The 60948-nt window shown below is 39.7% G+C and overlaps 4 protein-coding genes across 7 annotated transcripts in view; 1 reads left to right on the plus strand and 3 right to left on the minus strand.

Moving 5' to 3' along the window:
- Positions 1 to 4059, minus strand: part of scn4bb (sodium channel, voltage-gated, type IV, beta b) — an 11598-nt gene extending 7539 nt beyond the window's left edge. Inside the window, exons 1-2 of one of the 2 annotated variants that reach the window (XM_040149757.1) lie at positions 3785 to 4059; positions 3199 to 3504 (exon numbers count right to left, since the gene is read on the minus strand). In XM_040149757.1, coding sequence (XP_040005691.1) covers positions 3199 to 3283 — 85 coding nt within the window. In that variant the 5' untranslated portion in view covers positions 3284 to 3504; positions 3785 to 4059. Of the gene's footprint in view, positions 1 to 3198; positions 3517 to 3784 lie in introns of both variants that reach the window. The other variant, XM_040149758.1, reaches the window with a different exon arrangement.
- A 6660-nt stretch (positions 4060 to 10719) lies between these two features.
- On the minus strand, positions 10720 to 19697 carry mpzl2b (myelin protein zero-like 2b). 2 transcript variants are annotated; one of them, XM_040151557.1, is made up of 4 exons: positions 19529 to 19697; positions 15074 to 15243; positions 14127 to 14337; positions 10720 to 13779 (listed from the first exon to the last, which is right to left on the minus strand). In XM_040151557.1, exons 2-4 carry the CDS (start codon positions 15239 to 15241, stop codon positions 13607 to 13609), a joined length of 552 nt encoding a protein of 183 aa, XP_040007491.1. In that variant the 5' UTR covers positions 15242 to 15243; positions 19529 to 19697; the 3' UTR covers positions 10720 to 13606. The 2 variants fall into 2 exon arrangements, with proteins under 2 accessions (XP_040007491.1, XP_040007490.1); XM_040151556.1 differs by lacking the exon at positions 19529 to 19697 and adding an exon at positions 19261 to 19503 and having other exon boundaries at positions 10721 to 13779.
- Positions 19698 to 30607: 10910 nt separating this feature from the next.
- On the plus strand, positions 30608 to 38151 carry pafah1b2 (platelet-activating factor acetylhydrolase 1b, catalytic subunit 2). 2 transcript variants are annotated; one of them, XM_040151189.1, is made up of 7 exons: positions 30608 to 31430; positions 31876 to 31957; positions 33057 to 33146; positions 33458 to 33574; positions 34179 to 34301; positions 35258 to 35368; positions 35448 to 38151. In XM_040151189.1, the coding sequence occupies exons 2-7, from the start codon at positions 31877 to 31879 to the stop codon at positions 35547 to 35549; spliced, it is 624 nt and encodes a 207-aa protein (XP_040007123.1). In that variant the 5' UTR covers positions 30608 to 31430; position 31876; the 3' UTR covers positions 35550 to 38151. The 2 variants fall into 2 exon arrangements, with proteins under 2 accessions (XP_040007123.1, XP_040007121.1); XM_040151187.1 differs by having other exon boundaries at positions 30611 to 31047; positions 31301 to 31430; positions 35258 to 38151.
- Positions 38152 to 44060: 5909 nt separating this feature from the next.
- On the minus strand, positions 44061 to 51466 carry LOC120802607 (transgelin-like). The gene is made up of 5 exons (XM_040150596.1): positions 51241 to 51466; positions 46828 to 47014; positions 46558 to 46729; positions 46290 to 46392; positions 44061 to 46135 (listed from the first exon to the last, which is right to left on the minus strand). Exons 2-5 carry the CDS (start codon positions 47005 to 47007, stop codon positions 45994 to 45996), a joined length of 597 nt encoding a protein of 198 aa, XP_040006530.1. The 5' UTR covers positions 47008 to 47014; positions 51241 to 51466; the 3' UTR covers positions 44061 to 45993.
- Between the last annotated feature and the right edge of the window lie 9482 nt (positions 51467 to 60948).

Raw genomic sequence — 60948 nt, forward strand, 5'->3', positions numbered from 1 at the left:
ACACAAGAAGTTAAAACTGTGCAGGGGAAGAATCATCTTACAGTTATCCAGCAGCTGGTGAAAGCTGCTGGTTAGCATGTTCCATAAATGTCGAACTGTTCCTTAAATTCAGTGTCCTGAGTCATAGATGACAAAACGATATTGTTCATCTCACTGACATTTAATGTATTACTTCTGTTCATGCTATCAACAAAAAGATAAATAAAACAGTCTCATGGAAGAATAAATCCTGTAACCTCAACCTTTAATTTTTTAATATGACGATATAAAAAAAGGTTGAGAACTGATTGGTGTTCTTTCCTCTGCAAAATATTCCTCTTAAGATATTCAAAAAGCTTTACACAATATCTGTGCTTGAAAAAGTCCAAATTAAAAGCTTCAGACTGTTGCATAAACTGGTTACCACGCAGTCAGGCAGGTCTGCCAACAAGAATTTCTCTGCAATGTGGCACACAAAGCACATGCTGTTTGGTTCTGTCTTTTCACTAATCTACAGTTAAAAGTTATGCATTATTAATTGAATTAAATTACCTGATTATTCAAACATCTTAGACAATTTTGATATTCCTTTTAAGTAAATACACAAGCAAACTCACACACTCACTAATATCGTATGTAATAGGAAAATTTGATGGGGATCGATCACGGAGTGGTAATATATTGACCATTTAAGTTTCATTTTCATGATATCAATAACACATTATAACATATGTCTGTTATTGGCATTTGGCGAGTCAAACCCTGAGTAACGCGACACCACAAAGTCCTTGCTGTGACATTACTGTAAATCAGAGGGGATGAAATCTGCTGCTCCTTGTGAAACCTGTAACTGTACACCAGGGACCACAGTTAAACAGCATCAGGAAGCCACAGTGATTAAATCTCACTTCCACCCATCAAGATGGGTCAGGAAAGTTATCATGTTTTTTAAATTGTTTTTTATTTTCCTTTTTTGCTCATCATTTCTAGATTTAGCAGGTATTCCACCTTCCCATTTTGCTGCTCAGTTTTGTGATCAGGCATGGTCTTAGGTACCAAATATCTACAGTATATAATATCAGCAGGTCAAGGACAGACTGTACTAGAGCACTTTTTACTCTCTAAAAGAACCTTGTGCTTAATGCTTCCATCTAGTGTGTGAGGTGTAAACTACATGCTCACGAGGTGCTGTGCAGAACTACAGTAGTAGCATGCAGACGTCATACCCAGAAAACGTAACACTTTAAACATACACCTGGATATGATTAATGGTTGCAGGAGCAACTGTAACATTTACTGCACTATGTCTAAGTCTATGTCTAAATTCCGCCCTCTGTTTCATGCACACTGTGTTACGCCTTGCTCATAACATGCTCAAGGTCAGCATCTGACAAGCACCATTGCAGCAGATAAGAATAGCGTTGCTCAGAATTACAGACACGGCTAAACACAGCGAAGAGGGGCACACTGTATGTGGGAATGTTACTGATTCATTCTCATCTCACTCTTGCTATCCCACAAACTCACTCTCTCCAATGTTTTCCTCAGCTGGTCCAATGCAGTACAGTGAGCTTGCAAAAACAGTAATAGAGACCGTGACGAGAAAGCAACAGCATCCCCCCTCTCCCCCCTTTGTTTTCCGTCAGAGTACCCTGTTACTATCACTGTCATTTCTGAGGCTGCTGACAAGAGTCGAAGAACAAAACAATCATACATACAATAATATCATATCTATTCTTCTTTCAGGAATGTCTTCATTGTGTTTTGTCTCCAACAAACTTTATTCTGCCTTAAGTCAGTAACCCGCTGTATATTGTGTCTTTGTTTAATTTCTTATCTAGGTTTGCAATAAAAGTTGGTCTTGCAAGTTTGGTGCTTCAGATAAAAGTAGAACAGTGGTGCTCCAGTTTCTAGCCCACATATGTCAACTTTAGAACAACATTTTTATGAATACATAAATATATGCACATAACATCATTTTAAAAAATATGTCAAAGTTACCAAAAAAATTCCAGCTAATATGAAATACAAAGTTCCTACACCTGATGTTACAGTTCATAGTCGTATGGAGGTTTAACTTTTTAATCCGTGTTTGCTGAACTATTACTGCACCGATGCCCATAAGTAGGTTTAGAAAATTCCAGTAAGTATTGAAGTGATGAATATGGGAACAGTGTGGGAAAAAAGGTGACAGATGTATTTTACTCAATAGCTACGGGTATGACTGAAACTGGATTCCAATGGGATGCTTTTCCTGTGCATTTCTTTATAAAGGTTAAGGAAACACTCTATTTAAGGCTAATGTATTCTGTATTCACACCTTGTACTGTATAACCAGCACAACATTACCCACATGGTAAGAGGATATCTTCATGTGAATTTACCTGCAACAATATAACATGCGGATTCCCAGTCTGCCTCCTGTTACTGTACAGTCACTGCCAAAGTACTCTTGAGTCTCTCTCACGCTGTACATTAAGTTTATGACTCAAATAAAAGCAAACAAATGTAGTTTACTGGACACTGCTCTGAATGACTCTGCTGCTCTATTACTGCAGATACGCTCATGGTCCAGCACATTATGCTTCGAATGGCAGGGCCTGGAGTGCCTGACACAGCTTTTCCATCACAGGGTCCCTTTATTCTGCTGACATTTCCTTTTGTGGGTTTACAATCCCAATCCAAACAAATATGGATCACCGATAACACCAGATAACAACAGCATTCTTAACTCTAGTGGCCTCAGACTTTATTAGAAACTGTCAATTTTTTTATGAAACCTCCATGGTCTTTCCTTTCCAAGCAGAACCACCAGCACATTTTGCTCTTGAGATGAAAGACAACATCCTGGAAAAAAATGCATATAACAATATTCTCTCCCAGCCAACCACTCCTGTCACCAAAGCAAAAATATCTACGCAAAACCTAGTGTAAAGACACACATAATGAGTGCACATGCAACTAAAACCTACTGTACGTAGGTCAGGAGCAGATGAAGGTCAATGTCAGAAAAGCTACAGCATCCATGCTTTGCAGAACAAAAACAAATACATGCCGATATTGGGCACAAGCTTTCGGTTTTTCAAAAAGGAGCAGGAAAAACAACAAATATTAAGTTTTCAAAAAAGAGACATGAAGAGGCACTGTTGTGTGAGCTGTGGCATAATGACCGCAGAGCAAACTAAGGGAAGTGACGTACAGTATAGAAATAGAAATTACCAAGCAGCACAGAGAAGATCAGGCCGACGGCTGTGTGTAGAAGGCCCAGCCTCAGGGGTTCACCCCCAACAAACAGGACCTCCATGGCAGCCAGATCTGCTCCAGAACAAATAGTGTTGCAGGATCCAGCCCAGGCTCAGAATATCTAGTAGAATACCCCTTAGCACAACGTGGCCTCTCTGGTACACTGGATTAAGTCTGGAAGCTGCTGCCTGGGTGTCTGGACCCCAAACGCGGCACGTCCCAGTGTTGCACCTACAGTGGTCCTGGGTGTAGTGAGCCTAGTTGCCAGCCCCAGCAGCACTCCTGTGGAAGAGACTGTAGGTTAGACAGAGGGCAAAGGAGGAGGGGGAGACAGAGAAACAGAGAGAAGGGAAGAAGGAAAAAGTTAATCAGCTGAAATCTTAAAACAGTAAATTGAGTCAGTATAAGAACACAAACAGTACAGTAAAAAGTTACCTTTGTGTACAGATGAAGTCTGCGTGTGCATGTTTCCTGCATGCACATGTAACTGCCTAAATGTAAACAGGATAAAGCTGACAGAAGAAACATAATTTGATGGTATGTACAGTTTTGTCATATCTACCTGCTTCTGCAGCCGGTGCTCACTCAGAGGCTGGCAAACAGGACAACGGCAGAGCGTCAAACGCTCACTGCGCACAGTCAGGGTTCACTCAAGGAGAATCTGCCAGCCAGCACTTTCACTGCAGAGACAGCCACATTGCAGCGCCAGCCAGGAAGAGAGACAATTAGAGACGAGAGGAAGGGAGACAAACAGAGCGACAGATAGCTACGCAGGGAGACAGGCGGACAGGAGGAAAAGCCGCTGCTCTCCTTCCTCCCCAGCTGAGCCCCAATGTAGCTGACTCTTCTCCCTGCCCGTCCCTCTGGCTATTTCACAACTTTTTCCTGTCCTCTCCGTTGGCTGCATGCCACCTCTCTCTCCTTCTCTCCCACATGCCTCTGTCTCCCCTCCCTCACCTGCTTCCAAATTCCTCTTATTCTCTTTCTCTCCTCCATCACCCCTATTCACTCCTCCTCTCTCTGCTACTCCCACCTCTCCTCTCCCTCACCCTCCTCCCCATCTCCTGACTCGGGGCGTGTATGCAGACTCAGGCACTTTTGTCAGAGTGTTTGTGAAGATCAGAGAAAAGTTCTGCAGTGCAGGTTGAGGAGGAGGTTGTGTAATGCAGCCCCGGGGCCGGGCCAGACACCCAGTCCCATATCAAAATGCTCCATTCATAAATACTGTAGACAGGTTCTTTCACTGATAACGTCACCTTTAAGATATCAAAACTCAGCATCACAGAATTACAGTGGGATGGGTAAACAGTACAGTGTTTACTCTCCTTTCTACTGACATAATTTAAAATGTCAGGTTTTTCAACTGCAATATGACTTTGAAAGCTTTTCCCTTCTTTTATTTTATTTCTGCACTTATCCTTGGAATCCTTGTATTGACAGAGTTAAGTTTTTCTATGACTCACCTCTCCTCTTCTCTCCTCATGCCGGGACTCATATTCCTCTGACTCAGGATAATCACCATCCACAGCCACCAGTGATGTTTGCATGTGTGTGTGTATGTGTGTGTGTGTGTGTGTGTGTGTGTGTGTGTGTGTCATGTGTCCCATTCAATGCCCAGGAGGTCAAACTATCTTGCATATCATGAAGCATTTGTTATTCTCTTGTGATCAGGGTGATGCAGCTGCGAGTGCATTTAGATGTGCAATGATGTGTGCAGTCATTTTTCACCACAGGACAAGCTCCTTTCTCATAAATGTACAAACACATCAGTCAACAACAGCTTACCAGTGCCTTGTGTCTGCACTATTCACTGCAGGCCATGATGGAGGAAGTGCTTAGCTCAGTGTTTTCAGATTTGATTAGTCAGTTTTAGACCTGACTAATGTTGCATTCATACACTTAAGACCATATGCCTGTCGAACTCCATCCATTACTGTAACTTGAAAGTGACTATACGGTAATAATGGCTTTTTGATATGAGTTTATTAGAAAAAACTGGCTGATAAAAGGTTTAATAGAATTTCATACTGGGGCAAAGCAGAATTGTGAGTGCTAACAAGGATGCAACTGAGACCGTGTGACAGAGTGTGCCATCTGAGCTGTGGAACAGTTACACAGGCAGAGGACACAGGGACAACTGCACATCCATTTTGGTCCTCCTGACTGTTTTTCAACACTTAAAGAACTGGTATTTCTCTAAAAGGAAAAGAAGAGAAGTTTGGCTGTAAGTGAAGTTTACATTGGTAGATTAAATTTGTATGTATTTTACTTAACTTTATTTCGCAAGTACTATACTTATCACAGTTATCTATTATTCATCGAGCATGTTATTATGTACATATAGAGATTCTATGGGTTTAAATGTTTTTTCTTTACAAGTTCATTTATAATTTACAATGCTTACTGTGTCTGGTATTAATTACGTGAAATTTGTGTCATTTGGGGGTCAGCTGTGGAACTCTTGAATTAAATTTTGTTTTGTTTCTTTTTTTGTTATATAGTATATGTTAGATTCAGTAGAGTCGGTATTGTTGTGACACAACTGACTAAGCAAAACTAAGGAAACACAGCACCAATATCTAGAGATAAGTAAGTATTTGGACAGTTACACGATTTTCATAATTTTGCCTCTGTACACCACCACAATGGATTTGAAACAAATTCATCAAGATGTGATTGAAGTGTGAACTTTCAGCTTTAATTCAAGAGATTTAACAAAATATCACATTAACCATTTAGAAATTACAGCCATTTTTATACATAGTGCCTCATTTTCAGAGGCTAAAAAGTAATAGGACAAACCAACATAAATATAAATATAAGGATTATTTTTTAAATTGGATGAAAATCCTTTATAGTCAATGACTGCCGTAAGTCTGGAACCCATGGACATCACCAAATGCTGAGTTTCCTCCCTTGAGATGCTTTGCCAGGACTTTACTGCAGTCGCCTTCAGTCCGCCTGTCTTTTTGCCCTCATTTTTGTCTTCAGGAAGTGAAAAGCATGCTCAGTTGGGTTGAGGTCAGGTGACCGACTTGGCCATTAAAGAATATTCTAGTTCTTTGCCTTGATATGCTCTTGGGTTGCTTTCGCAGTATGTTTTGGGTCATTATCCATCTGTACCGTGAAGCACCGTCCTATCAGTTTTGCAGCATTTGGCTGAATCTGAGAAGACAGTATAGCCTTATACACTTCAGCATTCATCCTGCTACTTCTATCAGCAGTCACATCATCAATAAATACCACTGACCCAGTTCCACTGGCAGCCATACATGCCCATCCCATAACACTGCCTCCACCATGTTTGACAGATGTGGTATGCTTTGGATCACAAGCCGTTCCTTTCATTCTCCATACTCTTCTTTTCCCATCATTCTGGTACAACTTAATCTTAGTTTCATACGTCCAAAGAATCTTGTTCCAGAGCTGGGCAATCTTTTTTAGATGTTTTCTGGCAAAGTCTAAGTGTTACCAGTGGTTTCGCACCTTGTGGTAAACCCTCTGTATTTATATTCATGAAGGCATCTCTTGATTGTACACTTTGACAATGATACATCTACTTCCTCAAGAGCGTTGTTGACCTGACTAGATGTTATGAAGGGTTTTTCTCCACCAAGGAAAGAATTCTATGATCTATGATGATGGTCTTCCAGGTCTTTTGGTGTCGCTGAGCTCGCCAGTGCATTCCTTCTTTTTAAGAATGAACTAAATTGTTGATTTGGCCACTCCTAATGTTGCTGCCATCTGTCTGATAGGTTCGTTTTGTTTTTTCCGGCTAATGATGGCCTCCATCATTTGTATCGACACCCCTTTGGCCTGCATATAGAGAGTTCCCATGAACAGCTACCAAATGCAAATTCAAGACTTGGAATTAACTCCAGACCATTTATCTGTTTAACTTGTCATGAAATAACGAGGGAACAGGCCACACCTGGGCATGAAACTGACTTTCACTCAATTGTCTAATTACTTTTGAGCCTCTGAAAATTAAGCACTATGTATAGGCAAAATTATGAAAATTGTGGCACTGTCCAAATACTTATGTACCTAACTGTAAATTAAAATCACAGGTAGTTATGTCAACAGTTATCCCCATTGATTAAATGATATTATGAGACTGATTTCAGTTATCACATGTAGGGTTTGATTCAAAGTAACCAGAGGATTACAAACATACACCAACAATAACTACTGAAATTGACCAACAAATCTGGTTCAGTGCTCCATGATGAGCATATACAGGGAGGTGAAGTGTGGCTTGAGTTGGCAGTGGGTAGACTGGAGGGTTGTTTCATGGGTGTGGGGCTCTGAGTGAGAGATAATGTGGCTGGGCTGCAGGCTCACTACTCTCCTCTCCAGACCCCTCCACTGGAGTATCAATGCAGCAGCAGTGGGAACTCTTCCAGAACTGCAATAAGGGAAAAAAAAAAAAAAAAAGCAGCATTTTGCTGCAGACAGACGGGGTGCTGCTGCAGACCTGTGCAGGGTGACTGTAACTACACAGACAACATGTCCATGGACAATCATACTGACACAAACATAATCACAAAACACATGTACTCTACAGATATTCATTAGTATTTGTCCTATAGTAGTGTTCATTGTTGCCATGTAGGTGTACCCTTAACTTTTCAAAGCACATAGGTGTCATCTACTCTCGTTGCAGCAAAATGTCTGCTGCTCCAGAGAGACAAGGACGCACGTCTCAGCCCTTACTGTAAATTAATGAGTCAGAGCAATAGGAGTGTGTTCATACACAATAAAAACAGATATTCAGTGCTGGAAGAAGTATTCAGATCTTTGACGTAGGTGAAAGTACCAGTCCAGACCTGTAAAAATTCTCCATTACAAGAAAAGGTCCTGCGTTCAGAACCTCACACAGGAGGAAGTACAGACGTATTATCAGCATAATGTACTTGAAGTATAAAAAGTGAAAGTACTCTTTCCACAGAAAAATGTTCTCTGTGACATAGATTTACTGGATATACTGATATATCAATGCACAAGTAGCATTTTACAGGAACTAATGTACTTTATATAAACTTAGGAAGTTTAGTCTTTTAGTTCAGTGGTTTCCAACCTAGGAGTCTGGCCCCCTGCAAAGGGTCAAAGGATAAATCTTGAGGTTGATGAGAGAATTAATGGGGCAGGAAAGAAGAAAAAACAAAGGTCCGTATTTGTATTCATTTTTAGACTTCTCCTCAACCTTTGTTGTTTTTTGTGAAATAATAGATAACTTTACCTTTTTGAGCCTAAAACAAGTTTTAAATCGGTTTTGATTAATATTTTTATAATAACAATATATCAAATGACAATGTGAAAACCATGTGACCTTTGAAAAGGGGTCACTCACATTTATGAACCTATTGAAAATGATCATCTGAATCTGCAGAACACCTCAGCTTTGTGGAGCTTTATAGAGATTCTTTTGATTTTCCACCTGCAACTGTTTTGGTTTACTCTCAACTCTCTCACTGCTGAGTTTTCCACTACAGCAGGCAGTTTTCAGTGAAAAAGCTCTAAAAACCCACTGTACACTACCTGCTCAGCACCAAATGGCAGATAAACACCGTTAGAGACCAGCTGTTGAACTTAGTGGAGCATTTAGCAGCTAAAGAGCCAGATGTTTTCCTCGTGAGGTTGTAGAGACCAAAAACAGAGCTGAAAGAGAGTGAATATTGACTTTACATTTATTAGGTGGCTCAAAACATGACTCCAAAAGAATGATAATGCTGCTTCGTAACTCTTGTTTCTTCTGCCCCAAGTGGCCAAAATACACAAATAAATCCGTACACTGATATAAAATAAAATAAAAAATCAGTTCATGCAGGTTTACAGAAAATCTTCTGAGAAGATTAGCGGGAAAATATCTCTTTGGTGGACCTGTTAACAACTCATAGACATCTGAAACATGTCAAGTGGCAGAAAAGTAAATGGCAATTACTTTTCAGCAGCAGTAAAAAAAAAAAATAGCATAAAATGGAAATGCTCAAGTAAATTCAAAGTACCTCAAAATTGAGTACACAGTTACCTTCCACAACTGTAAAAATAAGAATGATAGATTTATAATGGATTTCCTTTCACTGTGTGAACATATATAGCTATACCCAAGCCCATTTTTGTGATTCAGTAGTTGTTACATACAGTATGCTAATGAAATAAGTGGGGACCATCTCAGAATAAGTTTTTTAATTGACTGTGATCCAAAAAGTCCTTTCTCTTGCTGGCCCTTTATTTACTTACCAAGTTAATTGGCTCTAAGAGGCCTTAAAATTATCTCATGTCATGTTCCTTGAAAATGTATCCGTTAACAGCACTTAACTCATTCATACAAAAAAAGACCCAGTTCAACAGGGCATGCTTTCATTCAAAAAGAAGTAAAATGTACAACATACGCTGAGCAAAATAGTCAGTGTGGAGAAGTATGTGGTTTATGACAAGCTTGTGTAATCCTAGACAGGTTCCCACATGTCACACGTTAGAGGCTGTTGTGGGATTTGTGATCATACACACCACCATATCGACTCGGTGCCTTAGACAAAAAGCCCAAAAACACAGTACAACAATCGTGATTATAGCGGTAGCCACATCCACCACTGAAAGTTACACAGCACTCTGTCCCCCTCACAAGATTTACCTTCACCAATTAATTGGTAAAATAGTTGTGTCTTTGTTTGTTTCTTTATCAGTGTCTTCTTCCCTGGAGGAATTCTGCCTCTGCATCCTATCTGCTGAGAACTGGGAGTTGAAAGCCGAATCGCACAGCCTCGCTTCTGATTTATTTCTACGGAGGCAAAGTCGCTACCCTCTGACGCAGAACCTCAGCCTAAAGGCTTAAGCTCGCTTAGTTAAAGGTTCAGTTTTAATACGATTAAATTTTATTTATATGGCAGCTAAATCATAACAGACGTTATCTCAGAGTGGGGGGCGGAGGCAGGAGGGAGGAAAGAGAAGATAGTACAATATAGGTTCCACATAAAGATGTATAATAAAACTACTACTAAAAATAATAGCAATAATAATAATAGCAATAATAATAATAATAATAATAATAATAATAATAATAATCAGACCAAACATAATAAGACTACAGAAGAGAGAAAAAAACATGTTAGTAACAAGCATTAAAAGGGAGAGGAGGAGCGAGGAGCTTGGTGCATCATGGGAACTCCCCTGGCAGTCTAGGCCTATAGCAGCATAACTAGGGGATGGTTCAAGGCAAGGCTGGGCTAGCCCTAACTGTAAGCTTTATCAAAAAACATTACATGGTAAGCTTCAGAATGATCAGACATGATGGAGACGGAATGTGATTACACACGCTGGAATTGTATCCAATCCTGTGCGATAAAGCTATTCAAACTTAATCATATGAGTATGAGTAATCTCCTCCATGTTTCTTTCCTAGTTTTTATTGACTTATGCGCCACTCACAGGGTGTTAACCAACCCTTAAACATTTTCAAACAAGTCAAAAAAATGGGATTATTTCAACATGTTTCCAATACAAATCAACTCATTTCAAAATACAGGCAACTCCATGAGAAAAAGTCTTGAAACACGTTGATCCAATATCAGACAAACTGACTTGTTAAGATGGAAACTGTTTGCACAGTTAGATCTGAATATTTGTCTTGAAAGCGTGCGCTTTACTCTGTTGTTAGGACCAGGAAGCATGATTGTACACTGACCCATTGTCGTGTGAGACACATAGAGGAGTGGCTGGTGGTTGGTATTTCACACCCAATCTGTTCACCTCGAGAGCTGATCTGTTCCCACCTGAACATTTTTTTTCAAAATATGCTTCATGCTACTTAAAAGTTTCAAAAACAGTTCTTTAATTTTAAAGTTGCTGAACAGAGATACATGTGACAACATTTCATTTGATTAAAAAATCGTAAAGTTCTGTTTATTTTGATCTATGTACAAAATCAAAATACAAAATCACTTGTGCAGTGTTGCCAATGCAGTAAATACCTTGCTTTGTTTCTCACTCATACATCTCATACGGGACTTTTTGGAAGCAAAAATTAAATTACGCAGTTAAAACTTGTTTCTAACTGAAGCTTTGGCTTTGTCTGCTCTCAGCTGGTTCTTTTAGAAAGTGAACAGAAGAAATGTTTGATGTGGCAGCGGAACAGATAGATAAACACTATCTGTGTTTGCGTTAGCAATGAGCTAAATTAAACTGGCTCTGCACTTTAAAAATCTATTGTCTATTTATTAAACATGAAATTTCATATGGATCTGAGGCAATACATTACCAGCAGCAGCTGTGTGGAAATGTACTCCAATTAGCACCAAGAAGCAAAGTTAAAGCGGTCATGTACAACAAACAGGACTCACATCCATCAATCCACATCCATAAAATAGGCAGAAATTCAAGAACTCCACTGACTTTACAGATCAAAATCTGTTTACAGGTCTTGGGGAGTACTACTACGTATGTGAAAAGGCTGTATAAAGGTTGCTCCAGACGGAGCTGCATGAAACCCAAAAAATGTCCTCATTGGTCAGCATTGGTTGGGTCAGAAGACTGAAAAAGTCTGAAAATGAAAAAAATCTCGGGGTATGGAGTTAGAAAGAAGAGAGCTTACCAGACCTCTGTGGCCTGCTCCTCATCTCTGCTTGAGGTTAGCGGCTCGATGCTGCATTTGCCGCTTCTAGCATACTACACCTGAATCTCCAACCGTAAGGGTTCGAATTGCAGTGGGAAATGTAGGCGCCAGGTTTTGACAAGGAAGCAGAAAGCATGGAAAAAAAGATTATGTGGTTCTTCTGCATCAAATTTGATCCTTTTTTAAAAACGATCCATTGTGAGTCCGTCAATGTTATAGGAATGCAATGTTAAATTGACTGGAGTACTCCTTAACATTTAGAGTAATTCTTGCTGTATGTCAGTGATCATAATGCCCTGACTCATGAAAAAGTAGAATAAATTACATCTGAACATTTAAACCATGTTAATGAACACCGAGAAGGCTGGTGTTATAAGGGGAGAGACGATTCTAATCAAGAGTGTCAATTCAATCATCATCGCCATCATCAGGATCATCGTCATCATCATCATCATCACCATCATCTTCAGGGCCATCCTCCTTCTCATCATCTCCACTGCTGGGCTCAGACTCATCATCTGAACTAACAGCTTCTTTCTTCTTCTCCACAACTTTCAGATGAACTGCCTCTTCAAGTGTACTGACCCAACCCCCACAAAACAAATTCAATCACACACACACACACACACACACACACACACACACACACACACACACACACACACACACACACACACACACACACACACACACACACACACGTAAACAGTGAGATGGGTTATTGTTTGATAAATTGGTGGATAACTGGCTGCAGCAAATAAACAAAAAGGCCCACATTGGTTGACCTCAGCATATATCCATTGCCAAAATAACAGCGAAGGAGACTTTAAAGAATACAATACCCAACATCCTCAGCTTGAAAAAAGCCCAGCCAAAGTATCACAGAGAATTGATGTACTCCTTTCAGTGGACAAAGATGACCAAACCATCAGTTCATTAACATTTCTCCACCAAAACCACCATGGTTCTCTGGGTTTAAGGTCTCTGGATTAGTAAAGTTCTTCGCCTGTATTCACAAATGATATTGGCTCATACTGTGAAGCAGCAGTTCTCAGAAAAGGGAAGGTTTTGCCCAGAAAAATATGTATCTTTTCTTATCTGCTATATCTTGAAAACGTAACCCTTCAGTAGCAGGCAAGAGAGGATACATGGATTATATTACTCAATTCACTGCAGCAGTATCATGTTTTTGAGGTGCTATTGTGCTGTTTAGGGATACAATTAATTATGTAAAAGTTCACTTTCAATTGATGACTCAGTAAAAAGCATAGTTCTTTAAAACCCACGACAAAATAACTGATGATTTTCAAAAAACTAACAAAAACACATTTAATACAGAAAAAATAGCCTAACTGGTGCAGTCAGCACTGCTGCTGTGAATTGAGGTTATGTACAAGTTTAAAGAACCCCGCTTAGTTGGAAAAATCCATCCATATTTATATCTCCAATTTATACAATTTAAAAACTCTGATAAAATTAAGTTAGTAGTTACAATCACTGGCAACTTTTGGTAAAAACTTATAAAAGTGAGTAAAGATTTGTCATTACAGAAATTTGGATGGGTGGTACATTATATTGCTAATACTTAAGTAAATAAACTATAATATTATCTGAGAGGTTCACATTGGAGCAGCAAGCATGGAAGAAAAAGACACCTTCCCACTCTCAACTTTCATTTGTCTCTTCCAGCAGAGTGGACCCAAAAAGCCATTCGGATTCCACCACAGTCCCAAAACGAAGAGGAGCAGAGGGGCTCCAGCTCTCTGGCCCTCACCACACGGTTGGGTCCTTCCACTCGTGGTCCCGTTGGTGCAGCTCAATGTCGTTTTCCATGTGCCTTCTCCTGTAGAACTTCACTGCCACCATGATTACGAGGATGATGAGGATCACACCACAGGCGCCTCCAACTGCGAGTGCCAGGATGCTGATCTCAGAGAAAGAAACTAGAAGCAGAGACACCTTCTATTTTAATGCTTCAAGCATTCGACTTGGTAAAGTGCTGTCAAGTAAGACACAGAACCCCATCCTGCTCGAGAGATGACCTCTGACCTACCTGTACAGAGGCCCAAGTAATGCCAACAAATTTTTCCGCTAGAGCCAATAAAGTACTACCTTGTAAATACTTACTGTAAACATTGATATCATGACTGAATAGCAAAAATAAGATAAAAATTTCTTCAACATTTTTGAATGTTATTTTGCTATAGTACATGCAATGCTGATGAAATATGAATTTTCCTCTTCCCAGATGTTACTGAGTCTTCTGAGCTTGCAGTGCTGCCAGTCTTACCCTTGTTGACAACTCTGAGGACGATCTCTCCATTGCTACCATGAACATCTGGACGGTTGTGCACCTGGCAGATGTAGGTACCATTAAAGGTCGGCGGCACTTCATGCAAGGTGATGGAGGCGTCCTGTCTCATAATATCTCCTGACCACACTGCATGGCCTACAAACCGCCCTTGCTGGGGAGGATATGGTACCTCCTGATAGTAAAACACCTGTCACACACACAAACACACAGTCCATAAAAATTGCAAAGAGTTTAGAAGTCCAAAGAAATGGGGCTAGCATAGCCCCATATCTACCATAGCTCAGCTTGGCGATAACTCAGGAACAGTGCTGGGCTGTGCAGTGATTTTGCCATAGTGGCTACAATAAGATCTGCAGGTCACCTGATACCCTGGTTCCCAGAAACACATTTTGCCATACACATTCAAGAAATATCTGTAAAACTATGAAGAAGATTTCCTGAGCAACTCACTCATTCAAAGTTTTCATTCTGGACAGTTAACATTTCAACTATTAGGTGCAATATATGTTTAAAAGCCACCAAGAGGCAAATTAACACATTATTTCATGACATTCATACCAGCCACTGACTTTTCTCTTCCGGATATGGCATGTGTAAAACTATGCATTATTTTTTTTTATTTTTTCTTGTGGGTTGCTAGCTCTATATGAATTTTGCATGTGTGTGTGTGTAAGAGCCAACCACCGGCAATGGAGGAGAGCACACTGAGAGTCAGACAATTTTATTGACTGACTATTAATACAAGAATGGGAATGAGAAAATGAACCAAACATGGTATTATTTACCTGAAAATCTTAAAGATCAGCAATTTTAAGGCCCTATAAAAACCATGACTGGATTTCATTAATGATGACATTAAAACAAATTTTTAGAAAAACAAAGACATTCAAAATATTTTTATAGAAAGCACAGTTTTAACTCACCGACTCATCTGTTCCTGAATTAATGGGGCGGAAGTTCCAGGACACTGTGACTGACTGGGGCGACACTGGGTGACTAGAGCTGAAGGTGCACTTCAGTTTCACATCTGTGCCGTTGACGGCTTCCATCTCACTTGGAGTGTAAATATCTATTCCACAGACACGTCGCATCCCTGTGATAAAGACGATCGCGTGAGAAAGAACACTCGTCAGAAAGAACACTTCTATGCAAACCTCCACTGACAGACTCATTAACAGAACACATGTTCAAGGGTCAAACTGCCCAGGTTACTGTGTCTTATTTCAATCCTCAGTTTCAGAGCAGTTCATTAAACTATTCATTAAACAAATAGCAGTTTTTCCACACCAAATGTAGTTATCACTACTTCATAAACAGAAACAGCCTTGACAGTTTAGAGCAAAGTGTCACATGGAGATCTCTGGTATTAATTGTTTGTAGTCATAAACTGTGTCAAATTCTTGTGCTGACAAATGCCCACAATCTATTTCGCAGCCACTGTTGAGATCTTACGACCCGATTTTCCACTTATCTACATGATTTCATTTGAGTACTTCAGTACAGCAAACAAGAGAGCAAATAATTCAATAATTTATAGCTGGTACGCCTACTACAGGTTAATGACTACATGTGTGTTGTGAGTACACAAGGTCAGATAGACACCGCCTTTACAGGTGCCTTGAAAACACAGCGAATATTAAATATATCATCTGAAAAAATGCAAGTCTGGATATTTGTGAATATAAGTCTTACTAGTGGCCGAAGTTTTTAACTATTTTCATTATGTTTTACTTGAAACCATGGTTAAGTATACTACAGTAAGTGCAATCTGGTAACTGTGGGGTAAAGTTAAACTGTTTAGCTAAATCTGGATCACACTGTCAGCCACAGTGATGAGCAGACCTGCAGACTCTTCCTGAGGATTAAAACATTCCTTCCCAGTAAACCACAAAGAAGAGGCCAAGAACGTTCTGTAATCCTGGACAGAGAAGCATGACATAAACTGCACGCCTGTAGATGTAAATCAAACCTAAGAGGATAACAAATTTAATAGGACACAGGCAGTCAAGAACCTACATCTACCTGCAAGCCGTCATACAGCAAATCTGTAAATTGTATCCAGTTGAATGATAAAAAGAGGGATTAATAACAACACTTGAATCAAACACGATCCCATCACTACAATCAACTACTGACATTGGATAATAAACAGAGGATAAAAAACAACTTATACATAAAAGAAATTTCAATATTTCTCAAATGAAAGGTCTCAACAGCACAGACAAGAAGCATCTCAAACAAGTTTGGAGCTTTTTTATATACTGATGTGTACATACATCATCATTATATATACACATATAAATGCATATATAATGTATATTTACTGTGGTGGATGAATCTATCTACTTTTAATTTCTTTGTCACTTGATCTATTCATTAAAATCACTGATTCATTATCAAAGTACAGTTGTTTATGGGAACGGAAATCCGTTTCTATTTAGAATAGGTTTCTTTGTCTAACTCCAGATACCTTGTTTAGCTACAACAGTATCAGTTCCTCTTGTCAATGTTGGCGCATTTTAACCAATTTATTTTATTTTACATTCATTTTCACCAAGACTAGCGTTACCAGAAATATGCAGCATTTGTTTGCAAACCATACAGTTAATCATAAGTGAAAGTGAAATTAATAAAATAAATTCAGTGCCCATCAAAAATACTTTTTAATTGTTAATTGTTTAACTGTTGTAACTGTTCAAACGCCCTGCAGGTGAATACTGTTGATACACTGAAAATCACTGAAACAGATCAGTGCTACTTGCAAGACAAGTTATAGCGCAGTTTTAGTTCTTCCATAATATCTCCCTCACTGGAAAAGAAAACTGAGAAAATGACCAATGATTATTTGTTTTACAGAGTGCGCTTGTTGTCATGGGACTGCTAATTGGACATCCAGCCGTTAATGTACATTATCTCTACATCGACAGGACAACTCTCATGGTAGATGCCCTACGACTCACTGGCTTCAACCTGAGGTTTAAAAGTCTAATCTCTGCCATGGATTCATCTGTCATTCATCTGTAGCCTACTAGTCGTTTTCCACCATTCAACCATAAAATCAGGCATACCCAACCAGGCCAAGTGTTTCCGAGCTTGCCTGTCCAAACGGCTCCTGCATATTCAACATTTGCAGGGTACTTGAGCAAAACAAAATCTGATGTCAGCACAACAGAAAGATGGTACCAAACTGACATCTGAAACAGGAGCATTTGTTACCACCACTTGTCCACCAAAGTCAGGAATTACACATAGGGCCTTTAATATTGTACTAATATGTTTGTTGACTTGATGAAATTTGCTGAAACTCAAGGAACTGACACATATAACCACTGTTCTATCACATTTCCTAAATAACACTGACAAGCAGTATATACAGTTAGGTCCATAAGTATTTGGATAGTGACACAATTTTCATAATTTTGCCTCTGTACACCACCACAATGGATTTGAAACAAATCCAAAAAGATGTAATTTAAGTGTAGACTTTCAGCTTTAACAGAAATATCACATTAACTGGAACTACAGCCCATTTTTATACATAGTCCCTCATTTTCAGAGGCTCAAAAGTAATTGGACAAACCAACATAAATATAAATTTAAGGATTATTTTTAAAATTGGATGAAAATCCTTTGCAGTCAATGAGTGCCGTAAATCTGGAACCCATGGACATCACCAAATGCTGAGTTTCCTCCCTTGAGATGCTTTGCCAGGACTTTACTGCAGTCGCCTTCAGTCCGGCTGTCTTTTTGCCCTCAGTTTTGTCAGGAAGTGAAAAGCATGTTCAGTTGGGCTGAGTTCAGTGACTGACTTGGTCATTTAAGAATATTCCACTTCCTTGCCTTGAGAAGCTCTTGGGTTGCTTTCGCAGTATGTTTTGGGTCATTATCCATTTGTACTGTGAAGCACCGTCCTATCAGTTTTGCAGCATTTGGCTGAATCTGAGCAGACAGTATAGCCTTATACACTTCAGCATTCATCCTGCTACTTCTATCAGCAGTCACATCATCAATAAACACCACTGACCCAGTTCCATTGGCAGCCATACATGCCCATGCCATAACACTGCCTCCACCATGTTTGACAGATGTGGTATGCTTTGGATCACAAGCCGTTCCTCTCATTCTCCATACTCTTCTCTTCCCATCATTCTGGTACAACTTAATCTTAGTTTCATATGTCCAAAGAATCTTGTTCCAGAGCTGGGCAATCTTTTTTTAGATGTTTTCTGGCAAAGTCTGAGCTGGCCTTTCTGTTCTTGAGTGCAACTAGTGGTTTTCACCTTGTGGTAAACCCTCTCAATTTACATTCATGAAGGCGTCTCTTGTTGTACACTTTGACAATGATACGTCTACCTCCTCAACAGCGTTCTTGACCTGACTAGATGTTATGAAGGGCTTTTCTCCACCAAGGAAAGATTTCTGCGATCATCCACTTTAGTTGTCTTTTGGGTCTTCCAGGCCTTTTGGTGTTGCTGAGCTCGCCAGTGCATTCCTTCTTTTTTAAGAATGAACTAAACTGATGATTTGGCCACTTCTAATGTTTCTGTCATCTGTCTGATGCGTTGGTTTTGTTTTTTAGCCTAACGATGGCCTCCATCTGTCTGCCCGGTGACAAGTTATGATCCTGGTCACTGGGAGGGTTGTGCATTTTTAAAAATGTTTCACTTCCTTCACTGTCACGGTCAAATTTTGGACGATATGTTCCAAATAAAATAAACATTATTGAGTGAAATTGTAACACTAGGTATATATATAATGTAAAAATCCTGATTGTTATAACATTATAGATGAGACAATAATCCATGGCTCAAAAGCAACCATGTACTTGCGCTGTGACACACTTGTATTTTTACATTCCGTATGCGTACAAATGAGTTTACATTATATGACACGGTAATACCCCGCGGGCTACTTTTACTCGTCGGTTATGTTATGCCAACTGCAACCGAACAAGCTCCTACCAGACATCATGCTTCTTGATGTCCTGCCGTGAGCGACGGCTCGTAATCTGCCTGCCCCTAAAAATCATGGCTTCACACTCTTAAACGCATTGTTGCATTGTTCTGCGTTAGAGAAAACACATTCCGATAACGAAGTCGCCCAAACTCACCTGGCACCACGAATCCTCCGAGGAGAAGCAGAGGCCATATCCGATACACAGGATAACACATTTATGCCGTCTCAACTCCGCTTAGTTAATTCCTCTGTAAAAGTCTACTCGTGTAAGTTTGTTGAGGGCAGTCGTGAACGTAACTGTCACCGCAGGAAGTCGGAGTTAAAAGCCCCTTTGTGTGTGTGTGTGTGTGTGTGTGTGTGTGTGTGTGTGTGTGAAAATCTACTCTTCTGTTGTGAAAATCTGACTCACTCTCCGTACACACCTGATGGGCGGCGTTCAGCCTATTCGCTCATTCCTTGCATAACCCGTCCGCCTACCCACCCAACCTGCCGCTCAACACCTGGGCCGTGTCGATTCGACTGCTATCCCAGCCAAGGCCCAGGAGTGTGGGTTTACAGACCTGCGCCTTCGGGTTGCGGTTGATGTCTCCGGGTGGGGTGATAAATAAGGAGTCAAGTTGACTTCGGAGGACGGAGACAGTGCTCTACCTGCGGGTACCACCTTGTGGCCACGGCGGCCTGTTGCAAACACGAGTCAGTCGTCACGCAACCAGACACTTGCGCTGGAGTCGCCAGCCTCTCTGCACCCGAGAGAGTTAGAGAGGAGGGTTAAAACTTAAACTCTTTGTACTGGGACCGATTCGTTTTTTGCACCCTTACTGTGTCAAAAAAGGTAGGACATTTTAGGAAAAAACCTTAACGCTGTCCCGAAACCCACTTTCAAATTTGGGAAACCTTTATTTAATATTTTGAAATACAAAAAGGGGATATTTTATTGTTTATTTCACACTTAGACAACATTGGACCAGGTCCAGATATAAAACCCACTATACTTAGACATGTCAAATCTGGACTGGAAGAACCCAGAGAGGTTAATTCATTTAAATTTCTTTAAAATTCACAGTTTAAGAATAATTAATGGAGAAATTAGGGAGTATGCCAAGAATTGCTTTATAAATACGCACCACTGTACAAGCCTATGAGTGGCTAGAGCAGGCCAACCTATCCAACTGTATAACGCACAGTGGTGGTTTAAGGCTTTACAACTAGTAATAAATTAAAAAAAACTTGCATTAATCTGTTCAGCTCTGTACATCTTGACAGATAGTGAAATTATATTTGTGAATGTGCTGTAAAATGTTAAAGCTGTGGCTCAGAGGCTTAATGTGGGTCATTTGGCTGTTAGGATTCCTTGTGCCTTAATCTTTACTTGTGCCAAAGCTTGTCCAGATCAGAGTCTTAGTCTAAAAATTATTGAGAGTTATGAATTTCGGAAATCAAAATGGCTGACCTTAACCAAGATTCATTCAATAATACAGTGGGGGAAATAAGTATTCAACACATTTTTTATTAAACATTTTTTCTAAATTTTTGATTATTACAGAAAATAAGCACTGTGACAAACAAAAGTTTACGACGCATATTTGTAGCAAAAATAATCTTCACAAATGAACACCAGTTTCATGATTTTTGAAGCCTAAAGGCCATCGGCAGAAGTAAAAAGCTAATGTTAGGTGATGTAGCACGCTTACCTCTTATACAAAAGCCTTTTCTCTTAAAAAGTTAGTAATAGTTTGCAGAGCACAAGTATAAACACAAGGCTGTAAAGGCAGCACCGGGAGTAGATCAGTTTTTGTGTTCGGCGTGATGACGTTTAATGTCCCAGACAACCTCTGTAGTCTCCTTTAGCCACTTGTGAGCAACCGCCTTTTTCAAAACAAATAAAAGCTTAAAAAATTATGTGTGGTACTTACTGATGAATTTTATGTTGTAGAATAAAACATGTTGTAGAATAACAACTTGTGTTAACCAAAGTCCTAATTACAGGCATATAGCGAAAAACTCATTCAAAAAGCTATCGACTTCGGGAGGAGGGAACTGGAAGTGCAAAAATGCTAACCTATTTCTGGGTTTTAGGATCTATTCCTGCAGCAATCTCTAGTGTCAGCATAGTGTTCTTGGGTTCTCAATCACTTCCACCCCTCGTTCCTCCCAAGCTCCACCCTCTCATCCAAATATGGCTAATTCTGGCTCCAAAAAACCAAGATGGCGATGGCCAAAATGCCAGACTCAAGGCCTCAAAATGGCAGTTCACAAACCAATGGGTGACGTCAAAGTGGCTTCCACTTGATTCACAAGTGGGCGTGTTTATTTGTGCTTTAGAATGTGAAAAATTCAGAAAATTATATTTATTTTTCTGATTCACTGCTTTGTTCTCGCTAACACCACTCCCTCTCTTCATTCACTCTCTAGCTCGCTTGACCACCACTGCTCTCTCTCTTTCTCCTTCTCTCTCTCTCTTTCACTCTCTTTCTCTCGCTCATTTAGCAAGGGAAGAGGGACTAACTTTGAGTGATATGTTTACAACAGTAGCCGACAAATCAAAATGTTATGACTATAACTTCTGTTCCCTGAAGGAAAGGACCGAGGTACAACACGTGAAGTATGGAATATTGCACCCCCTCCATGGCCTGACTGAAGATATCTCTATTCACGCCTTAGGGCAGGTGACCTGCGGATTGGATTTAACCACAGGCTGACACCACTGCTCAAACGCCCACCATTTATAGGCATATAGGTCACTAGTGGATGAAGCCCTCGCACTTAGCCATTTACTTGAACCTTTGAACAGGCAGGCATGCAGCTGCCACAGGTCGGGGCCTTGCTGCCAGCAGCCCAATTATCTTGGCATACAACGACTTTGCCAGCCACCAGAGGGCCAGAAGGATCAGGGACAGACCATGCCGGCGCACCCTCCAGAACAGGCTTTATTGTTTCCACTGGAGGAAATGCATACAGGAGTGTGCTGGGCCATGGGTGTGCTAGTGCATCCATTCCCTGAGGCACATTATGGAAAAGAACAGGGGGCAGTGAGTATTTGCCCCAGAGGAAAAGAGGTCCAGTTCTGCCCTCCCTAAACTATTCCATATTTGAGCCACCACCAATGGATGCAACCTCCACTCTCTCACATGAGGACCTCCTGCTGGAGAGAAGGCCCGCCCCAAGCTTCAGGCGGTCTGGAAAATGGTTGGCTCTGACAGACAGGAAACGAACAGTGCCCCACAGCAACAGAAAGGGAGACAGTTTTAACGGGAAGTGAGCGGATCCCTCCCTGTCAGCTTATGTAGGAAAATTCTGTTGTAATGACTGTCCTGATCAGAACATGCCGACCCGTCAGACCCAGGTGAAAGTACTTCAGAACTAAGAAAACTGCATGCAGTTTCAGGTGGTTGATGTGTAGCTGGCATTGTGCCGATGTCCAGACCCCTCTCATCGCCTCACCATTGCATAGAACCTCCCAGCCCGGGAGGCGACTGTGGACACCGCTTTGCAAAACAACACTCTCCCTATTGAGGTGTTTGATATTGTAAATAAAAGGCCCTGAAAAGCAATAGGCCAATGATTTAATATATGTTTTTATGACTTATCTGAGTGCAGGGTTGCTGAAGACCCGATATATGTTGGAGAGTTTGAAAAAACACTCATTTACGGTTAAACTATTCTACAAACTATTTGGTGGCTTAAACCAGTGCATCTCTTCATGAGCTAATAAAAACAGCGTTTGCAGCTTTGTGACAATGCATTTTCCAGCTAATCCAATGCTTTGTTAAAAAGGGTTTAATTAGCTTCATTAGTATGAGAATTTTCTTGATCTCAGGAGACCCGATGCGGTCCTTGAAAGCAGGCATGATAATACAGCTGGCGAGTGACTAAGGCTGCCCCTCTGGCCAAAACATTGGCTCTACCATATTGCTTCATATGGTATGATGTTACAATTATCTGATTCTGTTGCATAGTAAAATGTTAGGCATAGCCTGTGCATAAAAACAATTGTTTGACAGTTGTTTTATGATGTAGGCCTAATTAAAACATTTCAGGGGTTTCTCTCTGTCATTATGCTGTGTAAACAAACAGTGTAGCACTTTTATGGTCGTTCTTGCTGGAGAGAGGACAAATTAAAATTCAATTAAAATTCAAAATTTCTGCAATCTCACCGACACTAAAAACGGTTGGGAAACGGGAAACTACATTCTGTCTTTCCATTTCATATATTGGATGTTGTAATCTGTTTATGTGTAGGCTTACTCAAAACTGTTACCCCTTAAGAAAAAACAACCTTGTTGGTTCTTAAGAAGCTGCAGTAATTAACTCATTAAAAAGTTCAGGTCATAGTTCATGTTCACATTAAAATTTATAGTCCACAGCTATCCTGGGCTGTTCCTATGGCCAATACACTGGTCCGCCCTGAGCTCAGCCACATGGTCTCTCTACCTGCGTTTGCTACTGATACATATGGCACTGAGCTATTGCTTAAAGGAGCTACTCTTCCAACACCATGCTTTTTCACTGTCTGGCTTACTGACTGACTATTGTGTTTTCCCCTACAATGGAAAGTAAAAACCTATAAAAAAACTTGTACCTATGTCATATTCAGTATAGTCCTGAATAAAGGGCCTATTGAACAGTCCATTTATTTTTTGCTTTCTTTTGGTGAAAGACAAATGAAAACACTATAAGAATCCGTTTTCAAATTTCATGACGTTGATGTTGAAGAATTCCCATTAAATAGGCTATAGGCTCAGTAGCTGAAGTGAAGTTGTAAAACATGTCCTGACAAATATTATTTATTACATTTTGTAAATTAAAGAACGTTATAGATTCATTCATGGGCTCAGGTACATTAAAGCTCATATCTGCAAAAAAAAGTTTGTGTATAAGCATTATTTTCCACTCTAGGTTATCAATATAAATAAATGTTTTTCTTTAATTTGTCAGGTTTTAGAAATGGATAAGTTAAGAAGAGGGCAAAGATGTGGGTGTCCAGATGTATGGACGCAGTTAGGAGGAGAGGACAAGATAGTTGCTTTTGTCAGCTTTTGGAAATCTTAGAATAAAAATCTCTTGGAACAGCCCCATGTTGGAAACTTTGGCAGGGAAACTATTTAATGACAAGGCTGTCAAAAAGAAGAAGTGGCTGTACAGTGTATGGCACAGTTACAGAAAGTTTATCAGTACAAGAGCACTGTTGAGGCAAAAGAAAAAGAATCAGTGCTTTTCAGAAGATGGAAAATGAGAATGATAGATTGCATTGTGGGAAAGAAGTTGAACATGATACAGAGAATGAAGATGCAAAAAGTGCTATGATTAGGACGAGTGAAAATGATACTAAGGTTCTGTTGATGATGGTGAATAAATAGCTGCTACTAAAGAAGAAGAGTGACATTGCAATGCATGAAGGAAGTGGTAAAAACAAAGTGAGGACCTGAAAGGATTATGATGGCTGAAGCGAGTGGAGTAGAAATGGCCAAATGCATTGAGGAAAACAGCATTCCGTATCCAGATGTAACCTTATTTATTGTTTGTAAACAGCCAAATAATCCTAGTGAGCCATATGCTCAGCGTAGCCGTTGAAAGGACTGGTTTCATCCTGTTTGCGCTGGCTACCAAATGTGGAAGACACTGCTGCCATATCCCAATGGTACTGTCCTTCCTGTGGCACGGATTACAAGGCAACAGGCTCTGGACAAGATAAAGATGAGGTTATACTTTGGAAGAGAACTGCAATCTTGCCCCCAAGAGTTTTCTGTAAGTCTGACAAGGGAGGAATGTCTGCAATTAAACCGGATGATAGGGAAGGATACAGAGTGCTGAAGAAAGTACGGACAGACATTATCAGCAATAAAATAGGCATTGTCAGCAAATTGTGTTTCCTTTCGTTCAAGAGTAATTAAAAAAATGCATTCAAAGTCAAAGAGCTAAAAGGCTTTATTTGAGGGCCAAGACTGTGTGTAAATTCACAAACTGTACCAGCTATTTGCTCTCAATTGCAAAAGATCCTAAAATTACGAAAGGTGACATAAATGTTCATGTCACTCCAGGGAAAGGTCTTGCATAGTTGCGATGAATAACACACATGACACTGTCAACAACCTGAGCAGCACAAACTTAAAGGAAAACTTGGAGAATTTACTCCCATGCTTGTCCACACAAAACAACTTGCCAGTGCAGATGAAGTTAGCTTTTGGATGCGCGTATACCAGCAGTTGGTGCAGCTGACAGTAATACACCTCTGTGCTGCTCACATGCTGAAATCAATAAGTTTGAAGTTGTCCAAGGTGCAGTGCAAAAAGGAGACCAAACAGTTTTTTTTGTACTGATTAGCCCTCTTTCAAAATGCAACCGCACCCTGCAGCAAAAAGCAGCTGAAAAGAATCTACCCCGGTCTTGCTTATTTTGCTCATTCTACCCCTCTGTCCCCAGACCCTGCATTTCTATAAAGCCCTGCAGTCAGTGAAACTCTCCATCTGCCCACCACTTGTCCTTGGACTTTCCCCGTCCCAGTCACCTGACTGCCATCTCCACATGCCCATCTGTCCCCCAATCTCAATCACCAGACCTTCTCCACCCACCGACACACTTGTTCCCATTTCCCTCATTAGCTCCCCGCATATATATTGGTCCATTTCCACTTACCTGTTGCCTGATGGTCTATTGTGCCACATCAGCCAAAGAGTTCCAGCCTTTTTTTTCTTGGACTTTGATTTTTGCCTGCTCCTTTTGCTTTGACCTGCCTGCCTGCTTGTATGCCTATGATGTTATCATCACCGTTTTCGTGATTTAAGTTCCTTCACTGCACCTGCCGGCCTCACGTCTGCACTTGGGTCGCCCCTCCTGTGCTCTATACATCATTTGTGACAGAATCATCTGTGAAGAATGGCAGAACATCTCTCCAGAGATTTGTGCAAGACTGGTCTCATCCATGGCCAAAAGGATGGAATATGTCATCAAAAATATAGGCCGACATATAAAGAAGTAAAATTATATTAAGGTGGCAGAATTTGTAATTACTTAACATTTTAGTAATACTGACCAGGGGTCTACTCAGTTTTTTCGTATACTGTATCTAAGAGTCCACATCACACCTGTTTCCACAACAAGTTGTATATTGAACCATAATTGACATCCAGACTATTTGTTATTACACATAATCATCTTGTACAAACACATCTCAAACTCACAGATTTCGCAGGGAGGCTTTCCTTTTATCTAAGTATTGCACACTGAAGACATCATCTTTTTTAATAACCTAACATGTTATGCTTTCTGTGTTATTAGGAATGCTGCAAAGTTAACGGAGCATCAACAGCTACAGGGACAACTACAGGGACAACTGAACTTCTTATGCGGGTCATTTGAGATACACAGGATTCTGCTGTGCATATACCTGACTTTTCTAAAGGCAGTTCTAGTGGTGATTTTTTTTTTTTTTTGGTGACCTTAAACCATCCAGTAAAAGCAAATAAAGAGTGGTTAAAGATGAAAGAGCCTAACAAATGTTAATGGCCATGTAGGCAAACAAACAGTCCTACAAATTTGATTATTCAGGTTCAAGCCATCAGGATCACAGGATCACAGGATCCTCGAATCACAGACAGAGTGTTCACAAAGAGATCAATAACTTGTATCACCTTTTAAACACAGAGTATGTTACAACAAAGACCACAATGATGGTAAGAAGGGCACTGACACAAAACAGGCTCAGTATAATTAAAAAATGAGACCATGCAGATTTTCAGATTTTCATGCCAACATAATATTTATTTAGAGGTAAAAGTGAGCTATATTCAGTCAGGCTCATAGTTGCTGTTATACATGAGGATATCAAGATCCTTCATTTACAACATGACTTTGTACCAATGGCTTGTTTCTAATTTTATTAGGGCTTATATTAATACTTGAACTTAGAAATGGGAGATTCTTAATAATTATGCCAGTCAGATGGGTCAAAACCTGCACAGGGAAAAAGAGAAAGAGAGAAAGTTTGGGAACAATAGTTGTTTCAAGTTGTATCCCAGTTCAGGAGTCTCCTCCTGTTAAAATTGTGGCTTAAGAAGGTGACAGTCAATTCCTGCCATTTGCCTTGCAAAGATCAAACCCCATCAGTGAATTCAGATGGTCAAAGTCAACTATTAAAGTTGGAAAATTCCAAGAAGATGCCTGTGCATGGCCATCAAATTGGGAAAAACCAGTGGCAAGACTGGGGATCCGCATTGAAACATGATTTTGTGAAGATCAAACTGTCCTTAATGAAAATTTCCTATTTGCAGTCTTGTTTACAACTCTGAGGACAACCTCTCCATTTGTGCCGTGTACGTCTGGCAGGTTGCGCACCTGGCGGATGTAGGTACCACTAAAACTGGGGGACACCTGCTGCAGGGTGATTGAGACATCTTTTTTCATAATATCCCCTGACCACACCAAATGGAGTCTAAGTTGCCCTTCAGTGGGAGGATATGGCCTCTCAAGGTAGAAGAACACCTGACACACACACACACACACACAACGTACACACTCTTATTTGCAGACAATAAACCGATTTTAAGCCTTATAAAATAAGAACTGCATAAATAACATTGAAACACAATCAAATAACACAACAAAAACATCTTGAGAGCATCATCATAAAACATCCTATGCACCACCTCCTCAGGTCCTGGATGCAGGGATTGGAAGTACCGGGTCACTACTACAGTCTTAAATGACACAGGGTAACTGGATCTGAAGGTGCAACACAGTTTCACATCTGTCCCATTGATTGCTTCTTACTCTTACTGTAAATTAAAATCCCAATGATTTGTCGCACCCCTGGAGAAACAAAAGACAGTGTCAAAGAACTCTGATCAACGTGTAAGCTTATTCACACAGACCTGCACTGATGTACACAAAAATATAACTCATTTCATACTGCCCTGTTGTGAATTCACCATTTATAGCCCAAATTTATCCTTCAATTTCCAAGCAATTCATTCAAGTATCCAAACAAGAACACGTGTTGGCATCGACCAACTTTGAAAGACATCTAGTGTCTTCTTGTTTACATCAGATAATAACTTGCCTTTGTCATTTCATAGAATTTACTGTGCTAAATAAGCACAGAAAGTCATTTACACTTAAGGGAAAATGACAAAGAGCCACATATTTCTCGTGTCCATTGTCTGTACCTATGAACTGTGAATTTTACTGATCTCTGTGCCTACTGATCTATTGTATACCAGCTCTAAGATGCTAAAGTCTGCAATTTTACAACCACACAAATCAATGTAAGTTTGAGATTGAAGCCAGAAATGGTCTTTTTTTTGTTGCCCTGCATGGTTTGTTTTTACTCTCCTTTTGTCACTTGTTAATGATTGTAAGAGTGTACAGAGTTCACGGGGTCGACCGAACAGTGCATGTGTTTGTCAGATAATGCTGATCAGCCTGGAAAAGGTACATGTTTTTATCTGCACATCAGTGTGTAAGATAAAATTTCTCCAACTACAACTCAAAGTGGCCAGTTACTAACCGTGGCACTGTGAAAGACAACATTTTTAGATTTAATGGTATCAAAATGCAAAAGATCTCCATCAAGTACAAACAAAACATTTAAATCCTCTCTGTAGAAACAGACCCTCTAAATCAACATATCTCTATCTATGCAGTCATAAGTGAAAAACTTGAGTCAAATTTATGCGTCGGAAAAAAATATGCTGGCTTGAGAAAACACAAAAGGAAGACTCAAGAGAAGAGTTTGGTATTCTCTTTCATATGTAAATTGTAAATTGTCAAACCCTGAACGACTTTACCACAGGACAAATATATTCAAATTCAAATTTAATTTGTCAGATATTCAATTGTACAAGTACAATGTGAAGTAAAATGCTCTATTACTTTACTAGTAGACAAAAATAAGTAGTTCAACAGGAGCAGATGTAAAAAAGGAATGAATATAAATATGTATTAAGTAAGAATAAGTATAATGGTAAAAGAACAAACATAAAAATGTAAAAAAAAACACATTACATTAAAATTACCTCAGTTGTAAACAAAGCTAGTTTCTGTAGGTTTTCAAAGTAATAGACACTTTTTGTAAATAATGAACAATTCCATATGAAAACAGCCAACCTTTCTATAAAGTGCCTTACACACACATGCTTCTTGCTGTCATGCACTGAACCCCAGGCTCTCCCTCTCAACGTTTTATATATATATATATATATATATATGTGTGTGTGTGTGTGTGTGTGTGTGTGTGTGTGTGTGTGTGTGTACAGTTAAATCACAGAGTATTATTGTTAAGCTGTGTTTGCATTTAAGGAAGATGAAAGTTTATTAAACTCACCAGGCAAGAATCTTCCTAGGAGAACAAAAAGCAGAATAATCTGATACATGGTACTAAACATGCTGCCTAAAAGTCACTTAATTGGAAGTAAATTAATTGGAAGATTAATAACAGTTTTTCACCACAGACTGGGGCAACTAAATATTGGCGTGGAAAACACGTTTTGCAGTGCCTGATGAGTGGAGCAGCATTAAGCCTATAAGAATATTACTTGATAACCTCTTATTGTACAGTACTTTCAGGGGCTGTCCGCACATGTACAGTAAGAAAACAACTGTGACTATTTTGGCGGATTAACAAATGCCCTCCTGCACTTGGCAAGCACAAATGATGGACAGGCAATGGAAGACTTATATTTAGGTACCTGTTCATATTTTATTTAATTGCACAACAGTAAACGTTACATCATTTATGGAATTGTATGTAAATGTTGACAAGAGGATAACACGAGTCAAGAGTCAGTTTTAATCAGAGGAAACAGGAGGAACACAAAGAAATCAAAATTCAATTCAAATAAAACCCAGGAAATATATACAATTCTAACATATATAAAATCAAATGAAGATTAAAAATATGAATAACATTGTGTTTTACATAGTTTTCACTTTGCTTCAGTGTTTTGAATTGAACTCAGACCTGAAGGCAATTGGTGCTAAAAAAAAAATGCAAAACTGCTGAATTAAAAATGATAAAACAGCTGTTATAATAAGCGTATTCCACTTTGTGTAATTTAAAAATGTTACTGTAACCAGCCATAAAAATGACCACACCGTTGTATCAGCAAATTACCAAAAAATGAAATAAGAATTTTTATCTCAAAAAAGAAAACAAATATAAATTGAGTAGTGACAGTCGTTGAATAATGGCTCTAATATACTATGTAGTGTGGCTTCTCTGTAGATTGGCCGGTCCACTCTAGAGCTCAAAAGCCTGGGTGGACTAATGTGCTGACATGGTTGCTCCTGCTCAGATTTTAGTTCGGATCTTATAGCATGAAAAAAACGAGTTCAACTTTTTTTTAACAAGCAAAAATGTTGCAATCTCAAACATAAAAATGTCAGGTCAATGTGACTAGGGATTTAAGGGTGCTGACCCTGAAAATCAGTGATTTCCTCCGCTTGTACGGTAAAGCGTAGATTACTGTTTCCTCCAACACATAGAGAATAGGAAGCTGACATTTCCTGTGTTTCCTGCAGTATTGGAAGGCAGCAGTTGATCTAACGTGACCATGATGCATTGCGATCAGCTGACACAGTGTGCTGGGATCAGAGATGGGCCACGAGTGGAAGTCAGAGATCATTTTACGTTGTGTCGCACAGCAAAAATGTCGGCAATGCTTTATTTCGCCTAAACTAAAGAAAACTATCCTACTGTGAGATACTTTCCTCCACAGCTGGTGTCTGACATTCACTTAAACTACCTCACAAACGGATAAAAATTTCGTTGTCTGGGAATCCGAAGTGAAACGTTTTAGGCTGTTTTTAGTTGTTTAACGGCATTTTCAATCCCACTACCCACCCATGAGTCATTGCGGGACCAGGGCACTGGAGTATTTTTTGCCCTGGGTTTGACCTCTCAGGAAAGCACACATAGGAGCTGTGCAATCTCCATATATTACAGAAGGTAGCAGTGTTAAGATTTATGCTACATAAGGTTGGATAAGGTTTGTTATAGCCGACAAATTAGTTTTTGTCTGCAGTCTGTAAAGAATAGCTGCCTGACAGCCTTGCCTCCGGGTAAATCTTTTCGTGGTAAAATGTAGTTCGCTGCAGTGCCCTCCACCGGTGTTACGGCTAGTGGTGGCAGGCCGGCGCTCTCCTAGTTAAAGAGTCTCTGTAGTTTGCCTTCTTGACACACCTTTTGTTGTCTCGTCGAGCTGGAGTCAGCTAACGGTTGCTACCGAGCATCACCCGTGTCGACTGCCCGACAGCGGCGAAGTGAAGTCGGGGATAAAGAGTTACTCTGAAGCCGAGGGAGCCGAGAAGTAACGGCCAACACCCTGCCAGGTAGCTTGTTTTGTTAATAAAGAACAAAGTAATTTATGGAAATGTTCACATTAATGACGGGCGTGTCAAACGTGAAGTATCAGAGATGCAGCCATAACAGTCTCCAGGCATTAGCTGGCTAGCTAGCTGGCTAACAAGCTAACGGCAGATAAACAGTAACCTAGCGGATTTAATACGATCTGCTCTGCGATCTATAAGCACCCGCCTTGAAAGCGAAAGTAGCCTACATCCGTATTAGGACACCCTGTCTGCTCCCGTAACGTTAAGCTGCTGCATCACAGCAGAGGTTTTTGCTAGCTGGTGCTGCTGTATTCGTCCTCATGCCTTAGCACCATCCTAAAACAGCACACACCCTTCATCTTCCTAAAATTGTAATATTTTTGTATAGTTATGTATTGTTTTATTTATCTTGTGAGAGTGTAATACGCGGTGGTGACTCCTTTAGGATGAGTGGTGATGAATTGAATCCAGCTGCAGTGGCTCAGCCAGTAGAGGATGTACAAGGAGATGGACGGTGGATGTCACAGGTTGGTGCTATTTATTATTAATATATCATTAGTGTTATTAGACAATATTCACTCTTCGTCCCCATGTATCATAGAAAAATACCACATTTGTTCCTCATGTACGCGGGCAAAATGCTACATTATTTCTTAAAGGGTTTGTCTTATTCTTGGTCTCATCGATGCTTCTCCATAGCATCAACTATATATCTGTTTTAAGTAAATGTATACAGAAATTTGATTTAAATTTTATCCAGGCAGGTTATGGTTGCACTGTTGTCATGTTCTTAATTTTGTATGCTTCAAAATCATAAAATAAACAGAGGATAACATCACACCGTGATGTGTGACTCTTGATGGATTAAGTTGTCCACGTGTGACATGTAACTCGCCCCACTTTGTTAGAATTTATGACTTTATTCTTAGATCACTTTACGCGTTCATCTGCCCCTTTTTACTACACATTTTATTAGGCAGCAATAACGCATTGAATTTTGATTTTTTTATTCTTACCATTGATGTTCATGATGGTACTGTGTCCTGAGAATATTTTCAAATGAAGAGATGCAAGCTAGCTCTACGCCAATGATGAGACAATATTTTGATTGGTGTTCTCAATGATATTAGTGACAAATGTGGGTTGAAGTTGATGTGGGTTGTCATTATTGTATTAGTTTAGGCCTGACTTTAAAAACATATGTGTTGCAACCATTCACGAGACTTGCATTTCTTTCAGACAACCACTTTATCCAGCTTGTTTATTAGCTCCTCTTAGTAGGTCTATGAAAGGTTAATCCTTCAAAGCTAATAGGACTGAGACAGTCTACTTTGCTCCAAGCTGTCTATCAGATGGGGCACCAGACATTTGTTGACTGTGATGAACTTGCAGGACTTTTGTCTGATTAACGTGTCAGAAGGCTAACGGGTATTATCCTCCTGCTAAGATTTAGAAAACTTGTAACACAAAGGTGTTAACACAGACTGAAAGGCCTAATATGGAACTGATTAGATTGTATTGTTTTCTGTAAATGAAATGAAATGTTTTTTTTTAATTTATCCATCCCACCTCACAATTATGCACTGCATCATGAGCTCTGTTGTGAAGAGTCTGTGTTTTTTACAGCACACAAGATTTGTGCAGGAGTGTAAGGATGGTGAACCAGATGTGCTTTTTGTGGGGGATTCTATGGTACAACTAATGCAGCAGTATGAGGTGAGATAAGACGTTTACCTTTCTACACCTGGACATTTAACTACTCACACGGCAGTAGCGTCTTAATTTAGTTTTTTTTCTAAATCTCACTGTTTTCACACACTACTCAAGATAAACGACATAAACCTACTGTGCTGTTCATACAGTATGGTTATGTTGCCACACTAGTCTTATATCGACGTACATCATTGTAATGCATCTTTTTCTTGATGGGCATGCTTTGCTGTCAGCATCAGTGAGTTATTTGATATTAGTCGCCAAAGTAAGAATTTCTTTATATGAAATGCAGATTCGTGGTTTCCTGTCCACAGGTCTGGAGGGAGTTGTTCTCTCCTCTTCATGCACTCAACTTTGGAATTGGAGGGGACACCACCTGTAACGTGCTGTGGAGGCTGCAGAATGGAGAGCTGGAGAACATTCGTCCCAAGGTAAGACAAGCCTGCTAAGACCTTCAGAGGAAAACAGCTTAGGGCAAAATCATTTTATTTACCTTTCATATACACACTTTTACATCTGAAGTCCAAAACAAACTTTTGCACGATATGCATGTTATTTCTGTTATCTACATAAAATTGTGGAAACACTGTTGTACCTCTATGACACACAGAGACTTTGCACATATACTGTTTGTCCCTTTTGCAGAAATGTGCATGTAGTTGTCCCTTCCCTCCTCATCTTGTTGAATGTAGCAGGAGCAGGTGGCCTGATGGTCCGTGGTTGTGAGAGGAGAGTTTGTCCAGAACAGCGTTTGTGACCCCAGCAGCCATGTTACTTAGTTGTAGTGTGCATGTGGAAACCCTGTACAGTCTGTTGTATCACTATAGCTGTGCTTATTGGCTGTGCTGACGATACAGACACTAGAGGACACCTTGCACTGCTCACCTATTACCCAGATATCAAGCCATGAGAACTCCTCTCAGAATAACAGGATGTTGCTTTGCTTTCACAGTATATCATGCTTTGACAATAGTTCCAGAGATTAGAGTGTGTTCAGTGAAAGTGAACAGCACATCTTTCTGTGGTCTTGTCCAGGTGGTGGTGTTGTGGGTAGGAACCAACAATTACGAACACACAGCAGAGCAAGTTGCAGGAGGAATTCTTGCCATTGCACAACTGCTCACCTCCTGCCTACCCAAGGCAAAGATAGTTGTAATGGTAAGTTTATTAGTATGTCTTGTCTTTTGTTGCACCTTGTTTGTTTTAAACGGGCATGTTGACAGGTATGTCTTAATTTTCCCTCTGCAGCTGTCACATTGAGACAAAGTAATTTTTCCACTTTTAAGAACTAATGAAAGACTGACGTATTAGGATGTGCAATAGTTGATGTGCAACACAGTTACAGTTGATTGCTGCTGAAAGCCACCACCTTTCAAATGTGGGCATGCTGCTCAGTGACAGTGTTTGGTAAAAGAGGGGTAAGAACAATCACTTGAACAAAAACAGGCCTATTAAACTGTTTTTTTTTTGTTGTTTTTTTCAAAAACAAGTTTCCATATAAATAAAAGGCACGAAAAAAATGCTTTTTAAGTTCTGTTATTTCTTCTCTCTTTTAAGGAAAATGCAGGTTCCAGTCGAATGAAAAAAGCAGCTATGAATTGTCTTCCATAAATAAGAAATTTAGGGTATAAAGTGAAAGAAGCTATCTTTGTATCTGTATGCTTATTAGATTCAAAGCTGTTACACTTGTGAAACTAGGTGGCATACTTTTGAGGCTCTGCCTAAAGGCTAGTGTGCAATAAAGAATAATAACTAGAATAAGAGTACAAATAAAATAAGTAAATTAATCATAAAGGGTAAAATTTCAAAGATAAAAAATTATATATGCACTGCAAGTATTGAAATACTAAAGTGCAAGTTGATCATCACGTATTGAGAATCCATTTACCTATAGATGATCCATGCTTCTGGGTTTCAATGGGATATGCTAATGATAAGCCTGTAAAAGGTGATAGGCCAGATTTAGATTTAAATTTAGGCTTTTTTTTTAAAGGATGTTTAAATAAAAAAAAACAACAACTAAAATACATAAAATACAAGATATCAAGGTTTAACTGTCAGTACATTGACATTCATAAATTAGTCAAAATACTGTATATTTGTGTTGTCCTCAGGGCCTGTTGCCTCGAGGGGAGCGGCCCAACCCGCTGAGGGAGAAGAATGCTGCCATTAACGGGTTTCTGCGCTCCTGGCTGCCTCGTCTGGGCCAGGCTCAGTTACTGGATGTGAGTGGGGAGTTCGTCCACTCTGATGGAACCATCATCCAGCAGGACATGTTTGACTTCCTTCACCTGACATCAACAGGTTACCGCGCCGTGGCCAAGCCCCTCAGCGACCTGCTGCTTCAGATACTGGACGAGACGCCAGAGGAGAGGCGGGCGTCACTGGTTTGAGGGCCGTGGCTGAACAGCACATTATCCAGAGGCCTGTCTCACCCGCTGCTGTGGGAGATGGGGGAGACAAGCCCCTGGTATCTGGAGGAGGAAGGGCTCACTCATAGGGGGGAAGAGATACCCTGATGTGAGTGGGCCCATGAGGGGTGTGGGATAACATTCATGAGTGGAGGGTTGGGTGTGGAGAGGTGCTGAAGAGGGAGAGAGACCTCACTACAGACATAGACACTGTGATTGCAGTAGTAAGCTCTATTGCAAAAGGATTTACCAAGGTCAGACTACTCTGAATAATAGACAGATATACTGAGATCATGTGGGACTGCAGTGGCACACACACAGATTAATCTTGGCCTGTGGATAAAATGAGTGCATCCCTCCGTCACTTTTGCCACGGAGACATGATAGAAAACAGAAAAACCCAATTTAATTTGTTTGATGTCCGAAAAACTGTTAACTGCGCGGCCTCTCTATTAACACATGAGAAGTCCAGCGCACAACATACAGTAGGCAGAACGTTATCTAACATTGTACAATGTTATGAGTCTGAAGTATACTACAGAGCAGTGGTTCCTAACCTGGTGGTCAGGGCCCCCCAAGGAGTGCCAAGAAACATCTGCGCATCAGAAGAAAGAAAGAAGGAAAATATTAAGATTACATAGAACTATTTTTTTTTCTCTGACGTTTCTTTTTTTTCTTTTTTTAACACTTGATACTTCCACCTCTTCAGGCTTTTAAAAACCCTAAAAACCCTAATGAAACAATTGGAGAAGTAAAAATTACTCCTTTGTGTGACATTGCTTCCTTTTTAAGGGACCACAAGTCAAAAAGGTTGGGAACCACCGCTACAGAGTGGCTACTGCTGAGATGCACATGATGTATTAGAGCGAGCGGTATTTAAGAAGAACTCTTACAATTAGACGATTTTGCTTACAGTGTAATTGTGCAACACAAAAAATATATAAAACAACTTACACAAATTTACTCTGATAGTTTTGTCAGTCCAGTTCTTTGTGTACTATGTCATATACTCAGCCAGATAAGGAGCACGTTGTCTACTAAATGTTCCGTTTTGAACTCAGTATGTAACTATTTAGATGTCTTTACAAATTGTTAATCAATATAAAATAGATCAGTGGATATCTGGGGAGACCACACATACAGTATTCATTTTGTGTGACCTGAAACATCACTGAACTAGATGCTCAACTCATACCTGATGTTGGTGTTCACTGCATGCATGTTTTAAGGTGAGCCTCAGCTTTGGCTTTAGAAAGTCGGCCAACGCTTCTGTATTACATTAAGTGTACATTAATTATTTATGTACATTAAATGAGTGAATGTATCATGTATTCATATGTATCCATTAGTGATGTTAAGCTGTTGAATCTGCTTGTCCAATAATCTACATAGGTCTTCCAAACAACCCCAACCCTGCTCCTTACATGTAAAGCTTCTTTCATATCCAGAGAGTGTATTTACAATTTATTTGTAGAATTACATTTCATCATTTAGGTCCAAAAAAATCTACTACGGTATTTCATTTCAAAGTCTATAAAAGGAGTAGTTAACACATTTCAATTTGTTTTTTATTGCTAAACTAAGTCCTGCTAGCTTTCTAATATGTGCTCCTAGCCACTTCTCTACTGTGTCCTGAGTATCTTTTCAAGGACACTTTTGAGTAGAAAAAATATAATTTCAGGCCATGTTATTCTAGTGTTCCAGTGCAACAGTGCACTTGATTTTAATTTTTCACGACAAACTAAGACATTTTGAGACAAACAGGTGGTTGTCACATTAGTGCCAGTCCTCCTGCCTTCATCTTATGTTGCTAATCATAACATGAGTTATTCCTTATGAACACAGATTGACGTGGGACATGCACTGTTTCTTCCTGTGCCTGTATCTCAAACTAATATGTCCATATATTCATGGTCAGACCCTCAGACTTTGACTAGCACAGGCTCTCTCTCCCTCACCCTCCTTAATACATGAATATACAGTGTTTTCTCTTCGAAGCACGTTTTCATTCTATTTCTCACCACCTCTTTATTTCTGTCACTGTTGTATTTGTAGTTGACTCCAGCCCTGCCTCCCTGGGACCTGACATCTCTACATGGTATAGTAATTGAATTTCATTTAGGAATAAAAAAAATCGCCACATGGTTAAGCTACTGAACACAGCTATACTGAATATTGTCACGCTAAATGCTAAAAAGCAATCACAGGTCATGTAAATAAAAACATTCGTCTGTGAGCTTATACTGTAGCTATTTCTCCATGGCTTCAGTTCTGTTCAAATTGTGGCTGAGAGTGTCATGTCGAGGATCAGATTATACTGCTGTCTTAAGATCTGCACATTCGCGTGCTGTGTTAAATATAAATAGTGTATGTGTGTGCCTTAAGTGTTCATGGAGGACGGCTGTGCACAGTATGTCTGGTACTGGATTGTGTAAGTTGGATGTATGAGTGTTTAGAAGTGACCACAGTTGTATATAAGACACGTGAAGATTGAGAAAATAATGCCTGAAGAGGGTTCAGATTGGGGGAGTCTGTGTGTGGTGCAATACAGTATTTGCACTGTTTTGACTTGCTGTCACGTTATTGCATTAAAGCATTCCAATAAAAAATAAAAAAAACAAAAAAAACAATGATCTGATCGTGTGTTAGAGTGGTCTTTTCTATTTTTGGTTATTGTCAAATGATGAGCGAAGTTTAAAGAAAAGGATTCTTGGGTTGTGGGTCTCATCCCAACAGATTTGCAGCACTGTGTGTTAGTGTTGCACACTCACCAACAGAGGGAACCATTTCATCAGAGAACTAAACTGAGAAGGATACTAACAAGACTCATTGCTTGTTCCATTTCTCTTCTTTTTTTAACCCGAGAGTTTCTTATTGCTAAATTAATTCACTTTCACCAAGTTTATCTCTCTGATGTTGTAGTAATTCACCAACAGCACTCCGAGGCAATGTAGGAGAGGCAATCTCCTGTTAAAATGTCCTCATTAAACATTCAGTTAGGCGTGCTGGAGTGTACATGTTGCTGGCAAGTTGTAAAATACCTAGTTAATAAACCATTTGCTCACTTTTGATGTCACTCCCATTAATTTTAACTGAGGCTGAGGTATCTAGAGGCCTGCACTGCAGACTGTCTACTAAGAGTGACGTCTGAAGCAGGATCAACACATTAAACTCAGGACGACGAAACAATGCAAAGTAATTGTTCGTGAATTCGCATAAGTTCACAGAAGTGACTGGGGAATTAAAGCAGATATTTTTACTAATTTTTTCATTCTTGTGAAGCTTTCAAAATAAAAGCAAAAAACATTTCTATCATATAAATCAATATTACCTGAAATGGTAAAAAGTCGATAGGAACTTTCCTACATTGAACATATAGGGAAATGAAAAAAAAACACAGACACTTTGTCCACAGACTGCCATATCTAAATATCCACTTAATGTCTTTACAAGTCTTAAAACTGGCCATGTAAACTATAAATATTTGACTGCTCCTTCTATCAACGTGTGAAAACGGGAAATGATAACCTTTTAATCCCAACAGCCATTAACAGAGGTGGAGCCATCACAGGCAAGTTAGCGACACCCTGATAAAATCGACATCTGGCCTTGCGTGTTGTTTCTGCTCTGTTGAGCCGTTTAACATTGGGCTGCCGGAGTCTGGGAGTCTGTACCACCAACTGTAGCATATAAAGGGCCTGTATGAACTGGAGGGCATGAAGAAAACTGAACACATTAAATCCTCATTAAATACACGTTCTCAACTATCACGGGGTTACTTTATGTATGAACCTGTTGGGTCAGAGTTTGGAATATGCTGTCAAGTGTGATAAATAGTGCCGTGGTTACGAAATGCATCTGGACATTAGACTCAAAATAATTCCAAAGATTAAATTTACTTCCTCTAAAATAAGTGACTTTGTTTCCTGTCTAAAGTAGTCAAATTTCCCTCTTGGGGTTCAGTTTCTTTGATCACAATGTGATGCGACTCATATTTCAGTATGATGGCCCTCAGATGTCATTGTTTCAAGTGCATATTTGTGCCAGCGCCATGTTGTATTTCTTGTTCAAAAGTTAAAATAATATCAGAGGAAATTAAATACAGAAGTTGCCATCATGATAAAAGCAGAAGTTTAGCAAACACCAAAACCCTTTAAGAAAATTTTTAGAGACTGGTGTATTTTCGATTTTATGCTTAGCAGCAGAGCTCATGTTCACATCAGGAATTTGTGTCTGCTGTCACCAAGATACTGTGTGATATTTAATAGGTGTTGGAACTGTGTTTTCTGCCTGTGGTAGTAACCTGCATCAGCCAGGTGAGGGGCCTCATGAGCCCTGTCGAATGCAGTAAAGTTGTTTATTTGATATTTTTAGTTATTTGATTTTAGTTTTATCACATACAATATATGATGTGAGTGAAACCACAAGTAAAACTGTTTCATTTCAGAGTCTCAGTTATTATGATTTTATGAAGATGAATATAAGTATAAAAAATGAAAATGTGAAGCACTTGCAGTGACATATATTTTTATAAATCAACAGTAAGAACGTTATCCAGCACATGATTTTAAATGACTGCAGCTCCAGGATTCGTGTACATACAAAAGGCCACAACACTTTCACTGAGGAATTCCTCCTCCTCTGCAAAAAGCACTTCACACCTTCGCTGCAGCAGCTTGTGTCACATGATGAGGTGCAAGACAGTCATGATTTGTTATTTAGGCGGTAAACTGCAGATCTTAAGGTATTGACAGGTTACAAAAAATCTGAAAGACGGTTTAAACAAGGCAGCATTTTCTCAAAGTGAATTTTTGAGGATTTGTGAATATTTAACTACACATTCTGACCTTTCATCTCGTCTCTCTGCTTTAACAGCTTTCTCTTCCACAACAACAGTTTCAATGGGAAACACCTGCTTCCTGACTCAAGTTACCCACCAGTTACACCTGATACTCCTATGACCTACCTTTCTCACCCTCTTATCATTCATTGCCGCCACATACAGAGTTCACAACACATGCCGTCATACCACAGCACCTTCCTCTGTGGTTCCTGACCAACCATATTCGTGCCCATGAGACATTCACGCACACACACATATTCAGCCTTCATTTTAACCTAATCATGGAAGCAATGTTTGCCATATGTGATGTGACATCCATGCTGAACCATTCACAGTCTTCAAACCTGCAGTCCGCAGCTGAGTGCCTCTCTGTTTTATAAACAAAGTTGCCTGTGAGCGTTTAGAAAACCACGTTCATTTATATAGGATCTACACAACAAATTACACCCCAATGAAACCCCTTTGGCAGGAAATCGAGGAGGGCTTACAGTGCAAAAGATACAACCAAACTGGCTCATAACTTGCCACTGGGGCTGCAAAAAGAGCTGTTTTAGCTGCTCTAAGGGATTTGTCACACCATCTCTGCCTAATTCGAACAGTCCGGAAGAATTCCCAAGGGTCTTTCTACTCAACAACCAGGTCATCTAAATTCATTTATACCCATTGATTTCTGCTCTGCACCTCGTTATAATTGTCTTGGTCTGAAAGCTAATTCAGCAGGTCTCAGGTCAGGGTCATGCTGTCCTATTTACTTTTCTTTGACCCGGTTCAATCATTTCTTGACTGCAGCCTTTTGTGGCATCACTTAAAGACCTTGGACTGACATCACCCTGCTGCATACAAACAAAAGCAGCCTAACATTGCTTCTGCTGTCAATTAATGCCTGCACGCATTTCTCATAGAATGAGAAGTTGAATTTTTGGTGTTTAAATGCAGTTTGGGCCTGAATACTCAGCAGGACAAGCTGTCCTTTGGCCTGTTCAAGGCATACAACCAATCACTATGTCTGTTTTTCTCTTCAGAATTGAAATAGCTATGAATTATCTGAATTATGTTTTTCTCACATTCCGTAACTCCTCTCACTTGTCCTCCCCTTTTGTTGTGAGATTTATTCACGAGCATTGTGACATTTTAAAAGTGGATGTCACTCATAACCTCATGCTTGCCATCTCTTCCTGACATTGTGTACAAAACCAAACATGCCTAGAAAACCAAATTAAAATTTTAGTCCGTTCTCATCTATGGTAAGACATCTATTGTAAAACAAGATTAGCATTGTCAAAATATACATGATATGAATTCAGGGTTTCCCCAAAGTAGAAATTTCTCTTGAGAAATGTGACAATCAAACCTACAAACAATGCATGTAATAGTGCAATTAATCTGCTCTTGGGAAGAGGTGTAAATGAGGCAAAGCAATGAAATCCTGGACTCCTGTTTGGATCATTTAAGGAATCTGTTTTATCTTTGGGGAAAACTGAAGCAGTACTTTACCTCTTGAAAGCACAAAAGCTTTTCTTTGTACCCTATACAAGGGCATTTAGGTACCCTTTAATCATAACTTGATTTTGTGCCCATACTATGTGTATGAATGAGACTGCATGAGACAGTGCAGACAGACTAGCCAGTAGGAGTCACAAGGCTGCAGCAAGGATATCATCCCTCACTGGCTTCCCACCAACTAACCCTGAGCGTTACGTTCATTATGGCCAAGCCAGAGGCTCCACTGCTGGGGATTGAAACCATTTCTATGTAGTGGTGTGTGACAGTCTATTCCACTGTGTCGCTCAGCGTCCTTACACCACCTTACCGACTTTACTAACGCTAGCATTAGTTCCAGCCTGATAATCAAATTGAACGACTGTTTCATTTACTTGACTCTTGAATGCTGGAGCAGGCTACAGCCTTGGAACATTGTATCCTTCCTGAAAACTAAATTAGAAACCTACAGAGGTATATGGTTCCTGAATTTTGAAATGGCCCTGAAATGGCCTTTGGGCCTTATTGGAGTCAGTCCTCTACTGTAGCCAGCAGAGCAGTGGGAGCTCCTTCTCTTGCCTTGCTCAACAGTACAGTGGTAGCTGTTACACCAGCTTTCCCATTCACATTTTCCCAGACGGTCTAAGGATTCAAACTGGCTTCCCTCCAGTCAAAAGGCCACTTCGCTAACCTCAAGGCTATTGTCACCCCTGTTATGCCCCTGTATGGCAGCAAAGTACATTCCACAGCAGTGAGGCCAGTGATGTGTTGGTGTTTCCACATTTTCATTAAAACCCTAATGGATTGAAAAAATAACTCCTGTGTCAAAAAGGCCAGACACCACTATTGTTCTGCAACAAAAATTGTTAAATAGATTGAGACCTTAAGATACGAAGCAGAAGTATGTTTGTTTTAGCTTGCTTGGGGAATATTTTATATGTGACAAATGGGTTTTTCAGTCTCATTAATTTAAGCTGCCTTCCACAGTGGTGTGGGAGGCCAGAAGTGAAATAAATTTATGAGTTATGAAAACTCAACCTCAAACTCATGGTTTCAAATTTTACCTCACATTTACATGATCAACAAATAAACAAATTATAAGTTATCTCATTCCTCATAGTGAAGGAATAGAACCACAGTGTTCAGTGTTACTGAGTAGCTGTACTGCAGTGCTTTTTTGAAGTGCCTAGATCAAGGGTAACTGCATAGAAAAAGAGGGGAATTGTAGTTTTCTTCTTTTGGGTTTGTCCACACAGATTCAGCAAGCTTATGTTCAAAACCAGCTTCAGTAACTGCTGCTACTGCTGTCCCAGCAACTATCTGCTTACAACATTCACAGCTCTCTCACACTCAACTTTCAAAGCACCGTTTTTTAGTCAGAATTACCAAAATGACCCATCAATGATAAATGTGTCTTGAACTAATCATGAGTCACTTAACTGATTCATGAATGAATCATTAATAAGTTACACTTTAATGCAAGCAAATGATAACAGTTACACATAATTCAAACCGATGAATCCATTTTAATCTGCTCTGGTTTATTGATGTAGTCAGACCTGCGTTGCACATTTCACTAAATATTTTTGTTTCTTGACCTAACAGTTAACTGTGTTTAGTATGCCAATGTAAACCAGTTTACTAGTGCTGAAATAAATATTAGTGTTGAAAAAAAACCTTTTTGGCCATTCTAATTATCTAAACTACAGCTGAGATCACAGCTGCTATCTCGCAGAGACTACTGTGCTGCAGCCTCATCAACAATAGAGTAAGTTTTAATATTGATGACATTATAAAAAGCATTATAATGATTTCATTTTGTCAGAGGCAAGTAAAAAGTCTTAGTGAAGTATTTAATAGACGTGTCACTGCACAGTGATCAAGAATGTAAGAGAAGCAGTTTTCTAATGCTTTTATTGTGAAAATAATACATTTGAAAACTAAAAATGAAAGACTCAAAACAGAAGAATATGCCACCCCATTGACAAACGGCATATCTACTGTATTGTTTTCACTTGTTTTAAGTCAGTACTTGTTTCTCATTAAATTACAATATACCATTTACCCCTCTGTGTCAATACTTTATACACACAGTTTCCTGTTAACAGACTGAGAAAAAGAAGGAAAGGGAAAAGGAAATCTTTTTGTTCATCCTCCCACTGAAATGTTTCCCCCTTTTTTGGATATGCTCTCTGATTTCTTATGTCCTGTTCTGTCTTGACCTGTATTCTTTCTGACCCCATCCACCTTAATCTGCTGTGACTGACTTCATCAAGACTTTTCCTTTTTTTCTTTAAAGTACCTCTTCTTCCTGTAGTCTCTTTATAATCTCTTTCCCTCGTCAAACCTAAATTTCTTCTTTTACTATCTTCTTCCTGCTAGCTTTTCTTCTCCATCTCTGGCCCTTTTCTGAGTCAGTTCATGCTGAACAGCTTAGTCAGTACTCAAAAAAAAAAAAGACATTATAAACAAAACCTTGGCAGGGGATAGTGATAGTTCTCTGCCGAATCCCCCTTGTTTCTCTCTTTCCATCCAACCAGAGAAAACGCAGCCAGGAAAAAGTCAGGCTTTATGCCCACCCATCATCACTCCCTCCCATCATTTTTTCTCCTCCCATCTTTGGGCAGATCTTTTTTTTTTTTGCAGACTTTATCACATCCTCTAATCTCTGTGTGGAGCACAGCTTGGATTTAAAGCAAACAAAGGTAGGTTTTAAACTATAGGTCCCTGAAGATATGTTTATTATGGGCCATGCACAATCGTTCTTCTCTTCTACTGTTTACCTGGTACCAGGTTATCAAGAACCACATAGCATAGTGTGTGATCAATAGCAGTATCAGGAGATTGCAACAATGCTTTACCTTCTCTTCGTTAATCTATTCATCACACAGGAGGCTTCTTTACAGTTAATTCCAACTTTATTTCAATATCGTCCATTATATGTTAAACTCTAAAATGAAGGTCCAACATTTATTAGAATTTAGTTAACTGAGAGCATCTAACTGCACACTATGTTATGGAGCAGGTAAAACACACAGCTGTATTTTATGTTTTTCTTAAAAGTCATTTAAACCAGGCATCTCACGTTCTAAACTTACTTACACTTGACTATACAGGTAGATTTGCTTGTTGTAACCTGTTAACTTCAAACTTTGTACTTAACATTATTGTAAACCACAGCACTCCATAAACTTCTTGCCTTCCAGGCTGCCACTCGTTTCAGTTCATTCCAGTAGAAAATGAATCAGCAGAGATTTGACACTCGCTTGAGACAGATAATCTCTGACACTGAACAATTTCCTCACTTTGCTCTTTATCATTCATTTTTGTTAAAGTAGCATTATAGCTGTATTGTACTGTAGATATGAGCAGGGAACATTTTCAAAACTCTCCTTGGTGGTGCATTCAAGGACACCCATGACATCCAAGAATTGATAGCTACGTTGTCAGAAGAGCAACACTGGCAGATTAACGAAATGCAAACAGACACACTGTGAAAAAGAAATATGGATTTAGTTGTTTCATCCATTAAAAAAGTGTCCATGAATGCACCAAAAGGTAGAGCTATGAAAAGAGTTCCCAACTGCATTACCAAGTTGTAGCTATAATGTAATAATTTAGCTGTTAAAATAAAGGAAACTTAATGTTGAATGTGATGGATTTCTTTTCTCAAGGAAGTTACAAGTCTATGCAAGTTGATTTTAAAACAGTGGATAACTGGAAGGTAAGCAATGTAAAATCCTATGGTTTGCAGAAATGAAAACCAAATTTGCTTTTAAGGTAGTGAGTTAGAACATGCCAAACAACTGTAATGATTCTTTAAGAAAAAACATTATTTACAAGGGGGCCTAGCAGAGTGTAGTCGTAAGTAAAATGCTCTGTCTAATTACTTTTAAGGTATCTATTTCTGTCTGTTTCCTCAACGTGTAACGTGTGATGTATATGTGCACATGTTCCTGTCGGTCCCTGTTTTGGTCCAGTTTAGTCTTGAAAGCAGTCAGGTCACATTTCTCCTGATGGCCAAGGTAAGAGTCAGAGTTTCTCCATCCTTTCCGACTGGCCTTTCAGAGGACAGAGGGAGGAGTGTATTGGAGGAGGGTTTAAGCACTGCATGGGTTCAGAGAATCTGCCTGGGTCGTCCATAACCTGTCATGCCAGCCTGAGATGCTCCTTTATTTGTGCCCATTTGCAGGCCGATGACATTTCTGCCTTCGTTCAGCTGTTCCTCGGAGAAGTCTCTCCTGTTCTCTTGGGACTTCCTGCACACATACAAACACACAGCTCTCAGTCCACAATGTCATGCCTCAGCACTGAAATGAAATGTCCTTTGTTTTACCAGACTAGTTCATGCATCGGGTGAGGATGTGCATCTGTGTGTGTGTGTGTGTGTGTGGGGAGGGGGGCCATACTCACTTATGGAACCAATTGGGATCTCCTTTGTAATTCCCATCATCCTTTGTGACAGCCAAACTACCCAGAGCCATCAGGGTCCTCTGGACAGCTGCCAGGTCTTTGCCTGAAGACATGCAACAATCTCAAATGAATAGGTCCCAGACCAAATACATGGACAGAAGAGTGACTCTTCACCACTGAGTGCAGCTTCATTTATACTGCAATAAATCTGCAAAACACTTAACAAGACTCTTGCAATAATACAGATGAGTTTTGCTGGTTGCCTTACCTTCAAAGAGGTCTACAGTCTGGAACATATCAGTTTTGGTGACTCCGTAATTTTCTGCAGCTTTGAGGAACATGGAGATTTGCTCCATCTGCTTGAATGCCATGCCAGAAGTCTTGATGGTCTTGACCAGCTTGTTGGCTCCACACAGGCTGTTGATGAGTTCACACAGCACCTAGAGGCACACAGAGGAAGTATATCCCTTTTAATATACTGCACACTATGCGAATTACGATGCTATATAGAGATATTTATGTTGATGCAAACACTCACACATCCATCCTTGAGCCAGTTTTGGAAGCCGGTCTTGCCTGACTCAGGCCGGCCGACGCCAGAGCCACATTGGGCGCTGATCCAGTCCACCAGCCTTTCCTCCAGTTCCGGGTCGTATTTCTTATCAATTTTGCTCTGAACCTCACGGCTCAGACCATAGGAAGGACCTTTGTTTGCCATGCTGATCCTGTTGGGAGGGAAAGTTAATGTTCGATGGGAAAGTAGCTCAGCAAACTCTACTCCTTGGCAGCGTATTGTGACATTTTCAATATGGATATTTAATAGATGTAAAAACATTCACATTCAAATCCCTACACTGCTCACACCCACACTCTTGGCCTGCATTCAGAACAAACAGGATTTTAGTCACTCTCTTCCTGATGCGTGCATGTGTGCATGAATGTGTTTCAGTTGTGTGTTCTGTTTTTTGTCAGCTCCTATTAGTCTCAAATTTTCAGACTGAGTGAGCTATTGAGCAAATTTTAGCTGGTCCTCACTTCTTCAAGGGGCTGTTTTATTTTTCAGACATTGGTTAGGTAAGGTTGAAAATTGATTGAAGTCAAGGTTAGGGTAAGTATTGAAATTAGTACTGATGGTTAAAGGAACAGTTTGACGCTTTGGGAAATACGATTATTCAGATTCTGACGGTGATTCAGATGAGAATATACGAGAAGCTGATACCTCTCTAATGTCTGTGTGTTAAATATGAATCTATAGCCGGTTAGCTTAGCTTAGCACAAAGAATAGATATAAGGGGAAAAAGCTAGCCTGGCTTGGTCCAACAGCAACAAAGTTAGCTAACCAGCGACTCTAAAGTTCACAATTTAACACGATATATCATGTTTATTTTAGTAAGTACAAAAACCAAAGTGTAAAAATTGTGATTTTACAGTTCAGTTTTTGTATGGATTAGATAAATAACCTATTATATATTAATAAGTGAGCTTTACCGATGCGTGTAGGTGTTTAAATTACCTTTTGACAGAGCGAGTCTCATATTCAACAGAGAGATGTGACAGTGGCATCAATCTCCTCATCTAACTCTCTACCAGAAAGCGAATAAGTGTGTTTCCCCAAATGTCAAACCAATAATTTAAGGCAAGAATTAGGAGACATGGACGATAGTCATAGAAGAGTCGAGGACAGAGGTGTATGTGTGTGTCTGCTTTTCTGTAATACAGCAGAGCACATTTAATCCTCCTCTTTGTTAATCATAATGATAATATGTGCACATTTTCTCACATTAGTAAACAGTCACAGCATGAAGGGTTTTATTTCCATTATCCAGACCATGTCAGTGTCATTATTTTATATTTTGTACATGGAAATTGGAAGCACTTAATGTCTTGAGGAATTAAACCCTGCCGTTCTCTGTTAATAATTATGCTTGGCCTATCTCACTTATTAATGCAGAGTGAGCTTCCTGTTAGCTTCAGCAGAACTGCCCCGCTCCCTGCATCCTGTTTGCTAATTCAGCTGTCACTTCCTTCCTCCCTCCCTGACAAAGGTAGCTATGTATATACAGGACTCTAAACAAAACAACACACTGCTGCTCACTATGGAAACGGCCTTTATGCAAAAAACAGCTTTAAGCTGTTGAAGTGTGAAAGCATGGGACGGAATGTGATGTGGTTAATGCTTTTACAGATCGTAATCACTGAATTGCACATTTCTGAACGTCTTAGAAAGTAGATAACATATGATGATGTATATAGCTGATAGGGAACTCCCCCTGCTCTTACTTTTCTTCGCTTCCTGCCCAAGTATGTTTGCAGAAATGCACACAATTTGGTATATACAGTATGTGTTCTGCAAATATAGTGAAACCACATATTTTTTGCATTGTGAAAGGCTGGAGATACCATGTACGACTGTGTGCTTCTGTGCAAAAATCTGTGTTTTATTTTTGTAGGCAAATCAGGTTTAATATGTGGCAAAAAGTACATTTGTCCCTCATGGCCAGAATGCCACACCTATTACATCCCTTGCAAAACAGGGACTTGTCAGTCTTACAAAGCATGTGTTGATAGTTTGACAAATCATTATTGTCTCTAACAGCTCCACACTGGAGCCCTAGCTGCTGTAGATGACACTTGTGTCTCTGTTTATCGTCTGAGGTTGCAGTGGCTAAATGGGTATGTGGAGGAGAAGCGTCTTCCGGTCCATTAAGTTGTTTCGAAACCAGTTTGCTAAAGCAACAAGGGTGAAGTAAATATCCAAACATCTGAACTTTTGAACAGTCTCTTTCTCAATCAGAAGAGTTCCGCCTTTGTTTCCGTCTGTACTGGCACGCCCAGAGAACATCTAGTAGCTGCAAACGTCAGGACTTATCTCTGCATGCACCGAACGATGAAGGACGATAAAGTCAAGACTTCTTCAGATTAAGCCTAAGTCTAACTTGCGCTTTGATCTGAGAACTAAACATGTAAATCCCTGCATTGCAGGACTGATTTTTACTGTGAAATTGGTTGTAAAGTAGACTCCAAACAGACACAGCAGGGCGAGCTATCCAAGCAAAGTGTATGTACAGGTGTTCGGGTGTGTGTTTTGGAAGATTATGTAGAGCAATGCACTTTAAAAATCAACTGGGAGTGGCCTTGTAGTTACTGGGAACATGTTGTAATCATGGAGTCACAGCTACATCCCGCCACAAAAACCAGGATGTCGATAATGGACGTGTGCTGCTCGAGGTTACTGAGGTGATTTCTAAATGTGGAAAATAAGTATCATAAATCACTTGCTTGCATTGCTCATATATGCTCTGGCAAAGAGATAACTACAGTAGCACATTTTCTTTTCCAATCAATATACTTCACATTTCTGTCCTGCAGTTGTTAAGCAATAGTTATTATTCTTTGCTCTGTGGACTTCAGTGTTCAGTACGTCACCTCACACCAAATTAGCTTTCTTGCTTCTGTAATGTTACTGTTTAACTGCGGTTACCTATTTTCTCACCGTATATAACTTACAGGACATATTTTTACACTGACATGTCTAATAGTTTGTCATAAATGGTCTCACTGTTCAGCTAGTATTTGTTTCAAGTCAAAACCCCTCAGCTGCAGGATAAATCACACAGTAAGAATAAGAGTTTTTTATTTATCTTTTATTTTTACCATTATCATTCAAAACAATAGTAGATTGAAAAAACTACTGCATAATGATATAACTGACTCATTAAATTACCATTTTTAACCTTCAGTAACGCAGGAGTCTTGGCATACTTGAGCTTTTCCATTAATCCTCTGCTTTACCTTTACACAGGGGCACTTTTTAATACTGCTTTTCTGAGAAACCCTTCCCTCCGTGTTGGCCCACTCATCAGCTCCCATGTGCCATTTGAGGGTTAAGTGTCTTACTCAGATGCAACTCTGGTTGTTACGGTTATATTCATCATCCTCATCCCCCGCCCAAATTCTTAAACTTTTGTATCATAGTAAATTACATCCATCCGCTTCAAGATTTTTCACATCTTTCTTGCTGTTGCATAAAACTACATCATCAGTACTTACTTTTTACAATTTAACAGCAACTCAACCAACTGAAATCTGATTAGTGACTGATTTAGTTCCAAAAGAGACTAAAAGGTTGTTCTGAAACCTTTGTGATATGAACATAATGGATCATCATGGAACATCTAAAAGGATGAAGTCGTGCACATGATTATTTCTAACAGAGGACATGACCGTGTTCACCTTTGTTCTGCACAATCCCAGCTGCTGCTGAACCACACTGTTATTTCAATGCTCCTTAGTTTACCTTGTCACTGAGGATAGCAAGAACAGCCCAGACACCACCTAAATTCACAGTTTTTAAGTTATCTCACAGTTGGAAGCACTCTTGCACATAAAACCTCACCTTGGCCTATAAATGTGACACATGTAACAGACACGTGCAGAGTTTTACCGCCATATCCTGAATGGGCAGTCTGGTGTTCAGAGCATATATCAACGTAGAAAATTACATATTATTAGACAGTACTGGCTACATGTCGAAGGGTCTCTGATGTGATATTTGTCCGGGGCCGAACCTGTTAACATTCCCTGAAACTGTGAGGCCTCACATTTTGCCGTGAGCACTAGTGAAGAGAGCTGAGAGCTGACAGGTAGATAAGAAGGAGGATTTCATAACTCAAGAATTTACAGACTAGTGGGTCATTCACAGGTTATCTAATCTACACAGAAAGAATTAAACTTTAACTGAGCACTCAGTCTTGTCTCTGCCTGATCAAACATGAGCTAGAGAGACGGAGAGAGCGAGCGAGGGTGGGGTGTGACACATTATACTTCTTTTTTTTTTCATGTTTCCTGCACAGAGTCAGCCACAAGCTTAACAAAGCACCAAAGAAATCTGCCAGTGAGAATCTACAAAACTGAGATTGATGAATGAGGCCAAAGGAGAAATGTTACTTACTTGGTGTAGTAGCTTTCAGGTGAGTACAGGTGGGTTTGGGCTTGCGTTGCTGTGTTCCTCGTGTCGCTCCCCTTCTTTCTTACAACGCAGTGCAGAGTGCTCTGTAGAGGAGTGCCAGTAGAAATACAGCAAACACCCTTGTCTGAAATATATGACTTCACCACATTCAACAGAAAGAGGGAGCAAAAGAGAGATACGCCTTAAGGTCCTCTTATTTCACTCTATGACCCGCCCCTCTGCTCTTTCTCTTTTTCCTCACTCAAATTGTAATTCCTTATTTAGGAGAAGGACGGGAAGGAAAAAGAAGACATGTGACTGGAGAGTTTGGTGTGGTCACTGAAAAGAATTCTCCAAATTTCTCCCTCTACCGCTAAAGTACAAGACAGGATTAGGAGGAAAGGAGAGACAGATGATAAAATCCTCGAGCACATTGAAGTTTCTGGAAGCACAGGAAGGGAGTTACAGTAATTAGAGAGCGGTGAAGCACATGTAGGAGATCATTTAATGCCTTAATTCAAGCGCGTGACGTTTGCAGTCTCTCAAATATGTCTGAAACTGAAACAGGCAGCAGGCAGCTGTGGAATGTAAACCCCTCCTCTCTGTTGAGTTTCATGTCAGGACACAACAGAGAGGAAGGAACAGGTCATGACACATCACAACATTTTTTCCTATGAGTTGAAAATGTAAATCCATGAGATAATGGAAGTGACTCTTGTGCCTGTGCACAATTTCAGTACAGAAGCTACAGCTGTCCATCCAAGTTGTTTCTATGACGACAAGCCGAGACACTCCCTCCGAGGCATTCCAACCATGTCAGCCCCAACAACGGGAGCAAGCCAGGACCTGGCGGGCCTTTGGGGTGAGACGATGACATCAGACGTGAAAACACTGTGAGGACTTGGCAATGTATGAAGTCATCGACTGAGCCCATGAGTCATGAAAGTGTAGGTGTTAAGAACTGCTGGAACATGGTTATGTCAGCCATGTTTTGTGTCATCTCAACAGCAGAACACCCAGTTATGATATCTAGCCACCGGGACATCTACTGGGTTAATGAGCACAACCTTAAAGGTGGTTTCATTGCAGTAGAATATTTCCTCTTTCATGCACACAAATACTGTATCTGCATGAGAGTTCAGGTCAGCTGCCATTCATTGTTTGAGTTTGATTGAATTTCAGTTGTAAGTAGATAATATAGGATGTTATCAAGCGAAAGTCGACTTCGAGATAACAAAAAATGCAGAGGAACAGGAACATGTAATGACGACTTTATCCACTTTTCTTTGTTTGTAGGGCTCTACAGTAAAGCAGAAGTAGTCCTTTGGTATGGGAGATTTAATTGCCTAAATTTAAAAAAATGAATAAATAAATTATCCTACCCTGTGTCAGACAACACTGAAATGCACTACACCCCTTTTTCTGTGTTGTAATTTGATTTTAACCTGGCATGGGCAACTCATTTCATAGTGAAAAAGAAAAAAAATTGTTTTTTTGCATGCATAAAAAAAAAACATAGAACAATTTGTATTGTATTTCTTTGTATGATTTTTTTAATCAAGCCCTTTTAAATCCTACATACTTTAGACTTTACCATTTTACTTAAGGGTCAGTTTTGATTATTATTTTCTATACAGGACCCTTTGGCTTTTAAATTGTCAGAAATCATTTAAAAATGTTGACTGAAATGAAGATGCCAGAACCCAAGAAGACAAAGAAAAAGAAAAACATTCAAACGTGAGGAGCAGGAACCAAGGAATTTTTGGCATTTTTTCTTTAAAAAAATGATATAAACAAATAATATCAAAACTGTTGCATATTAATTTTCTGTCAGTTGACGAAATTACTAATCAACAAATAGTCTCAGCTCCGTTTTGATATTTGAATATCCATGACCAACAATTGTGTATGGATCCATTTTTTAAAAGCAACTATTTTGTTACAACCCTGTCTGCTATTGAGACTCATCCTTGGGTCCTAATAATGATACTCTCTTTGCCCCCGTAAATTGTCACACAAAATAAAACTTAATTTGAGCCTCACAACCTCACCTTTGCCCCCCCTCCATTTTTTTTTTTTCACAAAAAAACCTAGAAAGAAAAAGCACTGCTACAAATGAGGTTGTAATGCATTGGAAGAAAGCACTTTTACTCATATACTGTGCTTCCAATTTAAGATACTTGTACTTTACTTGTATGTATTTCCATTTGATGCTGTATTAAGATTTACATACAAGACGTACAATAAACGTCTAATATATGATGCTTTTGTATAAATGTAACTACCCAACAGTATAAATACTAGTTAAATAAATTGTTTCACCTTGACCAGCTAAAAAATAAAATTGCTGCTTACACATTAATCCATAAACTCAGAAAAGGTACCATTGTCCGTAATGAATACTTTTACTTGTGAAGCTCTGAATCCAAGACTACTTGTAATGGAGTGTTTTTGCGCTCTGGTATTACAACTTTTATTTAAGCAAAAGCTCTCCATTGGCAACAACCCCTATCTAATGAATATACAGTGAACTGGTTGACATGGTGGCTGGGGAGTTAGAGGGATATGACATGGAGGAAAGTTTGTGTTCAACCAGATGACGGATAGCTGTGTGTGTGCGTGGGAATATGGGAAACATTGTCCAGCAAACCTGTAAATAGTGAAGATACACACGGATGAAAAATTCCACATGTGGGTGAGGTCTGATTGAGGCAGAAACACACTCAACACTTCTTTTTTTGCACTCTGAGAATTTTCTTGAGCCAAAGTGGTAACAGTTCATCCTTTCTGGCTTTGCATTATAACCTGTCCTGGACTTGATGGTGTCATGCCATACCTAACATTACTCATTCTTTTTTGTGTTTAAACCTTGCATCTCCAAAATGCTATGTTTGTGGGAAGCAAGAAATCCAGCTTGTATTTGCAGCCTTTTCATGCCAGATACTGACCAGCCCCCCCTGTGAGTCTCCACAGGATGTTTCTGCACCACAGCAACATCTGGTGGCTCAGGGGGGCAGCCAGCAGCTGACATCCACTCATTGCTTCTTCCTCTGTGGTGTAGTTTTAACTCCAACGCTTTACTACAAACAAAGCAGCAATTCATTCCACACTAAGCAAGCAATGTGTTAAATTTGATTTTTTTCCAAGGGAGGACAATTTATACTCACTGTCCTCTAGAGTCAACATCATCCAGACAACAGATTTAACAAGTTTCATTTTATTTTTCATGTAGATGGACACACTACTGAGTGTTGATGACCCTGCTGAGAGCTGCTAATTGAAAAAGAGCTGCCCGGTGCAAGCAAAACTGTGATTTCATCGGGGTGTAGAATCTGAAGCTGTTACACCGAAAAAGAAACTTAACAGATGGAGAAGAATAATTGAGCACCAAGGGGGATCGTCAGAGAAAAGTGGTCTGGATTTTTGTTGTTTTCAGCCTCGCAATGAATATTTCAACTAAAAAACCTATTTTGGGTAAAAAAAAAACCAAAACAATATCTGATGTTCCATAAAATCTGTCTCAGTGGTTTATGACTTTTAGAGAGTTATAAATTCCCAAAGCGGAGTACGCTGCCTTTTGCAAAAAATAAATAGATAGACATATTATAACCATGCCATCAGTTCGGCTCTGGGGATGGTCCGTTGGTCCAACACTTTGGTCCAGGCTGAAATATCTCAACAACTGGTGGATGGATTGCCACACAATTTGGTACAAACATTCATTTCCCCTCAGGATGAGCTGTATTAACTTGGGTGATCCCTTAACTTTTCATGTAGCGCCTTCATCTGGTCAAAAATTTTTAACTTTTCCGATACTTTGGTTTATGACCAAATACCTGCGATACTAATGGCAATGCCATCAACCTCAGCAGTACTGTCTGTTCAGTGCCATTGACCAAATGTTATCATGGTACCATGCTAAGCCAAGATGATGAAGATGGTAAACATCATACCTGACTATAACATGAGCATGTTAGCATTTAGCTCAAAGCAACGAAAGAAGGACTGGACTCCTGTAGTAGATACTGTTTTAGAAGATCCAAAGTATAAATAGTTGGAAAGTGTAACTTGTACAGCAAAGGGAATTTAATTCGTCCATCACCTTAAAATAAATAAATCTGGTGTCAGTCAAGACCAAGAATGAACGTTTCCGTCAAATTCAAATACGACTTAATCTAAGCTGATTTTAGGCCAAAAAGAAAATAAAAATGAAAATAAACGGCAAAATGACAGGTCGTAAGATTAGGAATGCAGCTTTAGAGAGAGGGTGTCTGAGCTGATGTTATTAGCAATACATCAAGAGAAGAAAGAGGATAAAACAAGGAAGCCTGGAAAGATACAACAACATCAGCAAATCTAATGCAGTCTTAACTAATACAACATGAGTTAACCGTTTCTATGATCTTGAGTTTCTGTTTGATAACACAAATCCAGAAAAGACGAAACACAACCACACAATCTGTTTAATTACATCTCCCTTTTTTTACATTGCCAAAAATATGGAGAGATTTTGTTATAGTTTTTATTTTAAACTCCATTTTAGTCACTTTTTTTGTCAATGACATTGTATAGAGATTTAGTCACACTTATTGTTTAATGACTTAAGTTTCATCTCATCAACATCTCGTCTTTGCCATTAGAAAAAAGTTGTGAACGAATATATTTCGTCACAGTTTTCATCAACAAAATTAACACTAGCTTAAAATGACATGATGCTAATATCTGCACGTGCATGTTTTACTTTGTAGTTGAAGCTTTACCTATTTTATGATTATCAAGACAATAAAATCATTAAATCGTCATTTTTGGAAGCAGGCCAAGGGTGCCGCTTAATCTTTTAACCTTTGATATTTGCTTCATTCAGTGTATTAGGCATGGGACAAAGGTCCTGATTATATCTTCATATTTCTGTAATGGCTCCTACAGCCAAATACCATCTTAAAACTAAACGCTAAACTGTGTACTGTAGGTCCTCAAAACTGGGTCCCTGCATACTGAATAGTCAGTTGAAAGGGAATTATTATTATTTCAGTTTCCTTTTACTTTTTTTTTTTAGAACATTTCATGCATACAAAATGTCATTCTGCACTCGTCCTGAGGGACAGCAGATGGAAGAACAACTGTCAGGAGAAATGATAAAGAAAAGACCTTGCACACCGTCTGAAGCTCACAACTACCTGTACAATGTTGTATCAATAAACAGAGAAGGTTTTGAATCAGTGTGTCGGATCACCTCTTTATCTAGACTGTTTATTCACCCAACCACAGATTAGCGGTAGTGAGCTGTGGGAGGTGTGATGATGAGACACGTGGATGAATAAAGAAGTCTAGATTAAGACTGCAGGTGGTCCTTTCGTGTCTGACCCTTTGGGACAAAATATCAGTCAGACACTGCAGGGAACATCTGTTTAAATTCCTCATTTATTCAAAACCTTTTTTTACACTTCCACTCTGTGAACCGAATATGTGCCAAGTGGCAACTGCAAGGAATTACTGACACTGTCTTTTTCTCTTGTAAGACAAGTATATGACAAATAATCCCAATATACAGTATAGCAGCAGTTTTGGCCCAGTAAAATACTGTGCTGTTCAAGTGGTGAGATGTATAACTTCTGTACAGTGTGACCTCAAATGCGCAGAGGAAACAGTCTCGATATGCTTGATGACAATCTGATGATTACCAGCATGCATGGTTTGCTGTCACATATCAGAGCTGTAGTGTGCAGTTTGTTCCTCTTGGAGACACTGTGTCTCAGTGTGATGCTGGCCACTGAGCACACCGTTCATTGTGCTGACACTCAGCCTCTAAACTGTGACCCCTAAATGTCCATATACATCTTCTGCTCTCTACCTTCCCCCTCTAATAATGCTATGAGACAGCAGCCAGCTGTGCAGAAAAAAGGGTCTGCCCTGCAATGGATGTGTTCAAAGTGGAGATGTTATGTGATAGACATTTATAATGGTAATTTGCTGTAATTACTTGGTTACATTCATAACCAAATCAGATGATTGTACCCTCTCTTCTTTAAAATGTGACTGCATGCCTAGGGTCTTTTAAAATGTCCAATTTTGAGCCTGCAGTCGGAACATCTGCATCCTCTGCTATTCTGCTACTGCTATTCTTTGCACACAGCTGATGGATGCCAACTACATGCTATCTGGTGCAATTACAAAATAAGATTAGCCTCCACTTAATTTACGTGACCTCTGTTTATTGATCCAGGAGACAGAGGTGCGTAGGTGGGGGATGGGTGTAGAGAGAGAGAAACTGTGAGCCAAATGTGCATTGCCACCCCTGTGTATACGAATGACCCGCAGTGTCTGCGTGAGGTAACCACAGATCATTATGTGTCCAGCTGACTGTCATCCACTTCTGCACCGGTTTGCTCTATCCTTGTGTTTTGAATCCACTTTAGCACAGGCAAACTGTAAAAACAGAAGCATTTGAGCATTTTTTTATCAAAAATCAAAGTGATATTAAATGTCTTTGAGTTGTTGTTAGTAGAAGTCTAAATAGTCTCAGAGAGTGGATGACGGAGGAGCTGTATGTTGTTAATCCATCTGGCCATAGGGAGAACCTGGCCTATTAACAGAAGATGTTAAACTTGCTAGTGGCTTTTTCCTCCTAATCACTAGGGCTGTAGTCAACCAAAGAAAATCTTGGTCACCAGAAATCGTACCTACTCTTCAACCAATTGGTTAGTTGTGGAGGAAAAAAAATCTCCATGTTTGATACATAGATGAACTAAATTGGCCACAGCACCACTTAGTGTACTCTACCTGGTAGCCTTATTAGCCTCAATGAATTATAAATAAACATAAAAAGCTAGTATTTGGAGCATATTAAATCATTTTAACTTAATTAGTTTATACTGAAATAATGAAATAACAGACTCAGAGCCAAACAGTGTTCACCTGCCCTTATTCATATGATTTCTGAAAATAGAACAACATCAACCTGTGATCCCAGCACAAGAACTACCGAGGAATACACACTCAAAGCCTCAAGTGTTAACACAAAAGTTGACAAAGTTGTGAAAACGGGAGAATTTGCACGGACGAGAGCATATCGACCAACCAATTGACCAGTTGACTGGGAGACTACAGCCCTATAAATCACAACCTCAGGAGATGTGACATGTGAGATGGATGCAGACATCTCCTTTGCTCAGGTAGAGAAGCCTGACTCTCTACAGAGTCTGTTGGAAATACAGTGCCAAACTGATGAGACCAAGGTTGGATCACTCACTCAAGTATTACTTCAAGAGCTGTATCAAGCTTTTGTAAGTGATGAAGGATTGTCATGTGAGAGTAAGGGGACGGCACACAAACAGAGTCTGTGGTGTCCACGCTGGCTGAATTTATTGTTACAGTGGCTAATTTGGGCTCCCAGTTGATGAATAAGTTCTCTTAAGCAGCGTCTTTAAAGATACGTGGGAATTGGTTGTACTGTATGTGTGCATTTACATGCACGTTCACATATCATTATTCAGCTGTGAAAAGATCATTTTAAATTTCCGCTGTACAGGCTGGATGGAGAAATTGTGGCTTGCCAGCTGCATTAAACTGCCCTTTTTTGTCATGAAACTAACTTGATCTCAGTATATTTTCCCACATTTCTAAATTACCAGTACAACCACAATCAAGCCAGATTTGAGCTAAACATATTGCAGAGTTGGTTGAGGGGTTGTTGAGGGTATTTTTGAGATACACCCCAGATCTGTCAGACTCTGAAAAGTTCCCAAAGATGAACCAATCCAGTAAGATGACAGAACAGTCATGATTGGATTTGGAAGGCTGGCAGCTGAGCAGCCTTAAATAATTTCATCGGACAAAACATACTTGTGTGTGCGCTCCATATATATCATATTTCCAGGATTGTCAATTGGGGAGAGAAGCAAATGAGGTGTCAAGCCAGCATCAGCAGAGTTATAAAAGGAGATAATGAAAGCTGTTGAGCTGTTGCAAGTCTCAGTTTTTGTCAGCCTTCTCCTTAGAAAAGACGACAAAATCCTTTTTGGTGAGAGAAAAGGGAGGAATCGGGGTCAAAGACAGTTTAGGGGAGAGGAGAGGGTGGGAAATGGCTTTCCTGCAGTATAACAGAGGACAGGATTTTAGTTTCAGCATCTTTGACAGAAGCAGGGAATTGAACATTGAAAGAAGAGGGAATATTGGAATCAATGTTTAATTCATGTGAGAGCCAGGTGGAAAAGCCAGGGCAGGCCTTTTGAATGAGGACAGAGAGGGCCAGAAGAAGGCAGGAGGGCAGAATAAAATGTGCAGGTGGAGGAAGCAGTGGAAAGAGAGGGGAATGAGTCAGGTGGAGGAGGAGAGGACCAGATGGAGACAGAGAGAGAGAGGAAGGGCAGAGAGACGATGCCAAGCAGGGATATCACGAAAGTAGACCAAGTCACTCGCAGAGAGCAGAACGGAGACTGACACAAATTGATGGTCCAAGACATTAAGAGGCTGGAAGCGGAACAGGCTCCAGAGAGGAATAAGCCAACTCCAATTTCATCTTTATGAATGAGTGAAGAGGCAGAGAGGGAAATACACAAGGAACACAGGAGAGGAGTAATGAAATGTTTCCTCTGACTGTGCTGTCTTTTCACTGCGATAATAATGAGTCAGCTGTGGGGAGTAGGTCTCACAGCAGATGAAAATTTGATGAGGAGGCAAGAGTGGATGTCTGTGAATGGCTAGTTAATGCCAATCAATCTGTTAACATTAATTACAGGTACAATAATCAAAGTCAGAAAACGTGAGATGACCAAAAAGCGTTGCTGCACCTGTCAGGGCTTACTGAGCATTACACTGAAAGACTCACACAGAGATGGGATCTGTGTAGCCACAAAAATAGATCACAAATCTGTGTTAAAACTACATGGGAGTCCGGTATATAATAATTCTGATCATGCTCCTGGAGATAAGATACCAAAATAAAAGTCACATCTGGTCACTCAGGGTGACAAAACAATGTCTTAACATAGACTAATAGAAGTGACACTGATAGTACAGATGCCGTATCTGCTAAAAGGACATTGTGAAACCAAACCGATCAGGTAATCCACGGGTCAGGAGGTCCAACATCACCTTACTCCACTTATAATGGAAAGAATTTCCAAAATATGACAATCAAATGGATCTTTTTTCTTTCAACCAAGCATCAGTAGGTAACTCTAAATGATGCAGACACAGCTATAATAAAATGACTGGAATTTCTGCTGTTCTTAGTAAGTTTGGAAAGGTATCAATGACACTGGGCTGCTGTGTAATAGCAGTAGCAGCAGCTGATATGCGGACTTGTTTGTAAGGGGTTCCTCAGTGCACATAAAACAAATATGAAAATTTAAACAAAATTTTCAAGCTGAATTGGAAAACAGTGAAGTTAAAACCGTCTAATCTAATCGGCATCCATAAACAAAAGTGAGATTGTTAGCTAAAGGTGAAACTGATGAAGTACAGTCAGTTGTCTGCACAGGGTGATGTGTTTGTGGAAAGGGATCTACTGATTATGACTCATAACACTGCAGGCCAGCAGTTTGCATAATGAATGACTGGATCAACTTGTAAAATATACACCATTATCACCAAAGCAGCAAGGTTTGAGTGGGAACCTAGAAGCGTCCTGTTGTGTTATTTTTGTTCATAGTTTTAAAATATTTTGAAGGTATTTGTTTGGCTTTGCTGATGTTTTAAAGTTTTGATGTT

The sequence above is a fragment of the Xiphias gladius genome, chromosome 17 (genome assembly GCF_016859285.1).
Source record: "Xiphias gladius isolate SHS-SW01 ecotype Sanya breed wild chromosome 17, ASM1685928v1, whole genome shotgun sequence".
NCBI lineage: Eukaryota > Metazoa > Chordata > Actinopteri > Istiophoriformes > Xiphiidae > Xiphias > Xiphias gladius.

What these genes read in the sequence shown, in the direction of transcription:
- pafah1b2 (XM_040151187.1), top strand. Translation starts at nt 31,877, where the DNA reads ATGAGTGGTGATGAATTGAATCCAGCTGCAGTGGCTCAGCCAGTAGAG. An exon ending in ATGGACGGTGGATGTCACAG is followed by an intron (nt 31,958 to 33,056) that starts GTTGGTGCTATT and finishes TGTTTTTTACAG; the next exon opens with CACACAAGATTTGTGCAGGA. An exon ending in TGGAGAACATTCGTCCCAAG is followed by an intron (nt 33,575 to 34,178) that starts GTAAGACAAGCC and finishes GGTCTTGTCCAG; the next exon opens with GTGGTGGTGTTGTGGGTAGG.
- LOC120802607 (XM_040150596.1), bottom strand. Translation starts at nt 47,007, where the DNA reads ATGGCAAACAAAGGTCCTTCCTATGGTCTGAGCCGTGAGGTTCAGAGC. An exon ending in ACTGGCTCAAGGATGGATGT is followed by an intron (nt 46,730 to 46,827) that starts GTGAGTGTTTGC and finishes GTGTGCCTCTAG; the next exon opens with GTGCTGTGTGAACTCATCAA. An exon ending in GACTGTAGACCTCTTTGAAG is followed by an intron (nt 46,393 to 46,557) that starts GTAAGGCAACCA and finishes GCATGTCTTCAG; the next exon opens with GCAAAGACCTGGCAGCTGTC.
- mpzl2b (XM_040151556.1), bottom strand. Translation starts at nt 19,321, where the DNA reads ATGTGTTATCCTGTGTATCGGATATGGCCTCTGCTTCTCCTCGGAGGA. An exon ending in ATTCAGGAACAGATGAGTCG is followed by an intron (nt 14,338 to 15,073) that starts GTGAGTTAAAAC and finishes TGTGTGTGACAG; the next exon opens with GTGTTTTACTATCAGGAGGT. An exon ending in CCTCAGAGTTGTCAACAAGG is followed by an intron (nt 13,780 to 14,126) that starts GTAAGACTGGCA and finishes CTCTGCTTCTAG; the next exon opens with TTTCTTTCTCTGAGATCAGC.